Raw genomic sequence first — 72,089 nt, 5'->3', positions numbered from 1 at the left:
TATGATTTATCACCTCCTATGACTAATCACACTCTATTACCTATCACCTCACCATCTCACCGCCACTAACTCGACGGCCGCCGCAACGCGCGGTTACCGTTCTCGTATTATGAATATATTAGGTATAAATATTCAAATTAATGAATAAATTAAGAAAACATATATTTTGAATAAATAAGTTTTATTTTTAAAAAAATGGAATGGATGAGATATTTTATATATTAATAAGATAAAGTAATTTATATGTCATTTTTGAAGGGATGTGACAAAAGTGTTACACTTATTCAATAAACAATATTTTAAGTAGAATAGATAGTTACTAAATCCTCATCTCATGCAAAGGTTGGAGGGTCTTTTCTACCATTTAGGTAGAAACTAGAAGCAGTCTCTCTACTTAGGTAGAGGTAAGGTCTGCCTACATCTTAACCTCCCCCATACACCGTCGAGGTATTGGGGCTCAAAACCCGCGAAAGGCGGCACTGAGCAATTACTTCTAGATAGTTACTAATGTGTGTGTCACAAGATGGTAAATCCAACATACAGTCATACACTACTAGTAACCAAAAGGCTGTGCTCAGGAAAGAGAACAATATGGATTGATTACTTTTGAATGGATCGTATGCATGTATTTCGTTTGTTAATTAAACTAGAGGGAAGGTCCGTATGATGCTCGACTTGAATTGTTTCTTTGTCAAACGCTATATGTAGGATCGTAGACAAAAAAAAAAACCTTTTTTATCATCTATTCAACGTACAATGTGTTAGGACTAATTTAGCGGAAAAGGGATATATAGAACAGTGGGAAGGTTACCTTCTCCTTGTTGGCACGCCCCAATTGTCCTGATAGTCGGTAGTTCTGCATATATAGCCCGCTGAAACCCAAAACCCACATTTCATACGTGTGAATATAAATACTGACATAAGTTGTTCTAGTGGTTGTTTTTTCTTTACTATTAACAGATGTAAACCCAAACAATCAAATCTATGTGAAGAGGAAAAGGGACATAATACTAAATTTGATAGCTTAGTTTGTTGGTTTCACTGGTCCAAACAAACACACTCAACATTAATATGTGAAAATATAAATACGTAGAGAAAAGGGAAATAATATGGAAAAACTTGGTATCTTTCATTAAACAAATGTACTAAAGTACTATTAACTTCCTTAAAGAACCAGACAAACAAACCAATGTACCTCAACATGCACCTCAACTCCATGTTCAGCTCCTACTTTTCTGGTCAACGACTCAACAATGACTCCTTCCAAACTCATGTATCAATACCCAATTATCCATGGATCAAACCTTTAATTGACCCATGAGCAAACTCGAACCATCAAGAATAACCCAACAATTCACCCCCATAATCTTGATGTCGTTTCTTGCTAAACCCTGCTTGAAATTTCTTGATTCGAAGTCTCTTGCTTGCTTCGAATCTCCTTGATACTTTTCTTGCTCTTACAGTTTAGATATCAAACCTTCATGCTTGTTATCTTGCAATTGTCTTCCAGTTCTTCCTAGATTCCTCACATCAAACTTTTATGCTTATTATCTTGCAACTATCTTCCAGTTCCTCCTAAATTTCTCACATCATGAACCATGGAGGTTAAATATTTAGAAGTTGCGAGCCATACATGACTGTCACTTACATCATAGGTCCGGTCTTGCCCTCGGTCTTTCTTGCTTTCTGAGCAGTCTTCCTTACTATAGCGTCTTCTTTCTCTCTTTCCGGTCAGCAACTTTCTTTCTGTCTTCACGCTGCCTTTCTTTCTTTCTTTCTTTCTTTCGGGATGTCGGGTTTTTTTTCTTCTTTCTAATCGACTCGCATTCTTTCTTTCTGGTGGCTTGCTACTTTCTTCCTTTCTTGCAATACCACCAGTCTCTTTCTTTAAGCTGATTTGGACCAGCCAACTTTATCTTCTCGAGCCTGAAATCTGTGATTTCTTTACTCTTTGGTCTTTCTTTACAACTTGCTTACAACAGCATATCACCTGCAACTTTCTTCACTTCTTAAAAAGCAATTTAGACCATCCTGTTTTCTTGTCGCTGATCACAAAATCACCAGCCTTCTAGTTCTTTCTACTGATCACATACTTCGATCAACCGTACTTCTTCCCATTTCACCCCTGCAGCCATGGGCTGCTCTCTCTTCTCTCCACCAACTCTCAAACTGCCTTCTTTTTAAGCCTTGCTCTAACACCAAATGTTGCTTTCACAAGGCCAAACTCACACACTCAACACACTAATATGTATGATAATATAAATATGCAGAGAAAATGAAAATAATATGCGAAAACTTGATATATTTCATTAAACAAATGAGGCTATATATAGCCTAACATAAACAAACGCGGGGACTAATAAAAATGTTAAAATACTATTAACTTCTCTAAGGAACCACACAAACAAACACCCCACTCCTTTTACCAACATATACTTCACCTCAACTCCATGTTCAACCTCCCACTTTTCTGGTCAACCAATACTCTTTCCAAACTCATGTATCTGTACCCAATTATCCACGAATCAAACCCATACTTGACCCGTGAACAAACTCGACCCGTCAAGATTAACCCAATGTGTATTAAAATACATTTTAAATGATAAGTCCAGTAACTGTAAGTTCATTCTTCAAAGCAAAAAATGTTGGAAAGGCCCGTTGTCGTAACTCACTATAACTAAGCTAACAATGCGTCGAAACACAAAATCTTCTTCATGATGGTGTCGAATATAATTTTCGTTAAGAATGTATATCCAGTGGCCTGGTAAAAGTAATGATACTAAAAATGAAATGTGAAGATGTGACAATGGCCAACATCGACCCATTCACTAAGTAGTTGGCAAAAGTGGTAATTTAACGTATTAAACTGAAGAAAGTAACATATGAGGTTCTAAATCTGAGATAATTAACTGATCTTTAGTATCCTTTTGTCAAATTTGCAAACGCAAAAGATACCTTTGTCAGCAAGCATTAGGGAGAAAAGGGTAGAAAATTTTGGCTCACAATTCCTATTTAGATTAAGATATGCAATATTAGGTTTGCTGCTAGACATATGAGAAAGCCACATTAACCGGTATCATTGTTTAGTGTAAGATCACAAACGTATTAGGATAAAGTAAGCGAACATGTATACAAAATAACAACTAAAGGGGGGGGGGGGGGGGGGGGGATAAGAAAGAACACTGAATACTAAACATAAACGTAGAAACCGTTTTCAATAAAATAATATGTAGCGAACCTTTGATTCATCCCTTTTGAAGTAAGCAATGTTTTGGGGCTCTAGCCTTTAATTCATGAACCTTACGGCTAAACCTTTAAGCATGTAAAAATGCAGTTTGTAAGAAAAACCATTTCTTTCATTTGAAACCCATTGAGTGTTGTGGTGAAGCAAACTTACTTTCAATGTCGACCTTATATGATGGTTAGAAAGATGTTGATTTTTGAAGTCATGAGTAATGTTCAAAGTTATGTAACTAAAAAATGGATATTTATTGACAAATGTGTTTGAACCGCTAAATTCTTTGTAAGTTAATTCATCGCAGCAAAACTAAAAACTCATGTCTTGTCCATTGTGATTTATTTGATTTAGTAGTCAAATAAGCATAATAAGGACTTCTCAGTATATAGATACAACTGCCTAAGTCTATGAAGCCATTAATTGTTAAAAATCTTGATGCAATATAAGCGAGCAAAAAGTAAAATCCGCATGTAAGTTGAGGTGCATACCATGAAACAACAACCAAATCATACATCGTAATCCCTACATCCGCCAATGCAAGACTGGCACATGACTTCTCCACATGAAGGTACCTACAACAATCATTTGCAGATACTTAATATCAAGTTACACAGTGGTAATATGAAGCATTTGTTAAACTAATAAGTCAAACCTGAGAGAGACTACATACATTAATGGTCCAGAATCCGGATTATGCGGTAACATGTTCTTTTAACAACACCAGACCCATTTCACATAGTCTTATAAACATACAAACACAAAAAGAACAACATTTCTTGAGTCATTCTATTCCGTTTGATCCATATTATATCTAAAACTTTTAAGACAACACAGGAAATTGCGGGAAGCTATACAAATTATACATTACTGTCATATATTGGGATCAATCAACTTCCTAATTTCACAAAGAAACAAACCCTAATTATTATAATAGACATATACTATATATGTACATATATATATATATATGAAATACCAGTTTCAATACATTCTCGTTAGCAAAATCCAACAAAAGGAAGCTAAATAATATTACCATTAACCAAAGTCTAAGAGCTTTAGTTGTAAACACTTTAAACTTTGAAATATTACCATCACGTCGGAAACACACCAATCTCTGCCCACCACCATTAGCACCAACAGTTTCCACTTTCCACATAGCACCCATAACAAGCATTTATGCATAAGATAAATTACAATATAACCTAATTACTCGATTAGATGATGGCTTGTATGACTTTCAAAGTGAGTATCCATATCTGATATGGAACTAACTTTTAGCCACCTAAATAATCATATAATTATAATCAAAGTTTGTTCATCAAAACATTAAAATCCGATTATTGCATAATCAAAAGCATGATCTGCTCTCGGTGCTGCAAGTCATATACCAAAAGATAAGAAGAACATGAAACTTAGAAAACTCTACTCTTTGATGCCCTTGACGCACTGTGCACTAAAGAGTGTGTCAGCTATGTCAAAGTTCAGGTGCTACACATATTTGAAAAAACAATTAAACCAACAAACACAACAAATGATAGTGGATTAAAATGATACAAACTAAGCTACATGTTTTCATTGTGTGTCCATCATCCCCTAATCAAAACCTTAGGTAATGGCTCTACCTTTTGATTTATTTCTCTAGCATCAATACCGAGCAACATGTGAATCATTAAGAATTTTAACAAGACCAGACTCTTCCGATTTAGGTATTTGCAAATACCACTTTCCAGTTGTAGCCAAAAATGCAACTAAAATTGGGGCATTAACAGTCTCTAGAGAGGAATAACTTTTGATGGGGAATATAGCCAAAAGTCTATGTATGAATTTCACATTAGTAACCCGTATAGAATCTTATAAGCAAGAAAGAGCTTGTTAGTAAAACCTGGGCATCCACCACCAGAAGATAAAGAAACATTATTCTTTCTCGATGAAACAATCACACTCAATTTATCATAAGGTCTAATAATCACACATCAAGCCAAAAGTTGAAGTAATGATATCGTATTTTCAGAATTGTCACCAATAAGTGTTGTTGACGTTGCTCTGCCAATCCTCATATCTACTCGAAGTCAACTTTTTCTCGGAAAAATTAGCAGGCAAGAAAGTTCTTCAAAACCGTAACCACAAAAATACGACTTAAACACTCTATTTCTTTTTGGCATTTCATCGAACATCTTGTATGTATATAACAATTACATATAAATGTGAACAAAATATAGAACAATCAAAGATCACAACTATATAATCAATAATAATAATAAAATATATCTATTAGTGACATCTTAAATAAAAATAGTACCCATAACCATTATAAAGATTATGAAACATCAAACATCTACAAACCGTTTAACCCATAATAAAATCAAGAGATATTTAATGATTAAGAAAAATAAAGAGGTATTTAATGACATTATTAATGATTAGCGTTAAAATAGAAAGTTAGACTAATTAATTGATTTTAATAGGGGTACATTTAGTAAATTGGGGTACATATAGACACTCACAAAAATAAAGGGAAGCTCAAAATTTTATAAAGGGAAGCTCAAAATTTTATAACTTCAGTTGAACACTGAATTGAATGAGAGCCATTAACTGGTACAAGGAAAGATTTACTAAAACATGTGAAAACATTCATTAAGAAGAGAGCTAAAAGGGATTATTTTTTTCTTGATTGAACGGCAACTCGGCAAGGTTAAAAGATTGATGAATATTGTTTGGGTTGGGTATGTGGGCTTTTGTTCTTGTTAAAAGATGGATGGATGTTTTTTGGGTTGGGTAATGCATATAATAATCTGGCCGACCCAAATTAAATATCTATAGACTAATTATATGGATTATGTAGATATATGAATGCAAAATAGATAATCATATTCATAAATTACCTCATAAATAACATCATAAGTAAAGTGACAAAAAACCTTTAGGCCTTCATTTTATATGTATATATATATATATAGATAGATAGATAGATGTCTAGCACATTATAAATAGAACTATATGCAGGCCAAACACCTAGGACGCGTTTGATTCATAGATTATGATGGATCTGATGGAATTGGAATTGAATTTCATTCTGTGTACGTTTGGTTGTCAAAAGATGATAGAATTTCATTCCATTGGAATGTTCCAATGAAACATTTCATCAAATGATGGAATCTCCATTCCTTGAGGTTATGGATGAAATTTGATTCCTTCATTCTCTTGAATTTTAAGTAAACAAAAACATTCCATTAAATTCCATTCCTTCGGAATCTAATTCCGTTGACAGATTTATTCCTTATAAAAACATTATGTAAACCAAACGTGCCCCTACTTGTTATTAATTTTATTTTTTTGAACAAAAAATGTATGTGTGTATATATAAATCGCAGATTGATTCTAATACAATTATTCAAAGCTTGAATGATCATTGAAAACTATAGAACTATTACAAATATAATTTCTAAATTGATATGACAAGAAAATAGAAATGAAAAGAATAATAAAAGAGAAACTTGAAAGTAAACACGCAAATTAATTTATTCGGTCTATTTCAGAGTTTTTTTTCCAAATTAGTGTAGTGAGAAAAATTATTTACCAAATTAATATAGTTTCAAAAATATTTACCAAATTAGTATGGTTTTAAAAAAAATTTTAAACTTATTTCCACCCAAATTATCTTCCATCTAAATTACAATAAAATACCTATCTCATATATATCTATCTATTTGATTTCACCTAAATTATCCTCATCCCGTTAAATTTGAATTTTATATCCTTAACCAAAACCTTCAACTAAACAAATTTATTCCGATATGGGCATAACCTTAAGCTTTTAACAAATCTGTAACATTTGGTCAAAAAGTTGGAAGTAAATTCAAGCTTTATAATTATATTATCCGCTTTTAACATTTAACAAGATTGTGGTCTGTTAATTATATCATCAGTCAACGAAGCTATTTGATATTATCGGTTTCTTTTTATAATAATTTTTGTTATTTTGATGTCAATATTTATAAGAGATAACAAGTAATAATTTTTATAAAAAGATGAACTTTTGTGATATCAATAGATTCAGTCATTCAACTTGAACCCATCTAAGTTTCACCTATATTATTTTCATTCCTGTTATGTTGAATTTTCCATACTTAAAAAAGATTTGCTTCCACTTCTGAAAATCTGATCACTATTAGGTTTATAAAAGCTTGCATCAACATGTAATATTTAATCTTGAGATGATGGTATAATAAAATAAGTCATAATCGATTAATCCTTATATGTAATAGTACAAAAGAATTTCTATCTACTTACTGTAAATCTTTTTAATAAAAATCATGTTAAAATATGTTTTAACCCATAATGGTAAATATTTTTGAAACTATACTAATTTGGTAAATAATTTTTCCGATTACACTAATTTGGAAAAAAAAAACTTTCCATTTCATATATAACATTTTAAATTAGCAAGACCCGCTTTACCTAAAATTTTGAATTCGATCTTCATGAATGACAAAACTCGGGTTTTTTTCCTTCGAATACTTGTAACGGTCCGTCACTCATGGTTAACATCTTGTTGTCTAGCATAAGTACAAGTATTCATTATTATACGGTGAAATTTCTCTGATATTTTCTTGATCGAATATTCAAAAGAAAAAAAGAAAAAACTTAGCAAGGCCGTGTTTACTCATGTCGTTTTCAATCGAAAAAATAATAATAGCTAGGTACCTAATATGGAATTTTTGTCAACTCCAAAAACCGGCTCTTTCATTTCCTTGTTAATTAATTATGCTAAGACAAAGAAACATAAAAAAAATATTTAAACAAAAAATTCTCATGTCTAGTGCCTAACATAAACCTTTAATATCCCAAATATTAAACCGGCATAAAAGGTTAATTCAAGGTTCAATCCGACACATAATAAAAACTCTTCCTTGTCTTTATGAAGAAGAATGTATTGTATTTGGCTTGAAGATATAGTAAGTAGTTACATTTTGAAACATCGATCAAAATGACGTGTTAGATGCTACTATTTATTTTAAACAACTTTGAGTAATTGTATCACCCGCCTGGCCGCCTTACTCTTGGGAGAGCCAGCAGGCATGATCCGGAAGTCGAATATTTGACCGTGAACGACCGTTATTTATAGTGCTTCTCGTATTTATATACTATCTCAATAAACCTTAGAAGTACTTATGTCAGGAGAAGTACTTATGTCAGGAATTAAACCGTTTATTTATAAAGCAAAAGCCTCTACTATAATTGCCCACAAAATATACAGAAACTTTAATTTACAAATGGGCAGACCGGCCCATTATAAAAACTGGTAACCCATTAGGTTCTTCATCTAAGTTGGTGGGCCTTCTATGACCACCTAACAAGTTGAAGGATAAGATATTTGGACTGGGTCAAAAGTTTGTGCTATGTCATGTAAACCAATTGGCTAAATTTGTGGGTTTTTGTTGGGCCTCGTGCAGTTTATACTTTTGTACCGGCCCAAAGCTGGCTATACAGTTGTAGGCGTGTAGTAAAGTAGCCATCTAGAAAAAATAAATCCAACTAAATATTGATACGTATTTTAATGAGAGTCATTAAACCCGATTTTCGGACATGGCATAATTTTGAACGGGGCATAAAATTTCAGATTTTTGAATATATATTATACATAATATAGTATGTTATATATGTATAAATAAATATGTATTTGATTCTATTTAACTAGTTAATACGATGATTTTGTTATGTAAATACGTTATTATTATAACATTAGTTATTATTTATAAAAAACTTTGTTTATATATCTGAATTCGTTAAAAATTAGGGACATTTTTTCCCGAACTCGGCCTAGGCATTGCAATTTTTAGGGCCGCCACTGATCCCTAGCTATATTAAGGCGATGCAAGATGATGGTTTCGTAATTCAAACCTCATCGAATGCATTAGATCAATAAATTAGAAGAGATGGATGTGCACAAGGAAAATGTGGGGGCTCATTTGAAGATTGGGAAACAGGTTCAAGAAACTAAGAAGATAAAAAAGGGACCTCTAAAATTGATACCAAAGACATAGAAACTAGAAAGAATCGAGTTAATTTGCTCACGATTCATGGAGAGTAATTAGGATGATGACGTGGAGGAGCTAGTCTAATATCGGTGAGATGGAAACTTTTATGGGTGATTTTAGTATCGGATCAAAAACAAGCCTCCAAAAAGATGATTTGGCTTGTACTCTAAATAGTAGACAAGTTTAGATAACTTACTACTTGCGTACTTTTTTTTGCTTGTTCTTATAGTTTGTTGCTATATCGAGCAAATACAGCATCTCCAAAGGAGATCAATTAAAAGTTCTTTTTACTCGGTCTATGACAATTTAGGTATCGTTTTATTTATTTATTTAATAACATAATAATTAATAATTGAGTAAATTATAATTTTCGACCTTAAAATTGACACGTTTTTCACTTTTGATCCTAAGGTGAAAGAAAATCAATTACCTTAAACTTGGCAAATTTTTTCAATCGTGGTCCTTTGGCCAAACGACGTTAGTTTTTGGCCGTTAACGTACGCACGTGAGGGCACTAATGTCATTTCACGTTACACCCGAAAGACGAAAAGTGAAAAACGTGCCAACTTTAGGGATGGAAAATGTAATTCATTCTTTCATTCATCTTCTCCAACAAGATTCCGGCTTCTGGTCATCTTCTCCGATGGACTCAACTTTCATTTTCTGATGATACCTAAAATTAAACTCGACTTACAAATGATGTGTATATACCAAAATATTGTAACATATACCGATAAAACAACTAGCCAAATAAATATACATGAATTATATATCAACATTATACCATAAGTTTCAATAAATCACACAATACAAACTTATTATTTACACTAACTGGAAAAAAAAAATTACGACGATTTTGGGTTTTTATATGTTAGTTTCTTCTATTTCGGCGTTGGGGTTGAAGCGGCTAGTTCTGGTGAGGTGGGCTGCAGCGGTGGGTTTGGTGAGGTAGGGTTGCTGCAGTGGCGGTTGGAGAAGCTACAGATATTCCCGACAACCACACAAGCCGCTCTCCATTTTTTTCTTCTCTTCCATCATATCTAACTAACAACCGTCTGATTTAGGATTTCTATTTTGCATTTGTGTGTATATCAAATGAAATAAGTGTTTGTATAAGTGAATATAGGGTTGTTCGGTTGTTCCCCATCTAAGCTTAGATGGGGAACCCTCACAACCCAATTTTTTAATCATAAAATACATGGGGGACTCATTATTAATACATTTTTAAACAAATTTAAAAAAATTGGGTTGTGAGAGGTTCCCCATTTAAGCTTAGATGAGGAATAACTCCATATTCACTTTCCTCATATATATCTATATATATACCACCCAACTTGGGTGTGATCCCTCACACATCAAATTTTTTAATATATTTTGATACCTTTTTGACTTTTGTGTAAAGTTTGATTAAAAAATGTTGATGTGAGGGGGGATCACACCCAAGTTGGGTGGTGTTGTCTCACATATTCACTTTCTATATATATATATATATAGGAAAAGTGAATATGGGCTTGTTCCCCATTTACGCTTAGATGGGAAACCCATCACATTCAAATATTTTAATATTTGTTTGTAATTTAAATAAAACCATTTGATAAAAAAACAAAATGTGAAGTGTTTCCCATCTAAGCTTAGATGGGGGACAACCCCATATTCACTTCCCTTATATATATATATATATATATGGTTTTATACACTACACACCCAAATACACATTCTGCCATACATACACCCATCACATATGGTTCACACACATATACATTTTGTTTTCGTGTTTTCGGTGGATTGACACAAGTCTACGAACAGAATACCGAGGGGACCAAAGTTAGGAAAAAGAGGAAGGAGATGACCTGTTTGAACTATAATTTGGTTGATTGGTTGTGTTTTGAATGTCATGAATTTGAGTAAATGATTTTGTTTGTGGTTTAGATTTGGATTGAAAGTCGAGTTTTTATTAGGTATCATCGAAAAATAAATGTCTAGTCGAAAAATTAAATCGGAAAAGAAAGAATGAAAGAATAAATTTATTTGTATGATTTTCATTTATCGTTCCTCAAATAGCTTAATCTTTTCACTTTTCGTTTATAAAGGAGAAAAGACATTAATGTCCTCACGTGTTTAGCACGTGCGTACATTAACGGCCAAAACTAACACCATCTGGCCAAAGGACCACGATTGAAAAAATTTGCCAAGTTTAAGGTCAAAATTGATATTTTTTCCCTTCAGGGATCAAAAGTTAAAAACTAATATTTTAATACATTGAGTCGAATTTTATTTTTTTTGTAACACCCCAAATATTTTAAGGTAAAAGAAATTAACCCTTTTTCTTAGTTTTGACATTAAATTAATTTCCTAGTATTTTATTTTTGATTATGGGGCTAATTTAGTTGGAACTTTGGCGGATAACGGGTAATAATACCCACAATTTTCAGTTGGGTCGTGGCAAGCCAGGAAGGTGCCAGCCAACTTCTTTTATTTGAATCACACTTCCACCTTGTTCTTCAACATTTCCTCCATGCAATTCTTCTAGTTCATTTCAAAATTAAGACAACTCTCTCTCAAGTTCAAGAATAAGAACCTCCATAGTAATCATCTTCATCCAGTAATCTTCAATTAAAAATTCAAGAGCTAGGGTTTGTAGGTTGGTGGTGGCGGCCGAAATTTGAAGGAAAAAGGGGAAGAAATTCTGGCTTGAAAACCCTAATCTATTATCTTCTATTGTTAAGGTATTTATTTCCCATAAATTTAGTTTCCTCTTTCTTTTGAAATTAAGGTTCATGGATGAACCAAATTGGGGGGTTTTTGCTAAAAAATGAATTATGGTTAATTTCTCCAATTCCTTAGTTAACCTAGTTGTCATTGAGTTATATGATGTGTTTGATTATGAAATTGATAAGTTCATGTGATAAATTGAGTTTGTAAGAAAAAATGAATATTACTAGTTATTGATATGTGAATGAAAATGGTAGGTTGAACTACCTAATGTCATAGTTAAAGATGAAAGTAACTCAATGACAAATGGGTTGGGTTTTTGGGTTTAGAAAAGGCTAGTGATTGAGAATGGCTAGGTTAAACTAGTCAAGTTGTGAATGTAAGCTTATGCATTTTACGATATGATTTTAGGTTGAAGCTTGCTTATGCTTGTTGTTTAGCGTTATTCTCTTTGTTGCGGAGGAGGTGAGTATATTTGCATACCCTTATGTTTACGTTGGGTCAATTACCATGAGATGTGAATGTTCCAAGCATGGTAATTGATTTGGCATGAAGCCCATGTGGGGCATTGTTTATGAGGCCTAAGAACCTCCGGGGCCTAAGAATCCCGATAGTTGATGTGATATGAGGCCTAAGAATCCCGATAGATATGATTGTTATGATTGTTTATCTTATATGGATCCATATATGTATTGTTTGTGTGCAAGGTGAATATGTAAATGTGACATGACGATGCCATAGGTTACATGTGAAAGTCCTTGTACTACGCCCTCCTTCGTATTCGTAAATGTATGCAAGTATATTCACTAAGCCTTTGCTTATATTTTAGTTGTTTACATTTTTATAGGTAGTTCCGGAAGAAGGAACTAAGTATATGTTGATAAGCTTGAAGTTGTAGATATCTTTTGAAGAACTTGAAGGTAAATAGGTCATTTTCGGATGAATGACGATCTTTTGGTATAGAAGCTTAGACGTCCCACACCTCTTGGCTCTTGGTACATTCTGGTCTGTTGGCTATGCTTTTGTTGAAATGTGTGTAAACGATCAAGTGTAAAGTCTCAGCACATTGTGTAGTTGCATTTTGGGCGAAAATAGCGTCAAAATGGGTAAATGACCCATTGATGGTGTTCATGGGTTGTTAAACTAGTTAATGATGTAAATTTTGTTCAAATTAAGTCTATAATGTTCTTGGTCATCTTTGAAAAGTGTTTTATGAAGTTCATGTTGATTTGGGAAGGTTGCAAGTTTGTTCATGTGTTGAAATGGTTAGGGTTGCTGATCAGGTGGCTCACTGCGGCGCAGTGGTGGTGGTTTTGCCCACTGCGGCGCAGTGGAATTCCACGTGAAGAATTTTGCTTCATCCCACTGCGGCATAGTGGGGGTGTGTCAAATCCACTGCGGCGCAGTCGGGCAACTTCTCTTCCAGGGCAGAGGCTTTCCACTGCGGCGCAGTGGGGTTTAAAAAAAAAAAAATTTATGCGTTTTCGGTTTATCGAGTCTAGTCCTTTCAAGTTGGTATTAGAGCCGAGGTTTAAGGGATTTAGGTATTCCCTCGCGTAGAGAGTGCCTAGACTTAAACCTTAGTTGAGACTCGACCTTAGGTATCCGAAATTTTATATGGGATCGAAGGATGTGTTTGATGATGCTAGTTTATCGACTTGTTAGTATTTGAGGCACAATAAGAAGCCGGCCTTATTGTGGTTGGAATAGTAACAGATTTATAAACTAGCGGCATCAAACCTTGAACGGTTTTGTATAAAGTTATAGGGTTGGCTTTAGTTTAAGTGTGTAGAGATAGACTATGAAATTAAATTCGTTTATTTAAATCTTATTATAGTATGGCCGATCAACACAACGATGAAGATGAGCACCATAGACAAAACAATGAAGAAGAGCCCACATTTGATGCGGATAGCATGGTATCTCGGATCAAATCGGAAGGGCATTAGAAAAGTATACCCCTATCTTGTTGAAAAGGTTGAATCAAACCTTAGAAGGAGCGGTGAATAATCACCGCTCAACTGATTAAAGAAGAAGTTGCAATTAATGTGCAACGGGAATTCGAGAAGCGTGATGCCAAAGATAAAGGCAAGAGAACGGAAGAGGAAAAGGAGGTTGAGGTGACGGGGGAAAGGGTGTACAAGAAAAAGTTCACCTTCCGAGATTTTGAAGTGTGCCACCCACCCGAGTATCATGGTGATCGGGATCCTATTGTTTGTACTCGGTGGATATCAGAAATTGAAGGGGCGTTCCGTACTAGTCAATGCCCCGAACATTTGAAGGTGATATTTGCAGTAGGTATGCTTCGAAGCGGTGGGAAAAGGTGGTGGGATGGCTTGTTGGCAATTAAGAAGGGGGCCTTGGATAATGTGGAGTGGCCCGAGTTTAAAGAAATGTTTTTCAAAGAGTTCAGATCGGAAGCTGAAGTGACCAAGTTGAGAAGTGAATTTCTCAACGATTGTCAAGGCAATATGAGTTTGAATGATTTCCGAGCTCAATTCTTGGACAAGGCTCAACTTTGTCCAGAATTCCTTGAAAATGACCAATTGCTCAAAGAGCAATTTTATTTGAAGTTGAGGAAGAACATCCGGGAGAAAATTAGTTTGCGCCAAATGGAGTCCTTCTCCATGTTGGCGGATGTGGCCCGGGATCATGAGATTGAGATGACGAGAGTAGATGAAGGTGTTTTGAAAAGAAGGTATGAAGATATAATTCTCCAAGCAAACGGCCTAGACAGGAGGGTAGTTCCGGGAACCACCCCAATAAAAGAAACGTTCCATTTTGTCGTCAATGCAAGAAGAATCATCCGGGGGTTTGTAGAGCGGCGGATAAGGGTTGTTACACTTGTGGGAAGCTGGGGCACACTAGTTGGGAATGTCGGTCTAAACTTCAAAGACCCATTATATGCTTTAAGTGCTTTGAAGAGGGCCACATGAGAAGCTCATGCCCAAAATTGACGGAGGAGGAGAGGCTAGAAGAAAGAAGAAGGGAGGCGGAGAGGAAGAATGCCCAAACGCATGGGAATCAAAGAGGAAGGTCCTTTCAACTCTCCGTGGAACAAGAAAGAAACACCGATGATGTTGTCACAGGTACATTCCTTGTATATAATGTGCCTATGCGTATTTTCTTTGATTCGGGAGCGAATAGATCATTTGTTGCTATTAGAATGATTCATGTTATTCCCGTGTCTAAGTCATGTTTAGAAAATGCTTTGCAAGTTGAGGTTGCTAATGGTAGGATGGAATTAGTAAAGGAGGTGTATAGAGGGTGTGAGATAAAAATTTCTTTGGAACTATTCCAAGCAAATTTAATTCCTTTTCCGATGGGAGAGTTTAATATAATCTTGGGTATGGATTGGTTGAGCTCATGTAATGCTAAAATCACCTGTGATGAAAAAGCCGTATATTTAAAAACTTCCAAAGGTGAAGACTTGGTGGTTTATGGTGATAGGAAGGAGCGTTCTATACCCGTTTGTACTTTTGCTCATGCCAAGCGTTATATGTCTCATGGTTGTCATGCTTATCTTGCTCACATTGTGGAGGTTGAGAAGAAACCTCTATCTATCCAAGACATTCCTATTGTTAATGATTTCGCCGATGTTTTTCCCGAATACTTGTCGGGCATTCCTCCTGAACGGCAAGTTGAGTTTTCTATTGATCTTATTCAGGGGGGCTAACCCAATTGCTAAGGCTCCTTATCATGTGGCTCCAACGGAAATGCAAGAAATGATGAAACAACTTCAAGAGTTGTTAGACAAGGGCTTCATACGACCGAGTAACTCTCCTTGGGGTGCACCGGTATTATTTGTAAAGAAGAAAGATGGAAGTATGCGGATGTGTATCGACTATCGTGAGCTTAACAAGGTAACTGTAAAGAACAAGTATCCTTTGCCTAGAATCGACGACTTATTCGATCAACTTCAAGGGGCTTCATATTTTTCAAAAATCGATCTTCGTTCGGGTTACCATCAACTCAAGGTACGTGAAGAAGATATTCCCAAAACCGCTTTTCGTAGTCGTTATGGTCATTTTGAGTTTGTTGTCATGCCTTTTGGTCTTACTAAAGCTCCCGCGGCTTTCATGGACCTCATGAATCGTGTTTGTCGTCCCATGCTTGACAAGTCCGTGATTGTTTTTATCGATGACATTCTTATTTATTCCAAAAGTTCTTCCGATCACGAAGTTCATCTAAGGGAGGTGTTGGAAGCCCTTCGTAAAGAGAAGCTATATGCCAAGTTCTCCAAGTGTGAATTTTGGTTACGGGAGGTGCAATTCCTTGGTCATGTGGTCAATAGTGAAGGAATTATGGTAGACCCAGCTAAGATTAATGCCATGATGAAGTGGGAGCAACCCAAGAGTCCGTCGGAGATTAGGAGTTTTCTTGGTCTAGCGGGCTATTATCGGCGTTTCATTCAAGATTTCTCTAAAATAGCTTCTCCCTTGACCAAATTAACTCGCAAGAATATCAAGTTCGAATGGAAAAATGAACAAGAGATGGCTTTTCAACAACTTCGTGAAAGGCTAAGTCAAGCACCGGTTCTTGTTTTGCCTGATGGTCTTGAAGATATGGTGGTGTATTGTGATACATCATCTAATGGCCTCGGTTGTGTTCTTATGCAACGAGGTAAAGTTATTGCTTATGCTTCTAGGCAATTAAAAGAGCATGAAAAACGATATCCCACTCATGACTTGGAATTAGCGGTGGTGGTCTTTGCCTTGAAAATTTGGCGCCACTACCTATATGGAGTCAAGTTCACCATCTATTCCGATCATAAAAGCCTCAAGTATTTCTTTGAGCAAAGAGATCTCAACAATCACCAACGAAGATGGCTAGATCTCTTGAAAGATTATGATTGCGAGATTTTGTATCATCCCGGGAAGGCTAATGTGGTAGCGGATGCTTTGAGTCGGAAGAGTTCTCATCATGCTCTAGTCGTTTCTCCTCTTTGGGTTTTGATCACTAACGATTTCTTAGATCAAATTAGAGAAGCTCAAGAGAAGGCTTTGCAACGGGATCCTAAAAGAGAAAGAATTCAAGGCCAATTGCAATATTTCACTAAGGATTCTCGTGGCCTTACTTTACGTTTTGGGAGGATTTGGATCCCATTCTCTTGTGAGTTGAAGCAAGTTCTCCTCGATGAGGCTCACAAATCCAAGTATTCCATTCACCCCGGTGCCACAAAAATGTACCATGATTTAAAAGTGGAGTATTGGTGGCCCGGAATGAAACGTGATGTAGTGAAGTACGTTGAGAAATGTTTGACTTGTGCTCAAGTGAAGGCGGAGCATCAAAAGCCTTATGGTATGATGCAACCGTTGGAAACTCCCAAATGGAAGTGGGAAGAGATCACCATGGATTTCATTACAAAATTGCCCAAGACCCCTAGAAATCAATTTGACACAATATGGGTGATAGTTGATAAACTAACCAAGAGTGCCTTGTTTCTCTCTATCCGTAAGGCATCGTCATCCGAAGTGTTGGCAAAGATCTACGTGAAAGAAGTTGTAGCTAGACATGGAGTTCCTATCTCCATTGTTTCGGATAGAGACACTCGTTTCACTTCTCACTTTTGGCGGAAATTTCATGAAGATATGGGTACCAAGCTCAAGCTTAGCACCGCCTATCACCCTCAAACGGATGGCCAAAGTGAGAGAACCATTCAAACGCTTGAAGACATGCTTCGAGCATGTATAATTGACTTTGGAGGCACTTGGGATCTTCACTTGCCTTTGGTAGAATTCTTATACAACAATAGCTACCATTCTAGTATTCAAATGCCACCGTATGAAATGTTGTATGGAAGGAAGTGTCAATCTCCAATTTGTTGGGGAGAAGTAGGTCAAAGAGAAATCGGTGGCACGGAAGTAGTGCTGAAAACCATTGAGAAAATAGATGTAATCAAGGAAAGATTGAAAGCGGCTCAAGACCGACAAAAGTCGTATGCGGATAAACGAAGGAGGCCAATTGAATTCAATGTTGATGATCGTGTCTTGTTGAAAGTCTCCCCATGAAAAGGTGTGTTACGATTTCGCAAGCGTGGAAAGTTAAGCCCTCGTTTTATTGGCCCATTCAAGATTGTGGCTAAGGTTGGCAAGGTTGCATACCGTTTGGAGTTACCGGAAGAGTTATCGGGAATTCACCCTACTTTTCATGTGTCGCATCTTAGAAAATGCCTTGCCGACGAGTCTTCCTATGTACTATTGAATGAGATTGAAGTTGATAATAAGTTGAATTATATTGAAGAGCCGATTGCCATAGTCGAGGAAGAGCTTAGCAGAGTACAAAATAAGACGGTGAGAACTTACAAGATTCTGTGGAAGCATGGTAGGATGTCCGATTGTACATGGGAATCCGAACATGATGTACTAGTTTATTATCCGTCTTTGCATATGGCTTGGATCACGAGGCCGTGATCCGTTCCAAGTGGGGGAGAGTTGTAACACCCCAAATATTTTAAGGTAAAAGAAATTAACCCCTTTTCTTAGTTTTGACATTAAATTAATTTCCTAGTATTTTATTTTTGATTATGGGGCTAATTTAGTTGGAACTTTGGCGGATAACGGGTAATAATACCCACAATTTTCAGTTGGGTCGTGGCAAGCCAGGAAGGTGCCAGCCAACTTCTTTTTTTTGACTCACACTTCCACCTTGTTCTTCAATATTTCCTCCATGCAATTCTTCTAGTTCATTTCAAAATTAAGACAACTCTCTCTCAAGTTCAAGAACAAGAACCTCCTTAGTAATCATCTTCATCCAGTAATCTTCAATTAAGAATTCAAGAGCTAGGGTTTGTAGGTTGGTGGCGGCGGCCGAAATTTGAAAGAAAAAGGGGAAGAAATTGTGGCTTGAAAACCCTAATCTATTATCTTCTATTATTGAGGTATTCATTTCCCCTAAATTTAGTTTCCTCTTTCTTTTGAAATTAGGGTTCATGGATGAACCAAATTGGGGGTTTTTGCTAAAAAATGAATTATGGTTAATTTCTCCAATTCCTTAGTTAACCTAGTTGTCATTGAGTTATATGATGTGTTTGATTATGAAATTGATAAGTTCATGTGATAAATTGAGTTTGTAAGAAAAAATGAATATTACTAGTTATTGATATGTGAATGAAAATGGTAGGTTGAACTACCTAATGTCATAGTTAAAGATGAAAGTAACTCAATGACAAATGGGTTGGGTTTTTGGGTTTAGAAAAGGCTAGTGATTGAGAATGGCTAGGTTAAACTAGTCAAGTTGTGAATGTAAGCTTATGCATTTTACGATATGATTTTAGGTTGAAGCTTGCTTGTGCTTGTTGTTTAGCGTTATTCTCTTTGTTGCGGAGGAGGTGAGTATATTTGCATACCCTTATGTTTACGTTGGGTCATTTACCATGAGATGTGAATGTTCCAAGCATGGTAATTGATTTGGCATGAAACCCATGTGGGGCATTGTTTATGAGGCCTAAGAACCTCAAGGGCCTGAGAATCCCGATAGTTGATGTGATATGATGCCTAAGAACCTCCGGGGCCTAAGAATCCTGATAGATATGATTGTTATGATTGTTTAGCTCAATGGATCCATATATGTATTGTTTGTGTGCAAGGTGAATATGTAAATGTGACATGACGATGCCATAGGTTACATGTGAAAGTCCTTATACTACGCCCTCCTTCGTATTCGTAAATGTATGCAAGTATATTCACTAAGTCTTTGCTTATATTTTAGTTGTTTACATTTTTATAGGTAGTTCCGGAAGAAGGAACTAAGTGTATGTTGATAAGCTTGAAGTTGTAGATATCTTTTGAAGAACTTGAAGGTAAATAGGTCATTTTCGAATGAATGACGATCTTTTGGTATAGAAGCTTAGACGTCCCACACCTCTTGGCTCTTGGTACATTCTGGTCTGTTGGCTATGCTTTTGTTGAAATGTGTGTAAACGATCAAGTGTAAAGTCTCAGCACATTGTGTAGATGCATTTTGGGCGAAAATAGCGTCAAAATGGGTAAATGACCCATTGATGGTGTTCATGGGTTGTGAAACTAGTTAATGATGTAAATTTGTTCAAATTAAGTCTATAATGTTCTTGGTCATCTTTGAAAAGTGTTTTATGAAGTTCATGTTGATTTGGGAAGGTTGCAAGTTTGTTCATGTGTTGAAATGGTTTAGGGTTGCTGATCAGGTGGCTCACTGCGGCGCAGTGGGGGTGGTTTTGCCCACTGCAGCGCAGTGGGGGTGTGTCAAACCCACTGCGGCGCAGTGGGGCAACTTCTCTTCCAGGGCCGAGGTTTTCCACTGCGGCGCAGTGGGGAGTGCTCAACCCACTGCGGCACAGTCGGGTGTAAAAAAAAAATAAAATTATGCGTTTTCGGTTTATCGAGTCTAGTCCTTTCATTTTTAAATTAAATAAAGGGTAAATTACAAAGATGGTACCTGGCGAATACACCAGATTTCACAACTCATACTTATTTGCAAAAAATTACCCGAGACATAACCATGGTTTGCAAATTTGCACAATTGACATATCTACGTCTAACGGAGCATGATGGATCGTTAAATATTGACATGTGCTGCTCACATGCGAGGGTATACTCGTCTTCTCACACCCTTTCTTTGAACTTATGAACCCTAACTATTTTCTCCTAAATTGAAACCTGTAACATCCTAATATTTTAGGCCAATGAAAATTAACATTTATTATAGTTTTAACATTTAAAATAGTTTCCTAGTATTTTATTTTTAGATACGGTGTTAAATTAGTTGGAACTTTAATGATTAGCGGATATAATAACCCTATTTTTGAAATAAACGTGGCCAAAGGATGAGCCATCTCCTGATGATTCACCATATTACTTTCCACCTAGTTTCTTCCTCCCCCTTTTCTTCTCATTTTCTATCAACCTCTAATACAAGAATTCTAGTATTTTTATGATGATTAAGCTCTCAAATTACAAGTAAATTTAATAATAATAATACTAATAATATTCAAGGATTCTAGCTTGGAAGATTGGGATGTAGGTGGAGGTGTGGTGTATGTAATTTAAATTCAAGGAAGGAAGAAAAAGAGAAATTGTGAATTGAAACCCTAAATTATCTATTCCGGGTAACAATTTCTTTTAACCTAGTTTGATTTTAATTTCAAGAATTAAGGTTCATGCAACTATTTTATTTGGAAATTGGGGGTTTCATTTATATTGAGTAAATGGCTATAATATGAGTTAGGGTTCTTGTAATTTAATCAAATTTAGGGTTTTTAGTTGGGTTGCATGAAAGTTTTGATGATTGTTAGTGAAAACGAAATTTGACAGATTTGGTTACTGATCTTGTCGTGGGTAAAACACTGCCGTAAAAGATGTTTCGCTTGTTGAGTTCTAAAAAGAAAATGTAGGTAAATGTGTTAAGAAGAAGTGGCCACTGGAATGGGTTAAAAAGACGAAGTAGAACTCTAGATATGATTTTTTGAATTCAGGGGCTCAATGCTGATTTTTCAGCAAAACTGATTTTGTGTCTGTCATTAAAACGGGTAAAACACATTCTTGAAAGTTAATTCATATCTTGGTCACTGAATATAAAATGTACTAAAATGTGTTAAGACAAAGTGGCCACTGGAATGAGGTCAAAATATGGTGTTGAACTCAAGTTATGGTCATTTGAAGTCAGTAAGGTCAAATCTGTTTTCAGCAACTGTGTTGGTTTTTAAAACGACCAGAAGTCACATTTGAAAGACAATTCACATGTTGGTCACTAAAGATAAAATGTAGGTATATGTGTCATCTAACTTTGGCCACTGGAATCAAGTAAAAAGAGTAAGTAGAACTTGAGTTATGCTTGTTTGAATTCTGCTTGGTCAAATAAGAAAATGACGATTTTGGTATGAAAGTAAGTTTTGGTCAAATGAAAATGATATAAAAGATACGTGTTTGATGAACCAACCCAAGATTAATATAAGATTGTAAATGACGGGTTGGGTGTTGAAATGCTAGTGATTTTGGCTAGATGGCCTAATATGTGATTGATGATATTTTATGTACTTGTGAATCATTGCTAGGTTGAAGCATACGTATTGTGTACTTGCGGTCTTGTTGATTTATGATTTTTGGTTGTCGCGGAGGAGGGGAGTATTCTTGCATACCTTTATGTATATGTTGGATCAATTGACCACATCATGTTGAAACCTTTTGTCCATGGTGGTGTTGACCACCATGTTGAAGTTTATTTGTCCATGTGTGGTAATTGATGTGGCTTAAGCCCATGTGGGCATTGTGATTATGAGACCTAAGAACCTCCGTGGCCTAAGAATCTCGATAGTTGATATGATATGAGGCCTAAGAAACCTCCGGGGCCTAAGAATCCCGATAGATGTGATTGATATAATTGTTAGCTTATATGGATCCATATATGTGTTGTTAGTGTACAAGGTGAGCATGTAAATATGACATGACGGTGTCATAGGTTACATGTAATTGTCCTTGTACTTTGCCCTCCTTCGTATGTATAAACGTATGCAAGATTATTCACTAAGCTTTGCTTACTTTTTAGTTGTTTACTCTTTTTATAGGTTGTCCTGGAAGTGGAAGCAAGTTAAGTAATATACAGATTAAAGTTCGAAGTTGCTTTATGGATTATTGATTTCTTTAGCTAAAAGCGGTAAATGGTAAAGTGATAGGACCCGTAGAGACCCCTTTGAACTATTGGCTCATGATACATTGATTGTTTTGGTATGATTATTGTATTGTCAAGTTTTCAAGGAGTTTTGGTTATTTTATAATAGGTCATTTTTTTATAAAAGTATTGTATAGATCATGATCAATTGTATTTTAAGAATTCATTATTTGTAATAGGTTTTTGGATGTAGATTTTACGAAAAGGTCATGCCGAAATTTCTAATTTTTGGTGCATTGTCTTTTATAACTAATTTTACTTTTATTAAGTTTATTTCTCTGTCTAAAACTTGTTTGAACTCAGAAATGACGTAAATGAAGTTTGATTTTGAGTTAGATGTGTTGCAAGTTGATTTTAAGTGTCAAAATAGGGTTTGTGTAGAAGTTTGTGGAGTATTAGTCTGTTGTAGACTAATATGCAGAGTATTAGTCTGTTGTTAAAAGTTAAAAAAAATTGTCGTTTTCTTGAGTTGAGTCTTGGGGCGTTTCAAAACCCTGATTCTATAAATCTACATATACATTTAGAAACCAAAACCCAAAAGTCAACTCATATATCGATCCAATTTCATATACATATATTTCTACAACTGATGTTATAAAAAAAATTAAAAAGTCGTCAAAAGTATATCAAATTAGATCTCTAATGAAAGAGAACGAAATTTGAAGACTATTCATGCTTTTTGTTTCGTCTAACGATTTACGGTTTGTGAGATAAAACATTTTGAATGATTTGGGTGAATTTTATTATTTAATTGAACAGAGAGAAAAAGAAAAAATGTGTGGTCCAGAATAGTTCTTGAGTTTTTTTTTTTTTTTATGAGTTCTTAAAATAACTCACCCCTATAGATATATAGATATAAAAGCTTTATAAAAAGGGAAGAAAGAGGTGGGGCAACCATGGGGGTAGAATTGTCATTTACCTTCGCATGTGAGCGGCACATTTCAATATTTAATGATCCGTCATGCTCTGTTAGACGTAGGTATGTCAATTGTGCAAATTTGCAAAGCATGGGTATGTCTCGGGTAAGTTTTTACAAATAGGTATGAATTGTGAAATATGGTGTATTCACCAGGTACTATCCTTATAATTTACTCTTAAATTAAACAAAGAAAACCGTCAGTTATCTATTTATTCTAATATATATAATCATTATTTATATATTAAGTCAATTAATAAGCTGCTTTAAAAACTAAAAAACATAAACGAGCCCATAATTATTGGAGATGCTATGCATTAGGCTAAAATATGGGATTCACTCATATTCGTTATATGTAATATGTAATGTGGTAGCAAAACGATGGTGATGGCAGATTGGCTATCAAAGTTAAATTAATTGATGTAAAATAAGACGGTATAAATAATTTAAGAGGTGAGAAATGAATGTTGTATATAATTTCATTAAAAGGATTATAAATATATTAAATGAAAATATTCAAATTAATGAAGGGAAAAAAATATTTTGAGGTTATTGGTTCATTATTTGAGAAGAGGAAGATGTGCAATTTGTTTAATAAAATTGTAAAGATAAAAATAATAAATTTGTTTGAATAAAACTTTCTACAAAATAATATTAAAAAGTAACGTATAAACCTATCTTTTATTGTATCTTGATGTAGATAGTAATTTTCTTGAAAAATATCAAAAAAAAATTTGTTTTCAAAAAATGTGAGTTATTTGCGAAAGATCTTAAATATACACATAGGTGTTGGGTATTGTAAAACAAGTATTAAAGTAAAACAAATAGAACAAGATCCTAACCCTTAGATCATGTTAAATTGATGCACGAAGATTCATAAAGCAATTGATGCACAAGAGAAACCTATTGTTTTATTTATTTTACTTTAATACTTGTTTTATTTTATTTAAAATCTATACCCATAATATATATATTTATACTTTCTATATAAAAACTCAAACTTTAAACTTTATAATAAAATACAACTATTGATAATAGCAATCCATAAATCAAGTGTGCAACTCTACAATTTATGACACACTCAATTTTGACCAATCACCAACTCTTTTTCTTTATAAGAAAGTTGGTGAGAAATTTAAATTTAGCAACTTCCTTTCGATGTGTACATTTCATAGATGGTGTTAAACTTATGTACTACTTCTATTATATTGTAATTTTAAATTTTAAACAGGAGACAATCTATACAAAGATGGATGAGGATTCCTTGTAATTCCATTTGCCCAACCCCACCCAATCTTTCACCAACCCCAAAACCCTTTTATTTCAGCATAATATAAGTTTGGTGGGAAAATGATGGAAGATGAAGTCATAAGAATGAGATATAATTTATATAAAAACTTTAATTGTTATCTTTAGAAAAACGGTGAAGGATGATGTTGTGCTTTCGTAGATGACCTCTCTGTCTCACCAACCACCACGGCACCACCACACTATTTTAGTCTTCCCTTCTCTTTAGACAAATTTGCGGGCGTTTATGTCATTTTGGTTTTGGTTTTGTACATAAAAAGATGATTTGTGATTCATAATGAAAGAAATGTAACTTTGATGCGTATTTGATGCATTATTCATAATGAAAGAAATGTAACTTTGATGCGTATTTGATGCATTATTCATAATGAAAGAAATGTAACTTTGATGCGTATTTGATGCATTTTTGGTCACTTATGTAAGTTTGATAAATAGCTCAACTGGTCAGAGACTTCCCAAGTTTTATCATAGGTCTTGAGTTCGACCTTTAAAAATGGCAAGTCTTGGAGTTTTTTCCTCCGAATACTTGTAACATCTTATTGTCTAGGGTACGTGCAAGGATTCACCATTATACGGTGAGGTTTTTCTGATGTCGAATACCGACTGAATGTTCGGAAAAAAAATATACAAATCTTTACTGGGAATTAGTTACCCGTTACCACTCGCACGTTTTCAAAAGATTAACGCCCGACAAGTTGACAAAATATACTAAGTCATTAAAATTTTTCTTTCTATTTAGTAATATGTGGTTTAATTTGTTAAGAAAATTGTTCGTACATTGTCAACTTCATATAAGATAAAATATAGGCTTGCAAGGTTTGAAACGTTCAATCAGAAGCTTACTTTATAAACTTTAACGATATAAATACTTTGATAATGCAAAATTTTAGAATATTAACGAAGAATGGACAAAAGGTATCAACAACAATATCCAAACCATTAAGACTTGAACGAGTCTTGTTCTTCCATCAATTATCCATATTATAATAATAAACTAGCTAAACAGATAACTGTACAATACGAGGGTGATGATTGTAGCAACAGTGTTATGATGGATGTAATTGGTATCGACAGTGAGTAGTGTAAGTTATTAGTTATTTAAGATTTTCAAATATATATATATATATTGTAAATTAATTTTATTTAAAAATATATTGGGCATTAATGATTTTAAGTATTTTGAAGGTTAAAAAATTAAAAGGAAATGAGGGGTTTGCTATATATAATAGTATAATAAATATTAAAAAATAGAAATGAATTTAAATTAAATGCCATATACATTTAAAGAAATATTTTTTTTATATATTTATTGTAGGGTCACGTTATACATGTATCGGTTCTGAATAAACTAAAACAAATAAAACAATAGTTATTATTCACTGAAATAAACGTGCATCATGAAAATCATTATGCATCAATATATATATATATATATATATGGGTTAAGTGCACGGAAATGTAATCAACTAAGGCCGAAAAGTTATTGTGTACATGAACTTACAAAAGGTTTATTGTATATATGAACTCTGCTAATTTTCTATTATATACCGAAACCGGCTAAAGGCTTGACGTGGGCCGGTTAAGTGCATGAAAATGTAATAAACTATGCCCAAAAAGTTATTGTGTGCATGAACTTACAATAGATATTTATTGTATCAAGATTTTTACAATTTCCACTTTTTTCTTTTTTTTCATCTCCCACATATTAGATAAAATAAATAAAATCAAAGAGAAGTAGAAAAAGCAAAGGACAGTAACAATGGACGACCAACATTTCCCACAACATCTCTCGGCAGTGGGGTGTAAAAGGAATTACTTGTTTGTCTGTTTCATGATGAAATACAGAAAAAGAAATATGTGCGGTGGTTTGACATCGTTTTTCATCAGTGATTGTGTTTGTTATTCATTTATTTGACATCATCATCATCAAGATATAAAATCCGATTTTTTAAAAAAAATTCTTAGTTCTAAATTCTGATGAATGTCTGTAGTTAGAACTAGTTTTTTGACCCCGGAGGGACGTTGCCCGGGATCGACACTGCGTCATGCAAGCATTTATACATACAACAGTACCTAAACGTTTGGACACTTAAAATTTACTATAGTTTAGTTAGAAACCTTAAAATAAGAGATAAAAAGTTAAGAAAAAAAAGATTTGATGATTAAAGTTAGAAACTTAAAGTTAATTGATAAAATTAAAAACTATAAAACTAAACTATAATTAAGTTTGCATACAAAAAGTTAGACTAAAGTTAAAAAACTAATAAGTTAAGTGGTACAATTAAGTTAAAATCGTTAAAATAAAAGATAGAAAGTAGAAAAAAAAATTTATAAATGATGATTAATGTTAAAATCCAAAGTTAATTGATAAAAATTAAAAGCTTTAAAAGTAAATTATACTTGTATATAAAAAGTTAGACTAAAGTGATAAAACCTAAAAGTTAAGTGGTAAAAATAAGAAACTATAAAAAAAAAAAAAACTGCAGAAAATGACAAAATAAGAATAAGACAAAATTGATGACGTCATGCTAACGTCAGCAGGTAGCTAAGAATTCAAAAAAGTTACTGGCTAAGAGAATAACATGTCAATAGTGTATTCGATAACGTTTCTGATTTTGTTTATGCAGACAATAAACATTCTGTAAGTTTATGCACACAATAACTTTTCGGCCTTAGTTGATTACATTTCCGTGCACTTAACCCTATATATATATATATATTTGTGATTTGTGAATCTTCGTGCATCAGTTTTACCATGATCTATAGGTCAACATCTTGTCCTAATTATTTTACTTTATACTTGTTTTATAATAACCAATCCCTATATGCATAATCTTTTATATAAACTAATATGATACCTGTACGTTGAAATTGATACCATTAGTGGTTGCAAATAAAAGAAAGAGAGGTAGATATTGAGAGAAGATTGTGGGTGTGAATGACTGCAAATGAAAAGAGAGTTGTTTTGTGGAGAGAGGTATTTCAGATAATTTCACCTGTGTAACTTTCAACAGGGGGTGTATTTTCTTTATTATGTAATATAGACAAAAAAGAATTGGGATGACATAAAAATTTTTAAAAACAGTTTATGTGTCAATTTCATACATTTTTATTATCTCTTATATAATGTCTCTTAGTAATTATGACATCATTTTTAACAAGCTTCTAACTTATGGGTAATTTAGTCATTTAAAAATTCAAAATATTTGAAATGTGTTTGAAATATATTGTCATTAATATGGAATTATATTGAATACTCACTAGGTCCTTAATACGATAAAATAACACATTAAAATTTTGACGGTATTATATAAGATTTTAATTACTTTAAATTTTCTCTATATATCTCTCTTTTTCTTTGTAGAAGGGCGGAAACTACAGTGTCTTTTTTCTTAAAATTTTTAACATAACTTTGTGACTTTGTTATTCTTATTGTAAATGTTTTTCCTATATTACTCATTGTAAATATTTCCCTTTTTTTTTGGACTTTGTGACAATTTAGCCCGAGTTTTTTGTAATAATATGTATTCTTCGGTGCCTTTTCAGAGACTGATAGTAAGGCCTGTGCTTATAAGGCCGGTTCTTGTAGGGGAGTCCACCGAGCGTCCCTCCCCTTGAAGATGCAAGACGCCATTGACACCGATCGTCCAAATGGCTGCGTCCCTGAAACCAGTCCTCATGAGGACTCTTGAAGACGCGTGTGTGGGCCAGGAGGAGCGGAGGAGGTATTAAAAAAAAACTTTTTTTTTCTTTTAAAACCAACGGCTAGTTTAGAAAAAAAAAAATTTTTTTATATATTTAAACCTTATCATTTTACAACAATTAATCAACAAAAAAACACCATTTCAACTCATTTCTCCAAATCATTCAATTTCAAACTCATGTTTATCCTCCTCAAACCATTCAATTTCAAAATGGCAAGACAAGAGTGGACTACATCCGAAGATCTTTTGTTGTAACAACCGCCTTATAAATATTCTAATTAAGTTTCTTAAATCGTACTTTCGCCCCCTGAACGGCCAGACAGTTCAATTTGATTAAGTCCTTGACGTACTTTGGACGTAAAATATGTGCTTATTTGAAGGTCAATTTGATCTTAAATCTTGATTTATGTGACGGATTATGAATTAATTCGATAAAATACGAAGGTTTGGTTCATAAATGTTCATGTCCATAATTGTTCTAGTGCAAAATGTTCACAAATAATCCTTTGGAAATACTTAGTGCATTCATTGGAAAAGGTAGAAATAGAATATTGTAGTGTGAGAAAATTCACTATTCATTCATCACCTCCAAACACCACTCTCTCACTAGAAACACTTAGTCAGACATATAAACACACACTAAAAATCACCATTATGATTTTGGGTTATTTGAGTAAAATCATTTGTACTTTTGGGTTCCTGGTGACGATCAAAACACGTTTCTAGAATCAAATCGCAGGTAATAACAACATCTTTTGAGAAATTGATCAAAATAAAAGCGTACTTTTTATGTTCTTGTTCTTGATGATTTGGTCCGATTTTTGTTAAGAAATCATGTTAATAATCAATGGGTTTGTGTCTAAATGTGTTTAACATCATTTTGGTGAACAAATTTAGGTCATAACGTGATTAAATTGCAAAACCCATTTTTCAAATACGAACAAAACTTGTTCTTGAAACCACCAAGTGTACTTGTGACATTTTGATCTTGAAAACTGTTAAAGTGATAAGGAAATTGTGTCATTACATTCGTATATACTAGTACTACATTCTAACTCGTCCCGAATTTGATTTAGACCATCAAATATTAAATTCTTGGCTGTTTTGGGCTCGTGAGGTGTTCATGAGCTACTGCTGCTGCTCGTTGTTGTCCTGGTTGAAGTGTGGTTCGGTCTTGGTTCACATAGGGGTAACTGATCAATGATCGGTTTGCTCAAATGAATCTTGATTCGAATTAGTCGTGAATGTGGTATTTTCGTGAAAGCCAAAACGATCGGAATATTGAAAATGTAAAACGATCTAAACTTGAGGAAGAACATAAAACGACCTAAACCGAATTATGTCCAAAACGATCTAAAAGGCCTTTACTGATGAAACGATCTCTTTTGAAGACAAGAAACTATCCCTTTACCAGTTACTCCTGGTTTGGAACGATCTTAATTGTTTTCCAAAAACTAAAACGACCTAAAGTGGTATAGTACATGGCACGATCTATTTAGTTAATATACATGGAACGATCTAAATTGGCCACTTGGGGGAAATGATCTAAATCAAAAGAAGAGCCAGAACGACCTAAATATTGAACTGCTAGAACGATCTATTTGATCTCAGCTATGAAACGATCCCCTTGGATTGAACACTCGAACGACTTCCTTGATTGAAGACTTGAAATAATCAACTTGACTTAAGTAGGGAAACGAACTAATTTTACTTGAATATTAAAACGATCTCTTTATCTACATTGTGCTAAAACGATCTGTTTTAATCCCAAGCCTGAGACAATCTAAATAAAGGTGATGTCAGAACGATCTAATTGAACTGATAGAGCGATCTAAATTGAACATAGCAAGGGCGATCCAAACTCAATTACTAAAGAAACGAATCGATGATCGAATCAATGTAACAATTACATACTAAACTTCAAATATTTCTAGAACAGTTCTATCTTGAAATAAGTCTAGGATGTTTCTGACCTTGAAGCAACAGAAATGATCAAGTACACGCTATATGAAACGATCTCTTTAAGGATGGAGTTCAAGACGATCTAAGTTCTGTCTAACCTTAAGTCGACCTACATCAGAACTAGTTCATAAAGAGACTTGAGATGGCGTCCATTGTACAAATCCCTAACTGAGTACAACTATTGATTCTCTTTCTAGCTAAATTATTAGGGTACGAGTTCTGATTATAACATCATCATTGACCAAGAATATTAGTTTTATGTAAAAGTCCGATGACCAATCAGACAAAGCTTAAGATTAAAGTTCACCAATAAAGTCGTGTGCAACTAATAAATAATTATGTCGTGTGTTCAAAGACGTACAAATCGAGTTCAGTTGGGTACTAAAAGTCCATTTTGGTGTCAAAACGTTCTAAGCTCATCAAGGACCAAATCATCGGATCATCAGAACATTTTTGTGATTAATTGATCATCAAGTCTAATATATGTATGTATTATGTGATCAACAACGTGTACTCAGGCTTCTGTCAAGGTGTGCTTGGATTTTAATAGATATAATCTATCTATCTCTATGATTGTTCTCTGTGCTCGATACTGTGCGTGTACCAGAGCACGGTGAGTTCACTTATCCCCTTTTCGTACATTTTGTTCAAGTTCTTTATCGGGGACTGAAAAGCATCAAAACTATTTTGTACTTATATATATATATACGTTCATGAACTGTTCTACGTACTATTATATGATCGTATGAAAATACTTATGAAATGATTCTGAATTACCTTCTAAAGTGTATTTAGATCTTGAATGGGCAGGATCTGGAATACATTCATATTGCTATACATGTCGTTATTATGTATTTACTGATCTATGCATGAGTACTATTTTTACCGCTATCAGTTCATATCCCACAGTTCAGGGAATGAACCGTAGGTAATCATGGACAACGCTGTTAGGGTAGGCCCACTCTCATTCTCTACAGTTCTGGAGGATGCATATTATCTGTACTTGTTCTGATCTAGATTATATTTAGCTTACTTGATTATGTGAGCTTGCTGGCACATTATTGTTCATCTTTGGCCAAGCGGGTTAGCAGTGATTATATACTTATACACAGAGTGCTTTATTTGTTCTTAAACTGTTCTTACTATTACAAAGTTCTCTTGATAAACGTACCGACCATATGACTTGTTCTTAATATACATATTATTTTTATGTATAACTATTAAGTACTTTACGTGAATCTCACCAACTATTTTCGTAGTTGACCCTTTTGAACTTACATGTTTTCCAGGCTAGGCCAGTAGATCCTTTAGCATAGGAGTCTTCCTTCTCTAAGCTCATCCCTTTTGGCGATCGTTCGTACGTCCAAGATTAGTAGCTGTGAAGACTTCCTTTTGCCCAATTCAGTTCGAGACTTGGTGTTGTAAAGACAATTGTTCTGTCTTTCTTGATATTGACTATGCTGGGTATATCCCATGTTCTGTAATAACTTATGACACTTGTTATCTTTTAATGTTATTGGATGTGTTGAACTTGTACTGTGCGTGCTTGTGCTTATCTGTGCATCCCGTATATTCCGCTTTAGAAGGGTGTTACATTTGTTATGTAGGTGTTAGATACAAGCATTTGAAATGGTTAACACAGGAAGCGAAAAAACTGCTTGGACCAACATAACTCAAAGCTTCAATGTGCACACCACTGAAGGTCCACGGACCGTATCTCAACTACTCGGTCACTACCACAAAATTCACAATGAATGTAAGCAGTTTCAGGCCATTCAAACGAGGTTGAATGCACAGATTCATTCTGATGAGTTGCTCTATGTAAAGGCGCACCGGGAATACCGCAAGACTTATGGAAGGGGATTTAGATACGAGCATTGTTTCAGGGAGCTTATCACGGTTGCCCGCTTTTTTCATTAAGTGTGTTTTATTATTTTAATTAAGTCTGTTTTCGTATTTATGTGTGTTCTAGTTTTCTTAATTAGGTGTGTTCTCTGTATTGTAATGCCTATTTTGTAATTTAATAAAAAACAGACTTTTATTCATAATCTAAAAACATTACAAACTTATTAAAGATAAACATACAACATAATAGTTCATAGAACTTATTTTTCTTCTCATAGACTGCTCTGGCATTCATGATGAACTTGTTGAATGTGTAAACCGCATTAGCAAGTTGGTCAATAGCAAGTTGAATTTTTTCGTACTTCCCCTGCAAATAAGTGAAGTATTGACACTCAAGATCAGTACAATGCCCGGTTTGTATATAACAGATTTGTTCAAGACACCATTTCTTTTTTGCTACCAGTTTTAGACCAATTTCAACAAGTTCCTCTTTGGACTTTTGGTGGTCAAAGATATCAGCCATGATACTGTTATTCACTTGATCGACAGTTATTGGTGGTTTATGGTTACATGATCGACAGACATTTGATGAGGAAGCCATTTAAGATGTAAAAAAGTTTGAGTCTTTAAGAAGTATCTGATAAGGAGCCAATATTTATAGCTAAACTAAAAGACGCTCATCCAACGTTCAAAATTTAAAATATTTACAAAATTAGTCCCTCCAACATTCGAATTCAAAATATTTACAATTTTAGTCCCTTAAACGGCCAAAAATTCAAAATCATTTACGCTTTCAGTCCCTGAACGGCTAGTTGGATTGCCAGGCTATAAATACCAACCCATAGCACAATTCAGTTGCATCCTCATACCCATTTTCATTATTTTACAAAGTCACTCATTCTTTCTAACCAAATGGCGGCCTCATCATCAAACAAGAATGTTCATCGACCTCGTCTGACCGAGCAACAGATGAGAACACGAATCATCGCTGATATCAAAGAGGATACCCTCCTCCAAACTGAAGTCTCTAACCAAATGGGTTACCTACGAGAAAAGGCGACAATGCGAGCATCAACTTGAGGCAATACAAGCACCAGGCCGCAAGGTCTCGAAGCACGTAGAGACATATTCTATGTTTCTGCAGGATGAGATCAAGAAGATAAAGAGGGTGGTCGATGACGTTTTTAACGTTGGTCACATGTTGGGTGACTAGTGCACTTGGGCCGAATCGTATCACTACAACTGCGGGGAAGACAAAAGTACTTGGGAAGTCAAATGCCCGCAACACGACAAGTGGTGGGCAAACGAAAACGCTTACAGTGGCTTAGGGAAAATGTCAATCAAAGATGATGAAGATGAAGAGTAATTTTAATGATTATGTATTTCGTGTTTTTTTAATCAAGTACTATGTATTTTTAATTTTGTGTTATCTTTTATTTTTAAGTAATGTAATTTGTGTGTTATTAAAAAAATGTGTTTTTTTTTTATTATATTTAAATGGTGTTTTGTTAATTAAATAAATGATAAAAGAATTGATGATGTGGCGAATAAGTCTCTAAGAAGCTTGTCTTATCGGCAGGGAGAGTCCTGGGGAATTCTGAGGGGAGTCCATCTAATGTGGCAGTCAAGACTCCCAAGAACTCTATTTATTATAAGAACCGGCCTAAGCACCAACTTCGTGGAACATCTTCACTGCCACATCAGCATCACATAACCAAGGACTCTTCTCAGAACATAGTACTTGATTAAAAAAAACACGAAATACATAGTACTTAAAAATAAAAGACAACACAAAATTAAAAAAACATAGTACTTGATTAAAAAAAACACGAAATACATAATCATTAAAATTACTCTTCATCTTCATCATCTTTAATTGACATTTTCCGTAAGGCACGGTAAGCACTTTCGTTTGCCCACCAATTGTCGTGTTGTGGGCATTTGAGTTCCTAAGTACTTTTGTCTTCCCCGGAATTGTCGTGATACGATTCGGCCCAAGTGCATTGGTCACCCAACGTGTGATGAATGTCAAAAACGTCATCGACCACCCTCTTTATCTTCTTGATCTCATCCTATAGAAACAAAGAATATGTCTCTTCGTGCTTCGAGACCTTGCGACCTGGTGATTTTATTGCCTCAAGCTGATGCTCGCATTGTCGCCTTTTCTCCCGTAGGTAACCCAATTGCTTAGAGACTTGAGTTTAAAGGAGGGTATCCTCTTTGATATCAGCCATGATTCGTGTTTTCATCTTTTATTCAGTCAGACGAGGTCGATGAACATTCTTGTTTGATGATGAGGATGCCATTTGGTTAGAAAGAGTGAGTGAGTTTGTAAAATAATGAAAATGGGTATGAGGATGCAACTGAATTTTGCTATGGGTTGATATTTATAGACTGGCAATCCAACTAGCCGTTCAAGGACTGAAAGTATAAATGTTTTTGAAATTTTGGCCGCTTGAGGGACTAAACTTGTAAGTATTTTGAATTCGAACGTTGGAGGGACTAATTGTGTAAATATTTTAAATTTTGAACGTTGGATGAGAGTATTTTAGTTTAGCTATAAATATTGGCTTCTCATCAGATATTTCTTACCAAAACACAAACTTTTATACATCTGCAATGGCTTCTTCATCAAGAGTCCTTAACCATAAACCACCAATGACTGTCAATCAAGTGAATGACAGTATCATCGCTAATATCCTCGACCACCAAAAGTCCAAAGAGGAACTTGTTGAAATTGGTCTAAATCTGGTAGCGAAAAAGAAATGGTGTCTTGTACAAATCCGTTATAAACAAACCGGACATTGTACCGATCATGAGTGTCAATAATTCACTTATTTGCAGGGGAAGTACGATAAAATTCAACTTGCTATTGACCAACATGCTAATGCGGTGTACACATTCAACAAGTTCATCATGAATGCCAGAGCAGTCTATGAGATGAAGAAATAAGTTTGTTTTTTAATAATGTTTTCTATGAATTATTATGTTGTATGTTTCTTGTTAATAAGTTTGTAGTGTTTTTAAATTATGAATAAAAGTCTGTTTTTATTAAAATGCAAAGTAGACATTACAATACATAAAACAAACTTAAATATTACATAAAACACACTTAAATAAAAATACATAAAACATACTTAATTAAAATACATAAAACAGACTTAATAAAAACAAAAGTGGGGAACCGTGATAAGCTCCCTGAACCAATGCTCGTATCTGAAGCCCCTTCCATAATTCTCGCGGTACTCCCGATGCGCCATTGCATAAAGCAACTCATTAGAATGAATCTGGGCATTCAACCTCGTATAAATTGCTTGAAACTGCTTACATTCATTGCGAATCTTATTGAAGTGACCAAGTATTTGAGATACGCTCCGTGGACTTTCAATGGTGCGTTCGTTGAAGCTTTCATATATGTTGGTCCAAGTAGTTTTTTGGGGTGCTGGGTTAACCACTTCAGAAACTTGTATCCAACACTTGCATAACAAAAGATCTTCGGATTCAGTCCACACTTGTCTCGCCATCTTGAAATTGAATGGTTTGAGGAGGATAAAAATGAGTTGAAAGAAATTGTTTAGTGATTTGAATTGATTGTGTTAAAAATGAAAAATTGTTAGTGTTTAAATAGGAAATAAGTAAATTGAACGTTGGGGATAAAAATAAAAAAAAAAAAACAAAAAGCAAAAATTTCAAACGGCTAGAAATGGACCTACACCGTGCGTTTTCGAACTTCTTGGCAAAGAACAAATGGGAGGACACAGACTTGAGGACGATCACGACCAATAAGCCGTCCGCGTCTTGCCTCTTTCGGACGCTCGAGAGGACGGTGTATAAGCACCGGCCTAATACAATTCAGCCGTGACAACTGATGTTTTGTTTATATGACGTGTTTGGCAAGTGAATGGAATTTGCAGCTTATGTATGTAAAATGATGTAAAAGGATAAATACTTAACAACTTAGACATTATACCATTAGTTAGGGATTAATTTTGTAATTATTTTACCTAAGCTATAAACTTTTAGACTTTTCCATAAGCTACAAGCTACTTGAGAAAACTATTTCAAATAGCTTATCAATTTTGAGTTAAATTATAAAACAATAAGCAACTAAATTTTCAGGAAATGATATCTACATCGCAAATATTGATATATTTGTTGCATAGTATAAATTTTAGAGCATATTATATAAGCCAATAAAACATACTTGTAGTAATTAGACATGTGACCGCACGATGCAGTGGTTTGGCGGAGACGACGGCGATGAGCGATAGGGGCGGTGGTAGTGGTGGAGAAGGGTGGTAGTGGCGGCAGTAGCGGCGATGGTGGTGCCAATGGGGGCGTTGGTAGCGGGGTGATGATTAATATAAAAATAATTGATGTAAATGTGGTAGTATATTTATTATAATGTTTGAAGAATGTATGTTGTAAATAATTTAAATAAGGATATTATAGGTATATTAACTAAAGATATTAAAATTAATGAATAAAAGAGAGAAATAGTTTGAGTTTATCAAGTTTTTTGAAAAAATTTGAAGAACGTAAAAGATTTATAAAGTAGCTAGTATATTATAAATCAAAAGTTTGTGATATGATATGGATATTTGTAGGCAAATAGTGCTTATGAGCTTAAAGTTATATAAAGAGTAGATTTAGCCACGTGTCAAATATACGATGTGATATGATATGAATATTTGTAGGCAAATAGTGCTTATGAACTTAAAGTTATATAAAGATTAAATTTAGATCTATGTCAAATACATGAATTGTTTGTAATATTAATGATATAGTAGTTAGATATATGTAATCCAACCAATGGGGTTGATGACCCATTTGTAATGTCTTTGACCTTGGGAGAATCCGCTTGAGTTCAAGTCCAACTTCCCACATTTGTGGGGATGGATTAATAGAGGGTTTTTCGAGAGACCTGGTTTCCAGGCATACATGTAATTTATGAGTAAGAGTACGATAAAACGCCGTTCACAAAAAAAGATATATGTAATCCAAGAAAAGTTGTGAAAGAAAAAACCAGTGAATTAAGGAATGTAACTAAAATTATGAAATAACAAACTGGTAAATTCAAATATAAATGATGATATTATGGCATGTCTAATTTAATTAAAGTAGGAAAATTGAGAGTTTTAATTGGTCGGTTGAAGTTAGGTTAATTATTTTTTAGTATATATTAAGATTAATGATTAATATGTCTAAGTAATAGGCCTAAATATGTGCCTAAAAATCTAATGTTGACATATGACATGATTAAAGATATAGATTAAGAAAGAGAATTAGTGTTACTCATGTGTCGTTTATTGAATGTAATAGGCATGTTTTTAGAATTATATTTAGTCTTATATATCATTAAGATTATAAGCTGAAATTTCATTACTTACTACAAATTGTTTATCAAATTAACCTAGTTAAGTACTTCTTTTGAAGGTGAATTTCGCTGAAAACTTCGTGTCGTGATTCGACAGCGGAAGGTCTAACATACGTTGTCTTAACCGGGTCCGCGTTAGAGAGTTCCATCGGAGTAGAAATGTCTTTTTCAAATACCCGATGGGGGAAACCTCATACTAATCCGCCCAAAGACACAATGATTAATAAGGATAGATTCTGCCTACTCAAACTTGAGCTTGGAATACCCGAGCCAAACCCCAAACTTAAATGTTATGTCATCTTCAAAACTTAAACACAAAACCTATTGATGATAACCATCAAGTTATATCTCATTAAGTACTTAAAAAGGAATTATGCAATCAATAAATAAGTCATACCAAAGTGGCTTACAAGTGGCATACTAAAGAACTTCGTAACCAATAATATACGATTTAGAATTGTTATGTAATAAATCATTGCTTAGATTATGTTATCCACAAATTGATATATCCATTGACAAATTAATATTTGCCTTAGTCCATAAACATTATAAAGAAAACATCAAAACATACTATGTGCACGAACTTTTTTGTCCCCATTGCAACCTTGACGTGGCATCATAGATTGCCGTCAATATTCATGACCGATCGGACGGCGGTGGACACTTTCCAACCAACACACCGGCCTGCCAAAACTACAACTAAATGTTCTATATAAACACCTTCATATCCAACATTTCACCTCAGGAAATTTCTAGCTTTCATAGCTTCATAATTTCCTACCCACAACACTTTTTTCCTTACTCTCGATTCTTACCAAAAATACATTTTTTTTACGAAAATATTTATTAGATTGTCAAAAAATACAAAAAAAGTTAAATGGAGCATGTTAATGGAAATGGCAAAAATGAGAGTCTATGCATGAAAGATCCATTGAATTGGGGTTTGGCCGCGGCGGCATTAAGTGGGAGCCACCTTGATGAGGTGAAGAAAATGGTGGAGGAGTATAGGAATCCTGTGGTTAAACTTGGTGGCGAAACGCTGACTATTGCTCAGGTAGCAGCGATCGCCACCAAGAATGCGGCTGATGTCAAGGTGGAGTTATCCGAATCAGCTCGTGCTGGAGTTAAGGCTAGTAGTGATTGGGTGATGGATAGCATGATGAAAGGTGGAGATACATATGGTGTCACTACCGGTTTTGGTGCCACGTCTCACCGGAGAACCAAGAATGGTGGTGCTCTTCAACAAGAGCTCATTAGGTATATATATAATTATCATTTACAATAATATACCTTATCCAAATATCTATGTAATGTATAATCTAATGGGACACCTAACATGATCTTACATTGTTTGATATCTTTTAGGAAATGTAGTTTGAAAATAGGGATATCCGAAAAACAAATTGACAACTTTTGTACATTTATTAATTATTAACTAGCTAATGCGTTACATTAACTTTTAATAGCAAATTAACAACTTGTGTAGATTAATATGTAATATGAGATTATTTTGATTACGTATTCCGACTAAATGTATTACATTAATTTTTAATGACTTTTTACTTCAACAAAATAAGAAATTACTGTAATTATATGTGATCTTCAATAGTTGTGTAAGATGATAACTTGGTAATTAAACACGCAAGGTTTCAAGTCAAGTAGGTGCAACCTAGTAGTAGCGTCTGATATGTCCCTAAAACTCGTGGCTTGCATGAATGATAGCGAAGTTTTACTATATATGTCGTGGGTAGAGTGAATTAAAAGTTCATTTTTCTCGCTTTTGTTGCGTATGATGTAAATCTAGTAGCGGATCAAATCCAACCAGCCTTTCAAACTTGATGAAAGGATTATACTATATGACGGTTGAAATATTCCTTGGAGTCATTTTCATAGGTTAATTAAGTATGTAGGTGAACTCTTTTCATGCAATAATAAAGTAGTAACTAAATCATCATTTTATATACAAAAGTTTCATTTTAAGACTAAAATGGATGAATGACACAAAAAGTTAGGGTACGTTGATGAACAACTTAACTGAATACGTACTGGCTTGTGGCTTATATGATTGACATATATATATATATATTTTTATTATCTAGCTAAAAGGATAATAATAAGTTTATTAATTTGGTTGGTAAGTTTAGATAAAGACTCTTTATGTTTAAGTTGGTGGGCTAGGTCGACTACTAAAGCTATAGCTTTTTTTTTGTTGACTAAGTATTAATATTAGTTAATTTCATAAATTGTTTAAAGTAAAATGACACAAATATATATTTAATTTACTTTGTTGTTGCTTCATTTTGTAAGAAACACAAATTATAGTAAATAGCATTATTTGTAATAAGTTTAAAAGAAAAGTAGTCAATATATAACAAGGGTGTTTAAAATATCTCTATTTGAATCCGCTAATTATTCAATCACAACACGAAAATGCGAGTTGCAAAACCGAGTTTTTGAATTCTCATATCGATATCTAAATTTTCAAAATTTGGAATACACTTTATAAATCTTTTTCGCAAATAAGAATAGTAGGGGCAACTGTGTAATCGGTTTTTCTACTGGGTGCTTTTTATTGGCTTCATTTTGACACATTGGTTCCCTTGCACCGTATATTTTGACAGTTGGTATCCATCGTTCTAGTGGAGCCGATTGTGGCTTTTTTTGGTTTCTTTTTTCACAATAGCAAATTACTTATTATTATTATTATTATTATTATTATTATTATTATTATTATTATTATTATTATTATTATTTTTGTATTTTGACAAGTTTTAGCCCTTTTAGTTTCCTTGCCACTCACAATTTGAAAAATTTGATAAGTTTTGTTAATTTTTTTGAACGCCGCATGACATGTTTGAGTTGGTCTATCTTTTTTTGACAAAACTTATCAATTTGTCAAAATTTATCACTGCAATCCTTGTCAACTTAAAACATTACAAGTATTTATTTAATGAATCAATACCTTTATATTAATCATATGAAATCAACTAATACCTTATTGTATTTGTAACTTATATCCATATATACAAACTTATTGGAACCGGTCTTAAAATCTTTTTTTAACATACTTTAAAAAAGAAATATCATATTTTATTACAGTTTACAGATAAAAATAAAATTGTAGCTTTCAGATAAATATTAAAAAAATCGAGAATCTTGCCAGCCAATGATGACACCGTACTAAATGGAATTTTTTTATGTGGCTGATTTTGTCAAAATGGCATTAATTGACATTTTGTTGCACTAAAATGTTGGAATTTGTATTCATGTGACACAATATTTAACATATATAATACGGAGTATATATATAATTTATGACATGAACTAATACTATTCTTGTTAATAATGGCAAATCAGGTTCTTAAACGCCGGAATCTTTGGTAATGGAACGGAATCCGACCACACACTGCCGCAATCTGCCACAAGAGCATCCATGTTGGTCAGAATCAACACTCTTCTTCAAGGCTACTCCGGCATTCGGTTCGAAATCTTGGAAGCCATCACAAGTTTTCTCAACCATAACATCACCCCATGCTTACCTCTCCGTGGCACAATCACTGCCTCCGGTGACCTAGTGCCATTATCATACATTGCCGGAATCTTGACCGGTCGTCCTAACTCTAAAGCCGTTGGACCCACCGGAGAATTGCTAGATGCTGCCACCGCATTTCACAAAGCAGAGATTGATACCGGGTTTTTTGAGCTACAACCTAAAGAAGGACTTGCATTGGTTAATGGGACCGCCGTGGGGTCGGGCATGGCTTCGGTGGTTCTTTTTGAAGCTAATATACTTGCGGTTTTAGCTGAGGTGTTGTCAGCTATATTTGCGGAAGTTATGCAAGGAAAACCTGAGTTTACGGATCATCTGACCCATAAACTCAAGCATCACCCCGGCCAGATTGAGGCCGCGGCAATAATGGAGCATATATTGGATGGTAGCTCTTATGTAAAAGAAGCTAAAAAGGTTCATGAAATGGATCCACTTCAAAAGCCCAAACAAGATCGTTATGCTCTTCGCACATCACCACAATGGCTTGGCCCGCTTATTGAGGTGATTCGTACGTCTACAAAGTCGATTGAAAGAGAGATCAATTCGGTGAATGATAACCCATTGATTGATGTTTCAAGAAATATGGCACTTCATGGAGGAAATTTTCAAGGTACCCCAATAGGTGTATCAATGGATAACACTCGTTTAGCCATTGGATCAATTGGAAAGCTCATGTTTGCACAATTCTCCGAGCTTGTAAATGATTTTTACAATAATGGGCTGCCATCAAATCTCTCTGGAGGCCGTAATCCAAGTCTGGATTACGGCTTCAAAGGGGCTGAGATTGCTATGGCAGCCTATTGCTCGGAACTTCAGTTCCTGTCTAACCCTGTAACCAATCATGTGCAAAGTGCGGAGCAACATAACCAAGATGTTAACTCATTGGGGTTGATTTCATCACGAAAAACAGCTGAATCTGTTGAGATTCTAAAGCTCATGTCATCGACTTACTTGGTGGCACTATGCCAAGCAGTCGACTTGAGGCACTTGGAAGAGAACCTCAAGTCGACCGTCAAGAATGTAGTTAGCCAAGTGGCTAAGAAAGCCTTGACCATGGGTCCTAACAATGAGCTTCACCCGTCTCGGTTTTGTGAAAAAGACTTACTCAAAGTCGTAGACCGTGAGCATGTATTTTCATACATTGACGACCCATGTAGTGCTACTTACCCTCTTATGCAAAAGCTAAGGCAAGTCATAGTTGATCATGCACTTGCAAACAATGAAGCTGAAATGGACTCCAACACATCAATATTCCATAAAATCGGGGCTTTTGAGGAAGAACTCAAAGCCCTTTTGCCAAAAGAAGTCGAAAACACCAGAGTTGATCACGAAAGCGGAAAGCTAGCCATATTCAACAGGATTGAGGAATGTAGGTCATATCCATTGTATAAGTTCGTGAGGTCGGAGCTTGAAACGGGCTACTTGACAGGGGAGAAGACGGTGTCGCCTGGGGAGGAGTTTGATAAAGTATTCTCAGCGATTTGTGCTGGGAAATTGATCGATCCATTGCTCGATTGCCTCAAGATGTGGGATGGAACCCCGCTTCCCATTTCATAAGTGAAGGTGAATTCATGTGGATTAATTATGTGCGTTTGTATACATGAAATGACAAATTTTATATTTAAAGTTAATTTGATAGATACATTGTGGATTTTGTAACTTTTAAATCTGTTGTATCCTCAAATTGTTATATAAAGTTTTCTGTTATTGTTATTGAATACGTTGTTTCTCAAAAATAACTAAAAGTTTTATTTTTGGCCCAAAAAAGATTATAGCAAGGAGAGATTTCAATTCCATAATTAACAATAAAACAGAGATTCAGACACTCGCTAAGTATTTTTTTTTTTTTTAACACAATAAATATATATGTTTGGTTTCTTGAGAGTTTGATAGACTGGTACCGTACAACCAAGTTAACTAAAAGGTGGACAGACATTAAAGTTTAGCCAAATTCTTGTTTCTAAATCAACTAGAAAAGCTAATCAAACTGACAACAAAAGCAATGGAAAACCGGCATGGTGGGACTAAATATCAACGAAATACAAGATTTGAGATTATTTTGTTGAGGTTAAAGGAACAAAACTTACCTGCTATGTTCAAACATAAAGTTAAACCAGAAAGAAATTTAGACAAAGAAAACAAGGTTATGGCCTTTGAGCCTATCTATATATAAATTTTATAAATTATAGTAATGGTCATGGATCATCTAAATTTATTAATTTACAAAATTATTTACTAATAATTAAAAGTAGTGATAGCATTATGGTTTTACCCATGCTTAATTCCACTCACACACATTAATGTCCATTGCATAGAACATTTTACTTTTAACATTTAATCGGTATATGGCATTTTAGAAACCTCACCGTATAATGGTGAAGTCTTGCACGTACCCTAGACAACGAGATATTGACCATGGGCCATTACAAGTATTCAGAGAGAAAAACCCCAAAGTTTGTCATCTTTAAGGATCGAACTCAAAACCTTGGATAAAATTAAGAATGCCTCTTGATTAGTTGGGCTTATAACTATAATTTATCCATTTAACCTTATCGTGGCTCAAGTGAGGTAAATGTTCATCAATCAAATGTTGTCCTTAGTTGTCATGTCATTTCTTACAAATTTTAAAATTTTTATAAATTTTTTAATATAACTTAATCTAACCTCATACATACAAACGTATTTATATTTCGTTACGTTTTTTCACATTATCATAAATCATTACCCTTTTTTTTTCCTAACATGCTATAAACACATCCTTAAATAGAGACAAACATAAAAAAAAAAAAAAAAAAAAAAAAATTTGACAAATACAAACATACTTTGAGCAATAGACAAGTATAAATTTTTAATAATTTTTGGATTAGAGATATTAACAACACGTTTAAAGAAAAAAACTTGCCTCTTAAAGACTTAAACGTCAATTATTTCTAGTAATAAATGTAAATTCAAGCATAAGCGAAGGGGTGTAAATGAAACAGTGTAAATACCTCCCCAAATCGCTCACAGATTTCATTCAAAGAAAAACATAAATAAATTCTCTACAAAATCAATCCGTGAAAAACCCCAAATTCGATCTCCATGATAATTCCAAGATTTTTCTTCAACAATCTCAACCCATTTTCCCTAACCAAAACCCGCACCAACCCATTACTTCTCATCAACAGATTCAACAAACAAACCCTAATCAAATCACCCTTTTCATCAATCCCCAAAATGGGTGACCCAATTCGGAAACCCGCCGGCGTTTCAATTCCGGCGGTGGAATCCGCCGACCGGGCCGAACTATACAGGGCCCTTGAATCGTCTTTGGGCTCATCATTCAGTACTCAGCCCATTATCCCAACCCCAAGACCTCTGATCATTGTTATAAGTGGGCCAAGTGGTGTGGGCAAAGACTGTTTGATAAAATGCCTGAGAGAAAAAAGAGAAAATATTCACTTTGTTGTTACTGCAACTAGTAGGGCAATGAGAGCTGGTGAGGTTGATGGGAAAGATTATTTCTTTATGGGTAAAGATGATTTTTTAAAAATGGTTGAAAATGATGAGTTTTTGGAGTATGCGTTAGTTTACGGCGAGTATAAAGGGATACCGAAACGACAAATTAGGGATTATATGGCGAAAGGGTATGATATCGTGTTGAGAGTTGATATACAAGGTGCGGCTACGTTGAGGAAAATACTTGGTGATTCGGCGGTTTTTGTGTTTTTAGTTGCAGAGAGTGAGAGTGAGTTAGTAATGAGGTTAATTGATAGGAAAACGGAGAGTAAAGAGTCGTTGCTTGTGAGAGTTGCAACGGCTAAAGAGGAGTTGAGACAAATGAAGAATTTTGATTATGTTGTTGTGAATGCTCAAGGGAAGTTGGAGAGTTGTGTGCAGAGGGTCGAGTCGATTATTGATGCTGAAAAAGCTAAAGTTTTGCAGAGGAGGGCAGTTGTTTAGGTGGTTTGATCTTTTTACCTTTTCGTGTGGTTCGTTACTTGTTAGTTTAAGTAGTATGGTTATCTGGTTATTGAAGTAGTTAGACTTGGTATGTAGAATACTTTGTCATTAATTGTGATACAAAGTTTGTTGCTTCTGGCATGACTTTATGGCAGGATTTGTGCTTTTGTGAATGCTATAAAAAGTTCATATATGAATTTGACTTCATTTTTAAGCCTTAACTATTAGCTATTGTAAATGTTTTTCTATCTGATTCATCTTGAATGACACCTTAGTTTTGCATGATCTCGAGTGTCAGTTGACCTATATGCACTGGCAGCGAGACTAAAACGGTAGGGTAAGTGTTTACTTGACAAGGGGCCATGATTTGAACCTGAAAGACTAATTGATAGCTTCCATGGAAAACCAAGTAGCTTTGTTTTGCATTATCTCAATAAAAATTTTGACTTTCAACCTATTTTACCGGTTGGTAGTTTTTTTTTAACGACGAACTATCCTACATTCCTGCTCCCACTTCTAAACTAACTCGAATGACTAGTCTGGAATCTATAACTTCATGAAAATATGCTTTCCTCCCATTAATTGAACCCTGGTAGGAAACCCAAGATACAAGTAACTTACCAGTAGGCCACCAATCCCATTGGCAACCATTGGACTGGTTAGATGTTAAACACTAATTCGAATTGACCTCCTTACAAGTGACCAAGGGAGTGGTCGGAATTGCCACCTATACATCAGATATATGATCACAGGGGCGTCACCCTTGACTCCTAAATGAGAACAAAGGAATGCATCTGAGATATGGGCATGTATGTTATAATTGACAAAATTGATGTGGTATTACTATAAACCGTAACAATGCAGGTGGTTTGGACATGTAACTTGCTATATAAAATGCCTGTGACAAAAACGGGTTTATTGTTTAGTCTCTCCAATCTAATACATACATACAAAACCAACAACAACAAAGTGACTGCTTTCTATTCCCTGTCCAATTTTGGAAACAAAACTGAGAATGAATGGAGAACTAAAACAAAAAATTACGGCTGTCCTTCGCCCTCTATCATTTCACGAACCTCATTAACAACTAAATACGCTTTGTGACCTCCAATCACTTCTGCCTGTTTCTTGCTATCCTTCCAGAGCTGTAATACCATACCAGAACCTCATTAGAACAACTTGCATATGAGTAAATTCTATGTAAAATCAGTTATACACACCTGTATAGTTGGCATTTTCTGCATGGTTTACAGATCCCGAAAGAGAGTCAAATTAACATGAAATTGCAGAAGTCAGGGGTTAGATCAAATTGTCTGCAAATGGTGCAAGATAAAAGAAAGAACAAGGCAAATTTACGACAAGTTTTCTGCAGTTGCTTTCTGCCTAATACGAAAAAAATTATAGCTCGTGGATAACAATGAAGTACTTTTGTTACCATCAGAAACTTACAGTGACCCCAGCACGAACTACAAGCTTATGCGGGACGTTGTTGACATCGATACAATAAAACCGTACTCTGTTTTTAACACAGGAAGATGCTAATATAAGAAATATGGCTGAAATACCGGTCTCTTATATTTAATACATTAGTTGTATACTACATCTTTTCTATACATGGGTAAAAAGTCATAATGTTCAACCTTGGGTGATAAGAAGCTGCCAATTTTTCCAACTTCGGTTTCAAATATATACATTTTCTGCACCAGTTTGCCATCCTAAAAACACATTAAAAAAACGTAAATTCACCCAACAGTTATTGGTGATTTCAACAATACAAACCTTTTGATGTCCATAACCAAGGAATTATGTAGTAGTGTAGTACCAGAAATAGCAAAACATAAAACATATCATGTACTCTCTTCACCCCAAAATATATGCAATTACTAAAGGACCAAGTATTTTTAAGCCACTTCACAAAAATTCAAAATTCAAAAAGACACTAACCTCATTTTCACAGGCTTATGAGCTTCAGCTTATTATATAAGGTTATACATGGTGAAAAACTGAAAGTATATGAGTTTATCCACTTTTTGAATTTCCATAAACCCGATAAGAAGAAAAAAAGGAAAGATAATCCAAAGTTAACACACCCATAAATGCATTAAACTAATATCAAAGGGAGTAGTACATGAAAGCGGGACAAATCTTGTCTATTTCGCTATGTAAGTAGTATAAACACCCAATGACGTCTTCTTGGGGCCTGGGGGAGGTTGAGATGTAATCAGTCTTGCCTCCACCACAACAGTGTACAGAGACTGCTTCCTGATTCTATCTAAATGATAGAAAAAAACCTCCCGTCTTTTCGCTATGTGTACATCCAAATCTGAAAACCTCTATTGTGCCTATTTAATTGGCCTTTTTTAGAAAGTATTACACACAGCAGCATAATAAGAGTTGGCATTTGGCAGGTTTATATCTCAAATCTCATTAAAACCACATGATACATACAATATCAATATTTAAAAGTTAAGTTGGATATATAGAATAGATTTCATACTAAAGTTGGATACATGTACAAATATTTATGCCTTGTACATAAACAAGTTTAAATACATATGACAACAATTAGTAAAACATAGGCAAATCAAAAAAGGGAAAAAACAACCCAACATAAAAACATTTACCATAAAATGATAACTGATTCATCAAGAAGTTGAGCATCAGAAATGACTTGATCAAACTGAGCTTCATTTAAAATTGGTTTCAGCTCGACCGAAACAGAATCAGCAGCAGTAGGGGAAGACAAATAATTATCACCAATACGAGAAACGTGCTGTCTAATATTAGAAAACGATTTCATATGCAATCCATTTACATTTTTACTATTGTTATCGTTAGTGTTGAAAAAGAAAGAATAACAATAATACTCGTAAGAATTTGGTGTTGAAAAGACAAGATGATGATTAGTGGATGGATGAATAAGTGATTTTGGTGAAATGGATACAAATGAGGCTGCGATTGCCATGATTTGAATTGGGTTGTTTGTTAGTCGATCTGATTGATATTTGTTTGACGGGATATTTGAGGAAGACTAAATAAATGGAAATGGACATGTAAGCGGAAAATATACTTATATATGTAAGTTTTTGTTTATACAACTCTTGTATCTTTCGGGTTTTCAAGGGGTTGGTGGTTTTTAATCTTTTATAAATGCTTTTAAATAATTATGTTCCTATACAAATGATAAAACCAATAGACAGAGTTGTTCAAATGTCCATTTTTTTCATTAATAAAATTCTTTTTTTTTTCCATTATCAAAAACTCTCGCTGCATCTAAACAGACAATATACAGACCTTGAACTTACACTTAGAATATGAGGAGCAAGGTTTTCTCTAAAGCCCTTCATGGGAGCATCTCATGCCATGTGGCATATTAATCATTATGGGACTTTCCTCCTGGAGCAAGGCTTTAGAAATAGAAGCCCCTCCAACGGATCCACAATTTATTTAAGGGATTAGTTTTCTGGAATGTAACTATCTTTGCCCGAATGTCTATAGTAGGAAAAAACTAAAGTTATGTGTATTGTATGTAAGCAACTTGATAAAATGTTTATTGTATGTAAGAAAACATATGTGACAACCATATACAGGTGCCACTTGTCAGATTGTAATTGGTTGAAACGAAATTCTTACATACAATAAACATTATTTCAAAGTTGTTTACATACAATACACACAACTTTAATTATTTCCCACTATAGACATTCGTTCAAAGTTTCTTACATTCTAGGGAACTAATCCCTTTATTTAATTATGTATTACGGAGTATTAATTCAGGGGCCCCATAAAAATAAAGAAAAGTGAAAAGTGGCAGTGATTGAGTGGTGTGGCAGGTAAAATTTTAAAGGAAAGTGAGTGTGGCAGTACAATCAGTTCATTTCTCACGCCCTCTTTCTCTAGTCCCATTCTTCACGCCCCACCCTCTTTCTCTCTCCAGAACGCCGCTCGGGGCAATGTTCCGGACGTTTCCGGGGCGTTCCGGGGGGGGGGGGGGGGGGGGAATGTGAGATATGACGCCTTGCTCCGGATAATCTTACACACTACACCTATTACCATCATTAAGGGTCTTGGAATAACTGGCGGGAGGAAAATCCCTAAGATGAGGCTCGGACCTGAGGCCTCATCCGATGGAAATTTAGAATTCAGCAAGTTGAAAGTTTTGTACACTCGGGTTCAACTCTATATGTTATTCTTTAAAAAACTTCTATGCGGATATTATAGGAGTTTCCATTTGACACTTTTTATGCTAGCGAGTCTAAATGAGTTTAGCTAATTCGATTTCCAGCTTTCTTTACATGGCTTGAATTTAGGCTTGAACACGTTTAGGTTTTTTAACAAACCTGAAATAGCTAAAGAACAAGTCGACTCATTTACAACTTTGGTTTAACATAGTCTCTGCCAGAATGTTCTCTCATTTTTATGTTTTTTTCTAACAAATGCTTTAAAGTTGGTTAGTAGTATGCAAGTAGATAGATAACAAGAAGTAGAAACTACTTTTTGTTGAGACATGTAGAACATGTTATGATGCTATTGCTGACAAACTTTCTTGCAATCTTTAAACTACTCACAGCTTATAGAAAGACCACAAAAAACAAAATTTGATGTCTTCACGAGTCGTAAGCGATGCAAGTAGGAGATGTTGGCTTTGACAAGCATAGATGCAGTAGACTGTCCGTGTTCTCAACGCCAGGTGTTTAGATGATCAATATAGCAAAGACTTGTCATGCATATCTGCAAATATCACCTTACAAACTCTGATGTCCACGGAATAACATTTCTCCATTTTGCTACGGGGATGATGAACACATGGTTGTTTCATCCAAATTTTCCATTACGATTTTCTTCAACGCTCATGAACAATCAGATAAATAGATATGATCGTGTTCATAAGTACATACATCACCTCTTCATGCAATCATGCTCACAAATAAACTACAGCAACAACTCTTATGATCCTTCCTGTAAGCAGTCTCCTTTCCATACTTGTACAACTTATGACTTAAAATGGTTACAGTGTCATACAAATTTAAAGAAGTTTTTAGAAGCTGTGATCTGATTCATATTGATAATACCGATCTAAGCTAAGTAGTAAGAAACCCAAATCAATAAAAACAAATTAAACATTTTTCCTCCCCGACACATGTACAGATTCAACACCATTGAACTCGCTGCATTCCTATTTACCTCCATGATCACAAGTCATATAGAAAAAATGATATCAAAACTTGAAATATATTATGTGAAAACGACATTATAAGCTATCCCGCATCGTGGGAAAGCTTGTTCCATCCTTGACATGGCTCAATGCAGATGGCCATAGCCATTTCAACAGGTTTGGGCCTAAAATCTGTCAATGAACAAAAATAAATCAGTATGTGTAGTATATACATGATAAATGTACCTTTGCATAACATAGAGAAAATAGACAGTACCATGGTGAGATTTCTGTAGACACCAACATCATAAGGATGCTTATAAATTTGTCCAGACTTCTTCGCCAACCAAGCTGCCCTAGTCCCTTCATAATACTGAAAAGAAAAACAAAATTTCCGATTTTTTTTTCATCAAAGCAAAATCAAACAAATAATTTAAAAGAAATATTTGACCATTGTTCAAACACATATAAATCTTCAATAATCATGATGAGGAATAACTTTTTACCTCTATCGTTGTCATGTTGTGCGTCATCAAGTATATGTGCCAGCCCAAAAGGGTTCCAAGTGTCAAAGTTAAAAGAGAAATCATCGCTCCGGAAGTGATCTGATAAACATAAGCAGGTAAGTCTTCTCTGTAAGCATGTTTAACTGTTTAAGTACTAGGTTGTTTTTGAACAGACTTCTAACATTAAAGGACCTTTCATCATGTATATATGATGGTTAAATTCCTAAAACAGGGGAAACTTTCTGTCATTTTTGAGACCATATTCATATCTTCTTGTTTTCTTGGATAGATGGGAGTTGGAAAATGACAATGTTTGTAACAGTTGAAAGGAGTTGGACCCTGGTAACTTGACACTTGGGAGGTGTTTAAATGTGCTACATAACGGATCATATTAAGTCACACTTAACTAATGTATTTATAGTGCTTGACAGACTGATTATGTTTCTAAATTTCTAATTAAAAAGGACGACAAAAATTGTTGGATACGAAAAAGCTAGTAAGAAGTTGCTACAGATAAGTGCTATTAAGCACATGTAATATTACCCGACTATCCCTGCTATTACTTGTAAGATTATCTGATTCTTTTAAGTTGCGGTTTATTACTTTTTAGAAACACGTCCAAGCCATTATTAGACCTCTTGACATTTTAAAATGGTGTAAGAAGAACGTTTGAGCTCTAACTAATGCACTATCACCATAAGCGTTCTATGTTCACCATAGATTCTTAGCATATAGCATTGTAACACTAGCTGGAATCAGGTTGCGCACACTACTTTAATGCCTTACACAACAAAAGATAATCAAAATAAATAATTCGAATCTTACATAAAAGGATTTGAGGCCAGTCATCCCAGCAGACTCCCAATCCTTTTGAAATCCAGAACCAACGATTATAACCTACATGATTCAAAATTATTACAAAAATGGAAGTCTATAAGGATTAACAATCTAGAAGAGTGGTTTCCAACATACCGCAGAATGAAGACATGAAATAGTTGCATAGGCAACAAGAAGAAAAAAAGCTTTATAGTTCCTTTGACCAACACAATTGTTTATCCACGTACAGTGATGATCCTACAAAAATTTAGGCGTGAGACAAGATCATGATTATATAGATGTTACGAAACTCAAATATGAACATATGCTTCTTATGTTGTAAAGATCAGACAAAATTTCATCTTTTATTAGATATATAATTTACTATAAATGTTTAACATTCAGCCAAATATCAAAACACAAAGCAATCAAATACTTTGAAGATGTAAATTACACCACATTACAACATCTAGGAAAAGGACTTTCGAGACAAAATGGTTACAACTTTTTGAGAAAATTGACATTTAATTTGACTGGATAACAAATAACTGGGAAATCTTATGGAGGAAAAGCAACAATCAAATATTTTTTTAATAAAACTTTGGATTTTGATTGGGGCATCCAAGAAAGAACCTTTGGCATGAAATGGTCACAACTTTTTGTATGATTTTTTGGTGATAGTTATGTTACATATCAAAAGGAGAAGCTTTGACCTTAATGGTCAAGCCATACCTCTCGATCTATGAAGTTGGTTAATTTACTTTCATACCTACCATTTTCAAAACACACCTTCTACAGGTACGACAATGGTGTGCTCTTGGAGGCTTGTATGCAGAACATTTGTCACATGGCTTTTTAAGTGCATCCTGAAATATGCATCATATGATATCAGCACACCAATACTAACACATTACAGAGAAAATAAAAGATCAAGATATTCAAAATATATATGCATTGATTTGTATTACATTCTTATCCAGACAAAAAACAATAACTGGAAACTTTGGGGACACAGACACACAACACAATTAGTTTCCTAATCATTTCGACAAGTTACTTCTTCACCCAACTAATTACCTTAAATGATTTCTTCCCTATTTTAACAAAATAATCTATTTACTATGTATACAGGCAACAATAACTTACATTATTTTGTACCTCTTAATAAGTGTTGATTGTTAAGCGAGATAAGTTCTCATGATGGATCATATCCTTGATCTAGTATTAAGTTGATAATCATTATAGAGAAACCACTTCTCAAAATTACATAAACTTTAGAGTCATCGGCACCTTAAATGCCGGGCTGCCTTTTTCTTTTGTCATTAATATGTCACGTAGCCACATGTGGTTCCTATAAACTATGGAGAATAGAATTATAGAGATAGTAACAACATTATGCTATAAAAAACTTGATGCTTCATAAGAGATCTAGAGACATTTATGTCAATAATTAGCACCAAAGCATTTTATCATATTAAAAGAAAACCAAAAAAAATTCAATTAAAATATTCAACACATAATCACTAGAGACATTAGCCCAGCTCTGACACACATCACTATATTTGCAAGCATCACTCACCAACTTTGTAGCCTATCTTAAACAACGTTACTAAAAATCTTAAAAACATAAATTTTTCAAACACCGTTAAACATGATGTGTATGAGCCTAATTGTATCACAACTTTTTTGACTCGTTATGTTCGTGAGAGTATAGTATGCTACATTCTGAAATCACATCCTTTTCAATAATTTATGAACATAGAGCTGGGTTGACGCTGACCCCTGTGAATATTACAATCCAGTTCTTAGCTTCTAAATATCTCTGCGTAGCAGTAAACCCTAAGTTCAAATCAATAAAGAGACTCATTGTGTGGCCACGGACATAGACCATTTTTACACCCGACCACATATATTTTTTTGTATTTTGTGGTTATTTGTGTTTTTTACAATTCCATTGGTTTCATGATATCTGAACCTAATGGTAAGTTGGTATATAAACCATTCAGCAAAATGACAAAACCATAGTGCACGCTAACACCTATTGACCAAGAGTTCTCCTACACAATTACATAATTTTGTGTAAAAGGATTAAGATTTGATTTTCGCAACTTTGTGTAAAAGAATTAAGATTTGATTTTCGCAGGTGTTGATGACCGTTAGAAAAAACTATCTAGATTTTTTAGCTTTCTTCTGTTAAGTGCAAGACATAGTGCAATTAATGTGCTCTTGGAGTCAGTCCTATAGTGCATAACTATCTTTCCTTGATGAACTCATACTCCTTCCAGCCCAAATCAAATAAGCACTTTTTCTTATAGTTCCAACAGGTTTACTATGTCAAAGTTTGATCAATTTCTAATAAAACTAAAATGGTACAGATTGATAAGGATACCAGTCATAAGATAGAAATAGTTGCATACAATAATTTTAATGCAATATATTGATAACCTAGCTATTTCCACGTAAACGGCTAAAAGAGAGAGATCCCTGTTCAGGCTACCGGGAGTCCGGGAATGTCAAAACATTGGCTCTAATTTACCCGGCCTAGCCAGAATACCTTAGCCATTGACTTTTTTCCTGGCCTAAGATGTTTACCTATCGAGATTCGAACAAGTTTCTTCTAAAACCTATAAGGCACCTCACCACTAGGCCATCTTGAAGACGATTTAACTATTTTCATGTAATCATACCTACAATTTTACACCCTGATCACACCATCCTAACAATAAACAACATCTTTGACTTTTTCCCAAAATTACACACATAAAGTCAATCACAAGAATTTTCAAGACTGCAGACAGTTATCGTAAAAATGCGAAAAAGACTTAAACTTTAAACAAAAAGAAAGAAAAAGAATAACAAATCTTACAGCTTTTCTTGATTCTTGATCAGACCCATCATTATTTTCAATATCAGGGAGATACCCAGATGGAACACCACCAGGATCAGTAAGAACACACACTAAAAATGAGAAAAAAGTAAAAGATGCCAACAAAGTAAACACCACCATATTTGTAAAACCTGTTGAGCTATCTAATCCTGTCCAATCTTCAAGAAATATGAAAACTGTCCCATAATAAACCAATTCCATTAGTAACAAAACTGCTAGTATTGGTATTGATATAAATCTTTTCCATTGCATTTTTAATTTTTATCTTTTGATTTTGATTTTGGGGAGAGTGTGGAGATGGATTTCGCCCTTTATATTTGGCGAAGGGAAAGAACAAGAAGTTTTCTCAATTGGGTCAATTTTGTCTTCAACAACTTGTCTTAATTTTGGGATTCATTGAACTTTTTTTTTCCCCCTAATCTCATTAATTATATTAAAAATCTTTTTATATATTTTTATACTTGTTAATAAACCCGGGTTTAACCCGGACCGTCTGGTTCAACCCTATTTGCTTCTTTGGTTTGCTGGGAGGGGGTTTAGGGAAGTTTTTATACATACCACTGTTTAATAGGTTTAAATGCCCTTTTTACTATATATTGTCCATTTTGCGCTAAAGTGTAATGTGGTGTCTGTTATTCTTCTCTAATTGTAATGTAGTCAGACGATATTCGACCGACATGTATGGTTACTAAAATTTTTACACTCTCTATCTTTTGCTTCTTTTTGGCGAGAAATCATTTTGGAAGCAACCTCTGTACCTTCATGTAGGGGTAAGGTTGTCTACATTCTACCTCTCCCAAACTCGACTTTTGCCGGATTGGGTATCGTTGTTATTGTCAATATATTACGAGTTTATTTTTTAATATGGAGATAACAATATACTTATAAAGATGAAAATTAATATGTAAACTGATTAGGGTGATGAAAAAGTAAAAAGTAACTAACATAAATCAATGGTAGATATAAAATTAAAATTAAGAACTTAAGAAAAATAATTTGTAGAAAATAAAGAACTTAAAGAGTTTTTGAAAATGAAGATAAACAATTATGACATCATAAATTTTTAGAAAATAGCTTTAAAAAAATGTTAGCATCCACATAAGGAAAAAAATTCTAGAAACAATTCTCTTTTATCAATATAAGAGATATCAAAAGCCTACCTTCTAGGTAAACATAAAACTAATTTATACACGTTAACGACAATTTTGAATACTTTTATTAACAAAACACCATAAAAAAATTCATTAACATAACTGATTTTATTTAATTCAAAACTAGTTATGTAACCCGGACGTTACCTCGGGAGACATAACATTGCTTTCAGAAAGTTTATAAAGACACCTTAATAGAACTTAAAGATCGTTAGCTAATGGGGACCAATATTGCAAAAGTTTTAACGACGGGGACTATGTTGAGAAAAAACTTAACAGCCCTTAGCTGATGGGGACCATTATTACAAAACAGCCGTTAGCTGATGGGGACCATTATTACAAAACATTTAACGACAGGGGTGAATGTTGCAGAAAATGGAGACCGCACGGAAACCCATGAACGAGAATTATATATAGAGAGAGAATAAGTATCAATCGAGCAAAGTAAAAACTACAAAATTCATTTTTTTTCAATAATAATCTTATAAATTATTACTTTATATAAACTTGTCGAAACACAAAACAAAAATAATTGAATTATTAATGTATATAAAATAATGTATGTATGTATAATAAATTAAAATTTCAGCGGACAACTAAGTTATATGGATGTCGATCGCCACAAAATCTAACAGATATTCGTCTTATTCAATTCATCTTTGGTTCATCTTTGGAGGACAGGACACGGATACGAATGACATTTTTTGTGTCAAGTGAACATTATCATACATATTGAGAATGAAAGTATCATAAAGTTATGAATTATCTAGGATAACAACAAATTTTGAAGTTTTTTTCATTTTTAAATACATATTATCAGAGTTTTTATGTTATTCAAGTATATCACTGTAATTTCTTTTTTTTTTCTTACTAAGATGTTAATATCGTCCTTTTTATCACCCGAATCATCATACTCTCATTATGTGTGTTAAGTCTATAAATTATAAGTACCTAATACCGAACGGAGTGGAAGGAAAAGAAGGGCGACCTAGCCTCCACGTCACCCGGTTCACCCCCCATTCGCCACGCACACCGCGCCCCTTGGGCGAACCCCCTTCTCGGCGAACCCTATACATCGCCCTTCCCCCTTTTGACTTTCACACCTTTCAACACATAAGGAGGGTCTATAGACCACTTTCCCCCTTTGACTTTTCACACCTTTCAAATTTACTGAGGAGGGTCTATTGACCACCTTCCCCCTTTGACTTTTCACACCTTCCTCCTTTGATTTTTCACACCTTTAGAATTTACTTTGCTTTTCCAATGATTTCTTTCGGGTCTTCCTATTGACACCATTATTTATTTATTGACACCCATCAGAAGGGACAAATCACATTGAGCAGATTGGGCGAAATTCGCCCCATTTGCTAAAATTATTTGTTTAACTTTATTTGTCTGAAGATAGATTTTACTTATACTTTTATGTGTTTCTCTACCTTGTTTTCTTTTTCTTTTTTTTTGAAAATTAAACTTTTATTCACAACTCGCCAACTTCCCAATGTAGGAAGTGGCCAATTCTCGTACAACCAAATTTACAATTACTTATATACGTTAAATACACCCCAATCTTGCCAACTAATGGATCCAAACTTCGATCTAAACTTGAGCCAAAGGTAACTAGTGGCAATGATATCTTAAAAAACCTTTTCGGCATTGATGCTCTTTCCTTCGAATTTTTTGTAATTTCTTGCTTTCCACAAACACCAACATGAGACAAAAACCACTCCTTTAAAGATCTTCTTCACCTTGCCTTGTAGAACGACATGCTCTTCAACATCGAAGATATCTTTGACCGAAAAAAAGAATATCGGGCTTACCTTGCACCACATACTCACCCTGTACCAAATCGTCGATGCTAGCTCACACGAACACAAAATATGTTCAGTTGTTTCCTTAGCCCCTTCACATAATACACAATCCAAGCTGCCAAAGGTGCAGTTCCTAGCCTTAAGAGCTGTCAAGGATGGAATTCTATCCATGGCAACTCTCCACATGAATATATTGCACCTCTTAGTAACCCATTTCGACCATTTGAATACGAATCTATTACTGAAGTCGTACCCACTTCTAAGAAATTCCTTAACATTTTTTCACTGAGAACTCAGCCTGTTTACTGCCACCGCAAACCCATTTGTCACTTTGTTGATTAAGGCTGGTCCGTCTCAACAAACAGTTTAGTGCATCTCATTCAGCCACCCTCATTAGAGGATGGCAATCTATACCACCCACCAACAGCCAAGAACCTCTTCGTAATAGAGCAGAACTGGTCCATAACCAAGCATTTTTTCTCCTTCTCAAGTCTAAACAAGTTAGGGAACTGATCTTTAAGCGTGTTATCACAAGCCTAAATGTCAAGCCATAACCGAATAGATTTGCCAGTCCCTTGTACACCTTTGAACACTTGATTCAGTTTTACCCCAACAATATTCACCTTGTTAATAAGTGTCACAATATTCTTCCATGTACCTGAAACGGCCCGGTTAATAGGCAGGGGTTCCCAGCATCTCTTAGTATTGTGGATCGAGTCAACAACCCCTTTCCAAAGTACTCCATGTTCGTTTCTATACCGCCACAGCCACTTAGCTAAAAGCGCTATATTATAGTCCTTTAATCTACTCAGTCCAAGTCTCCCCGAAGCAACAAGAGACGTTACTCTATCCCAGGAAACCCAGTGAATCTTCTTCCCCTCGTTTGAGCCACCCCACAGAAACTTTCTTATAATGACTTCAAGTCCATTTAACACTTTGTCCGGGACTTTAAACAGTGAGAAGTAATAAGTTGGCAAACTTTCCAACACCGATTTAATAAGTGTAACCCTTCCAGCCATAAAAATACAATTTGACTTCCAAGATGCAAGTCGAGATTCTAAAATATTAAAAAGAAAATCCCAGTTATTCACTCTATTCATGTTACCTCCAATTCAAATCCCCAGGTGATCAAAAGGTAACGTTCCTTCTTTACATTTTATAAGATTTGCCACCCTACTGACCTCACTATCATTCGTACCAACCCCAAAGAGACAAGACTTTATTAAATTGATACTAAGTCCCGAACACACGTAATACACCCTTAATACTCGAGTAACCTTTTTAAGATTCCCCACATCCCACTCCCCCACGACCTTGTTTTCTTATCTAGTTTACAATTTACCCCAGTAAAATCAAAACTTGGCAAAATATTATCATCATATATTTTCTAAAAACGTACAATTCTTACGTCCCTTTTTGAGTTAACTTTTCTTCATAGAAACCTTTATGACTTACTTACTTAATCCTAATGATAGATAAAGTAATTATTACTCCATCCATTTTATTATGTCATGTTTTGAATTTAATTTTTCATTTTTCAACTATAACTTTAAATGTTTTTGTTTGTGTTATATAAAATTTTGATGAAAGTTATATGAAATAATATTTTTTTTGTGTTTTTAACACAACACGTTATATTTAAAGTCAAAGTTAAAAAAATAAAAATTTATAATATTCAAAATATAATACTTCTATTTTTATAGATGGCTTATTATTTATAGTCTACAACTTTTACAAATCTTATTTTTAATATTGATGAATAATTAGTTAGGATTCAAAAAAATTAATGCTTCACGGGTATACTAATCTCAAAATTGTTTTTCAAAACTCTTATATTGAAAATCTTTTTATATCATTTTATATCATAATTATCTACTTTCATCATCATTTATATCTATGTGTATGACATATAGTTTGATATTATTTTATTTAGACATAACTTTTTAACAAATAATCTTCAATAAGTTTTTGCTTAATGTATTTTTTTTCCGTCGTAAACAGTTTCTTTGTTTTTCAGAATGCATGATACTCCATATAATAATAAAAAATAATCTTCAATAAGTTTTTTTATAGATATGTATATGATGTTTGATATAATAAAAAGATTGTAAAAAAAGGAAAAGTCACTATCTTTAACATCTTTTATCTTTATTTATTAAATTAATGGACTAGAGAATAAATTCTTTGATCAACATTTTGTTGCAGTAGGTATTAACATGCTTTCAGATTATCACGTTTGAAAGGTTTAAAACGTAAAAAAATCAATTCTTATTAATTTTGGTCCAAACACCAAAATCAATTTTTTTTATTTCAAAACACAATAATCTAAAAATCATGTTAAAAAACAATCCCAAACACCCCCTAAGTATATATTTTTTCATATTTATTTAAAAAAGAACTTCAAATCTTATCACTGTTTTTATAATGTTAAATACATTATCTATCCTACAACTAAAATATTAGGTTGGGATACACTTGACACCACTTATAACCTTTGAAATTATATTTTCCACTTATAACACTTGGCACCTTGATGAACGTTCATTTTGTCATAAATTCCCCCATAAAAAGGCCACATTTTCATGTCTAAAATGAGTTAATATTCCGAAACTATTATTACTTAATGGATTCGATATATACGCTAGTTTTTATTAGTTTTAATAGGGAATCATGACAACCCCAACCGCTAGAATTACACATATTATTAGATTAGGTAGTGCAAGCGTCCCTACGAACGATCATGTACTTATCACTTACTATACTGGACTTGATCGGGTCCTCTGCCCGTAACTATGTGTTTAGTTCGAGATATTTACTTGTATAACATTTTTATAAATTTAAATACGAATAACATCCATCACACCCCTTATAAATCAGCTAAGAAATTTTTATTTATTTATTTATTTTTTCTATTTCCATCTTTATTTTTTTTTAAATAAAATTTTAATATTAACAAATTATCTAAATTAAATCTATTATATTTTATAATCATTAAAGCTACTTTTTCTATCGCTTAGTTGCTTTTTTGTTTTGTTTTATATCTGTAAAGTCACTATCAATATTTTTTTGGTATAAATCTACTAAAATAAGTTCGTTCTTTTAATAATATGAATTTTTTTCAAATTTTAGTAATTATCTAATATTTAAATATTCTAATCATTGTTTTCGTACAAAAACTATAAATTATGAAAAATAAAATCGGCTCAAAAACGATTATGGTTCTAATGCAAAGTTTATTCTTATATATATTTTAATTATGTTTTTAAATTATTTATTTTCATTTTATTCTATTTGTTTAAAAGTGACATTCTTTCATATATATTGTACAATCATACAAGGTTTTTTTCATGATGATAACTTATTTATCGACCGTATTTGTTAATGTAGTATAAACGAAACCGATTTTTTAGTTAATTATGTGATTTTGATTTAACATATGTTTTTAGCTAGAAGTTCAAATTATGCTTTATATTTGATTTTTTTTTAAATAACATATATTATTTGATTAAATGTAAATTTTTATACACGTATAATTTATACGGATTTTTCGTTTACTAAAGTTTTTCTTTATATTATTCATTGGTTATATTTTGTATGGTTTAATTTTTTTTTTTTTATGTCTTTCAATAACATGTGATATATATATTTTTTTATAATTGCATTTTGCTATTGAATATTTTCAAACATAATGTTATATAATTGTTTCAATTTTATCAATCTACCGATATATATATATATATATATATATATAACAAGGTCCTAAATTCATTCCTAAACAAATAGGAATCCTTGGATGAGTTTCAACTTTGATTTATAACTATTATATCAAATTTAATTATTTCATCAAATTTAATTATTTCATCTTTATTAAATGGCAACATTGATACTTATATTTTATATGATTAGACAAAAAATACCCCTTTAAATAATGAATTGTAATTATCTACCAATATATATATAACAAGGTCCTAAATTAATTCCTAAACAAATAAGAACCCTTAGATGAATTCCAACTATAATTTAGAACAATTAGATTAAATTTAATAATTTCATCTTTTATTAATGACAATATTAGTACTTATACTTTATATGGTTTGTCAAAATATATCCTTCTTAATTATTATAATATACTACAAATATAAACAATATATAATAAATAATCTACTAATATATATATAACAAGGTCCTAAATTCATTCCTAAACAAATAGAAACCCTTGGATGAATTTCAACTTTGATTTAGAATTATTAGATCAAATTTAATTATTTCAACTTTTTAAAATGATAATATTAATACTTTCACTTTATATGATTATAAAAAAACCCCTTTAAATCATAATCCGTAAATAAATATAATTCCATATGTGGAGGCGTACAGGAACTTTCCATCCATTTATTAACATGTATACCATAAATAATAACTATTAATAATAATAAATATATTTCATAACCTCACAAACATTTACAACATCTTCCACATTTACCAGTAGCCTCCAATGCCAATTTATGAAAAACAAAAACTATTAGAATAACTAGACATCATGTGCATTACAATTTACATGCACAACAAAAAAAAAAAAAAAATCATAACTAACAATTGAACATAGACTTGAATGCGGGCAATTAATTCTAACATGTCAATTATTACCATTAGACAGAAAACACATCGTTAAACAATACACCGTTAATCTTAAAACATAAACTTTGATGACGAAATATAAACTTGCGATGTTCTTGGCAGATAAATATAAGAAGCTGAAAACTTTGATTGTGAAAAATTAAAATAGACTAAATTTGTATCACATGAATTGTTTAAAGGTTTAATGATAAAAATAAAAAGTCTTAAAAGGATTTAGTGGTTAAAGTGTGAAAACTAAAATATTACCACCCTAGATAAAGGGAATTATATAAAACTCAAGAAGTTAAAGTAATGTTTACATAACATGCTAACTTAAACGCTAAAAAAAAAAACAAAACTCTACTAAGCAAGCAGGGAGGCAGCTGAGCCAGTTGCCTGCCAGCTAACTTCACTATTCACGCGAAAAAAGTTTTGTTAAACATAGGTAAAAGTAAAAAAGTTTTAAAAGGATTTAGTGGTTAAAGTGTGAAGGACTAAAATATTACTATCTAGAATAAAGGGAAAAATAAAAAAATTTAAGAAGTTAAAGTAACATCTACACAACACGTTAACTTAAACACTAATTGGAAAAAAAAAAGGAACAAACTAAACAGGCAGGTAGGCAGGTGAGCTAGCTGCCAGCTAACTTCACTGTTCACGCGAAAAACTTTAAATAGGTTGTAATATAAGACTATAAGACTAACATTAAAATAAAGATAACTCCATATTATATCAACAGGTTAAAGATTAGTGAATACAACAATAAGTTATTTCAGTTTCAAAAATTTATCATCAATCTACACATATGTATGTCCAGAAAATACGACAACGATAGTGGTAACAACGAAGGTGTAGTAACAGCGGCAATGGTCGTGAGGTGGTGCAGTGGTGAATGTAAAATTATTGATGTAAGAGGAGTTAATATGTTTATTTATCGGGTTGGAGGATCTATGTTGTAAGTTATTTCATTAAAGGTATTATAGATATATAGACCAAGAAGATATTTACATTAGTGGGGAAAAAAAGAGCAATATGATCATTTCAAAATCTTAATTATTTAAAGAGGCATGAATAGTTTGTTTTATATAGTAGCATAAAAGTACAGACTAAAAAGAAATAAAATATAATAGCTGCAATAAAACTAACAAATCTAACAATATTTTCTTGAGAACTATATTAATTGTAAAAGTTAGATGAGTTCTAAGTTTTAATCACAACCTCAGATCAAAATAATTATGTTATTTCTATATTTATTATTGAAGAAACACAACATTAGTCCATATATTTTGTATAATTTAACGAGTTCATGATATATCTATAATCGATGTACGAATATAGTATTTGAGTGATTCCAATTTTGATTGTTAATTATTAGTTTTATTTTAATAATAAGGTTTTCTTTTATTCAATATGTAATTATTAGGTATAACTTTTATATAATAAACCTTGTGTATTCAATTAACTAATTAAAGATTATTTTTTGAATAATTAATCAGTATTCGACATCAGGAGACCTCTCACTATATAATAGTGAAACTTTACACGTATACTGGATTATGAGATGAAAACCATAAGCCGATTATATAAGAGTTTTGTAGGTAGTCACGTACAACATTATTACACGCATAAAGTTGTATCAATACGTAATGAATATTAAGAAATCATTTTTATTTATTAAAAAACTTATGATCTGTTTGATGGTGACAGGAGTATCAAAACTGCTCGATTCGGAGAATGTAAATATGAAAATACAACTTCCACTACTCTTTGCAACCATCTTTTTTTTCGAATCGAGTGGTTTTCACAATCCTACAACCATCAAACACATGATACGTTCCTCTCTTGGAAGCCATATTTAACATATATCAAACTTGAAGCACTTTCAAAGACTCATTGAAATATTTCTTGTATTATTCCTCATGAGAATTTTTACATTACATAAAGTAAACTTTTTAAAAAATGTATTTCAAATAATAAATTTATTAGTGTAATTATGATGATGTAATTTATATGAAAAAGTACATTATGCAAAGTTAGCTTGTTTGAAAAGTACATAAAGGGTCTGTTTTACAGGGGTTATTCTTTCGAGTTTATAAAAGAAACTTTTTAAAAATAATAGTTCTGTTTAAATATGTATTTGAGATAAAAAAAATTAGCCCCAAAAACTTTCTAATGTCTTTGAAAGATTTTTAAAATAAAGGTTCAAGTGAAAAGAATTAAAATAAAAATCTCATCTCCCAGCTTTATTTTTAAGTTCTAGCTCTAATCTCTCAACCACAATTCTAGCTTGAAGAGTGCCAAAATATTTGTTGAGAAAAAAAAAATTACATAACACAAAATGAATATTTTTGAAAAGCTAACTGTATATCTTATGATTATATATTTATTGTCGGGATATTTGTAATTTTGAATGTATAGTTTCGGATCTATGGAATTATCCCTTTATTGTATAACCGTATGTATAAATATAAATATGCTAGATAGAATTTTTTTAAAAGTTTTTCCATCACTAATATAATGATTATCTAATTTTAAAAACATCAACCGTTGTAATTAAAAAATTGCAAATACCATAATTATTTGTTAATTATTACATTAAGTTGTCATCAAAATTGTCTAAAATTAAAAGAATTCATAAAACGATTTTGTATTTATAATCGCCATTTTACAACTTATTTTATCTAAAAAAGGTAATCTTCCATTAATTATATATTTTTCTCGCGAATTACGCGGGATAATAATCTTGTTAATAATATATGTACATTTAAAATTTTCCATCTCAATGTACCGTAAATAATTATAATATAATAATTAGCTCTTTTCTTCAATATAGATATAATCATATCATATTTATTTTACTAGATTAGATAATTAATTTATTTTGAATCTATTATGTTTTACAAATTTTCATTTTAAACCATGAATTTTTATCCTGTTTGTAAAATTGTTATATTAGTTTCATTTTTTTTCTTTTGATGTAATACTTTATTGTTATTTTTTATTATTAATACACATTTTTTTATGGAATGCAACTATGTTTACCTCCATATCTGATACTTTAAAGTTTAGATTCTAAACTAATATATTTATTTGTAGACGTTTACTAATAAAATTTAATTGTTGATAATATAATTTATAAAAACTTAAAATCAATGAATATATATATATATATATAGGAGAGAGATCAAATTAGAATGTATGTTAAGGGAGAAGGGAGAGAAGGTCTTATTGGCCAATCAGAGTGTGACACGTCGCCTCTAAAAAAATGCGCGGTGGCATTTTTGTAAATAATTTGACTTCAAACCTAAGTTGGCCCAATCCACCTCAAGCTGACTTAGCCTAAGTCGACTCAGCCCAAGCTGACCCACCTTAACCTGATTCAGCCCAAGCTGACCCACCCCAAGTTGACCCACCCGAACCCCAAGCTGACCCAATCAAACCCCAAGCTGACCCAAACCCGTAATCTATATTTGTGTAGATTTAATCTACATTTGTGTAGATTATGTGTAAATTGTGTCAAGCTAACCCAACCCCAACCTGACCAGACCCCAAGCTGACCCAAACCTGATCCAAAACCCAGAACCCATAATCTACATTTGTGTAGATTATGTGTAAATTGTGTCAAGCTAACCCAACCCCAAGCTGACCCAACCTGACCAGACCCCAAGCTGACCCAACCCAGACCCAAGCTGACCCAACCCAGAACCCAAGCTGACCCAAAACCCATAATCTACATTTGTGTAGATTATGTGTAAATTGTGTCAAGCTGACCCAACCTGAACAGACCCCAACCTGACCCAGACCCAAGATGACCAAACTGATTATGCTGACCAACCAAGCCGACTCAGCCCAAGCTGACCCACCTTAACCTGATTTAGCCCAAGCTGACCCACCCCAAGCTGACCCAGCCGAACCCCAAGTTGACACAATCGAACCCCAAGCTGACCCAAACCCGTAATCTACATCTGTGTAGATTTAATCTACATTTGTGTAGATTATGTGTAAATTGTGTCAAGCTAACCCAACCCCAACCTGACCCAACCTGACCAGACCCCAAGCTGACCCAAAACCCAGAACCCATAATCTACATTTGTGTAGATTATGTGTAAATTGTATCAAGCTAACCCAACCCCAACCTGAACAGACCTTAAGCTGACCGAAACCTGACCCAAGTTGACCCAACCCAGAACCCAAGCTGACCCAAAACCCATAATCTACATTTGTGTAGATTATGTGTAAATTGTGTCAAGCTGACCCAACCTGAACAAACCCCAACCTAACCCAACCTGACCCAGACCCAAGCTGACCAAACTGATTATGCTGACCAACCAAGCAGATCAGAACCCAAGCTGACCAAGCTGACCAACCAAGCTGATCAGAACCCAAGCTGACCCAGACCCAAGCTGAATTGGACCCAGTCTGATCACTTCAGAAAAGTTTGATTTATTTACCAAAATGTCATCGCACATTTTTTTCATTTTGACACATGTCGCGTTGTGATTGGTTCATAGGATCTTCTCTCTCTCTCTCTCTCTCTCCTTAAGACACCTTCTTCTAGGATCTCTACCATATATATTTATATATATATATATATATATTAAATATTAAATTTAAATATACTACCGTATTTCTAAAATTTTTTTAACTATAACATAATATACCCTTAATACTTTTTCACACAAATACATTTTAAATGTATTCACATATAAAAAATTGATAAAATTGTCATCTAATAAATATGTGTATACTGATTATATATTATTGTATATTATTTTTATTATAAATATTTATATTGAAACATATAGAAACAATATTTAATAACATAGACCATTGTAATGTGAACTTTTATTATGAATCATGTTACTTTATTAGATAATATAGACACTATTATGGTTCAAAGCCAATTATTTGATATTTTGTACGAATAAAGGCTGATAATATGTTTATCTCGCGTATTACGCGGATTTTAAAATTATTTACATTATTATCCCGTTTTGAATTTTTGTTACTAATTGTCATTACACATAAAAAAAAATAAAGCATGTAAAAAGTCATCTTTATAAAAAAAAACACCTATCAGAGTGTCATATTTTATTTAAAATTTTATGATATGTTTCATTTAAAATATATATAGGTCAATTTAGTCTGGATGTTCTTAATTTAGCATTGATGTATAAATGGATATGACATGTGGTTCAAAATCTGGATGTCATTAGGGTTAAATCATCAATGTGATCCATGGTTCTGAGTCTGCATTCCCGTGTAAAACAAATGTTAATAATATTTGGGCAAATATATGTTCCTCATTTTATGAGGCACACTCAATTGCTAACCCCCTTAAGATGTTATTAAAGTACACTTGGGAATGAAAATAAGACAAGATTCTGAAATGATCATTGGCTTGATGGCGGCAATCTCGTAGCTCAGTTTAAAAGGTTGTATGCTTTGACATGGTCTAAAGAATGGTTCATGTGTGATATTTTTGATGATATGTAATGAAAATCCGAATGACATCGAGATATTTGTGGTGGCATGGATGAGTATTAACTTTTGGCGTTGGATAATTTGTTGGATAATTTGTTGAATCAGACTTAATGAGCAACACAATAACAAATGTTTGTGACCTTATCTAAGGTCAAAAGAACAAATGTTAATAAATTGAGATTGAACATTTAAATTTGTAAATAATTACTTAAGAAAATTGTACCTTCAAACAGCAACGTTCCTGAATTTGGGAGGAAGCTCGGGCAAAGACGATGTCTTTGCACTTTTGGTTATTTTTAATATATATAAATATAGTTATATACTTACTCGTATTATGCGGGACAATAATCTAGTTTATTTAGTAAAAGAAGTTCTATAATTTATTATAAAATTTTATAACATATTAAAACGAAATATCCAAGACCTATGTTTTGAGTTTACCGTATGTATATCAAAATTGATGTCTCGTATAGAGCTTTTCAATAAAGCATTATTATTAGAAGTACATGCCGTTACTTAATAGTGTATTATTGTTAAACTATTTTATTAATTTTTTTTTATAAAAAAGTTAATTACATAAAAATAAAGATTGCATAACAACGACAATCTAATATATCATAATAAGGTTTTAGGTAAAATAAAACAAGTATTAAAGTAAAACAAATAAAACAATAGGTTTTTTTTCAGTGATAATCACCGTGCATCATTAAAATCATCGTACATCAATTGCTCTATGAATCTTCGTGAATCAATTTAACCATGATCTAAGGGTCAAGATCTTATCTTATTTGTTTTACTTTAATACTTGTTTTACAAAATCCAACCCCATCATAATAAAGATATATATAGAATGAGATATATATTAAATCTAAAGATTAGTGTTTGATAAATATTAAGAAATTTTAAATTAAGTATTTTTTTTATTCAACTATAAGTGATACGTATGGTGTAAGAAATGCGTCAAATATCATTTAGAAAAATTATTAATCTAGTTTTAATATATTGGTAGTTAATACTATGATAATTTACTTAAAATAGTTAATCAAAAAATATATATTTCTTATGCAGGTCCATCAATATATTAAATTTCAATTAATTATAAATTATTTATATAATTAAAAAAGATATATTATAAATTATGACACATATGTAATTATAATTTATAAAAGTTTAGAAAGTTAAAGGTTATTTATGAAAATTGTAGATAAAGGTTTAAATAAAGACTTCCTTCCCTATTTACCATGTCATAGTCTGTTAGTCCAAAATTTAACATGTGACAATGATTGACGATAGCAAAAGGGGTGATTTTTCAAAGGCAAAACGGGCAAGAGCTCAGGCAGTCAGGTGTCAATAGACACATTATATGGTGTCAATAGCATCACCTTTTCTTAAATATATTAATCTATGAGATGGGTACCCGCGCAATGCGACGACGGTGGCGGAAACGGATGGTGTTATTGGCGGTGGTGGTAACGATGTGATTATTAATCTAAAAGTAATAGATGTAAATGATAGTATAGTTATTTTATGGTTAAGAGATGTATATTTTATAAATAACTTTATTAAAAATAGTATAGAGATATTAAGTGAAAATATTTAAATTAATTAATAAAGGAGATAGATAGTTTGGAAAAATATGGGTGTAAAGTATTTTAAAAATATATTGGGTAGATTTAGTGTGTGAGTTAGAAATGTGTTAAAAATTAAGGGTAGTTATTTTTATTAATATAATATAGATATAGATTTAGGAATAAAAGGTTTGGTGGTAGTGTAAATTAAAAGGGTAAAATATGAATTTTAAAAGTAGATTATTTAATTTGGAAGGAGGTAGTTTGTTTATATAGGGAGTATATATAGATTATGAGGGTTTATTGACCACCTAGAATGTATGGTGGAATTGTCACTGTAGCTAGACCAAGCCCAAACTTAGTTTACGTTTGCCCCTCAAGCCAATTTATTTTTGTTGGATCAAACAGACTCAGCTTCAAACATAAATCAGTATCATAAAGCTATAAGACTTGCAAGCAGGGGCGGAACTTGACCAATTGTTTCGAGGGGGTCAATTTATACTGGCAAAAGATCAGGAGGGGTCAACTTGTAACATTATTATTTTTTTAAACCCACTTCTATAAAATTTACAGTTGGGTATTTAGGATTACTTCTGTAAAATGGATTATGTGTTTTTGTAAAGCATGTTTCAACCTGTTTTTCTATGAAATAGAATACCCATATAATCATTAATTTGCCAAACACTTTTTTCATTATTAGCATTATGCCAATACAGTAATTAAATAATCAGCTTTAAAATGCAATCATAAACACCGAATGTTAAGTTATAACTTTCAATACCTCTTCCAGCCTTAATGTATATTTGAAATTTCCATAACTTCATAAACCCTAATTAAGTTTCATATATGCTACTTTGTAAACCAGATAATAATGGAAGTATGAAAAAGTCAGACCTTGCGAAATGGGATAGTAGTCTAGCTTGGATCAGTTGACTCTCCTTATAGGTTGGTATAAAACCTTAAGCCAATTTTATGAATTTTTACAAGTGAAAATAACATAAAGACTTCGGTTATGTAGATGAATATATTGTCAACCAAATGTTCTATTGACAAGATTAGGATATAGAATTTGTAATTTCTAGTTTTATATGAACGATGTGTAAATATGTGTTGATGTTGTAATATATATGGTCATAAAGAGTAAAGATAAATAGACTTATTAACAGCCTGGAATTTTCTATTGAGAACCCACCGCCGCGTATGTCGAAAAAGAGGGAATGAGGGAGCCTTTTCTCCCCCTTTATCTGCCGCAAAACAAATCCCAAAAAAGTTTTTAGACGTGCACGGTACAATATATCGAGAGCAATATAATTCTCGGTAAACTATATAGTTGGCTTTAATTGCATATAATGCTTTGTTACATCAATATAATTAAGGCGTCTGGTATCCCGACTAGACTTTTGGTAATTCAACCACACTATCGCTGCAAATAGTGGTGTTTTGTCCATATCCAACTATTTGCAGCGATAACTGACAGGGGGGCGCTATTATTTTGCCAGATTTACCATTACACACAGGGGGCCCACACCATTTGCAGCGACTATCGCTGCAAATAGTAGTTGTGGTCGAGATACCAAAAAACAATGGTGGAGATAAAGGTTGTGATAATTAATTATTATGGTGCATTTAATGAAGTCTTTATTTCTTAAATTATCAAAAATTACATTTAATACTCATTAATTTAATTACCATTTTTATATGAGATAGATATTATATATCGAAGAAAAATTGACTTTATTAAATGTACCGAACTGAGGCACTAGTTAGAATTTTTGAACATGTAAAAGGCTTAGAACAGAGTTTTCAGCTTGAAAAGCCTTACCTCAAAGGCTCAAACTAATCTGTTATAGCGTTTTAAGATAATCTCTCTATCTGTTATAGCGTTTTGAGATAATCTCTCTTTATATTAAAGGAATCTACCCTTTTTTCCAATTTCATTGAAATTCAATCTACCAACTTTTCTTATTTGCTAATTCATCCTTCCCAATTTATTATTAGGTCCCTTTCTCTCAAACCTCCATCCCTCCAAATAAAAAAAAAAAAATCAACCTGCCAAATATTCATCACTCCCCCTTTTTTTTTTCCCCCTTTTATCTCATAGTACATAACTACAATGGACAATTAAAATTATAATTCTAACTTTTAAGATTGACAGCTTACTAAAACGATATTAAATATCATCATCACCATCACCATCACCATCAACTATTAATCATGGAGAGATGTCAACGATTAGAATTTGGGATAAAGGCTCTGAAATTATCATCACGGAAGTTAAGATTTAGAATAACTAATATGATGATTTTATAAATTTTCGTTTGATTTGGTTGCCGTAAAATATGGTATGATAAATTTTATTTTATGAATTGTGGTATTTGATCTTATTATCTATCTAATAAACAATATAAAAAACAAATTCATCTGATTTTATTTTTTCCCCTAAAATATGACATATTGTGTATATCAAAATATCAAATGCTACCTTTTGGATATTGGTGAGGGCAAATTGGGTGGACCTAATGATGGAGAAACACTGATATTTTACAAGGCATTCTACTTGAACAAGAAGGTGATGTTATTGCTTCTATTTTTTCATGTATTTTTCTTGATCCTTCTGACTATGAACAAGAGGCAGGTCAGTCACTTTCCCAAGTGAGTTTATTTTTAAAGAAATCGATTTTTAGTCATGAATAACTATATATAGCCGTTTCATGTGTCAAGAGAAAAAAGGATTAAATATGTTGATTCGTGATGAAAACAACAAGCCATCCAACAAGACTAGAAATTTGGTCTACAACTATATTTAGGTTTATTGGGTTACTTTCTGGTAGAATAAAAAACAAATGATTTGCTTTGTTTTT

General features: G+C 33.3%; 5 protein-coding genes across 5 annotated transcripts in view; 2 read left to right on the top strand and 3 right to left on the bottom strand.

Annotated features, from left to right (window-relative positions):
* Nucleotides 1–1,273, bottom strand: part of LOC122587933 — a 12,165-nt gene extending 10,892 nt beyond the window's left edge. Inside the window, exons 1-2 of the mRNA XM_043760087.1 lie at nt 1,196–1,273; nt 812–872 (exon numbers count right to left, since the gene is read on the bottom strand). Of these exons, the coding sequence (XP_043616022.1) occupies nt 812–872; nt 1,196–1,273 (139 nt within the window). The remainder of the gene's footprint in view (nt 1–811; nt 873–1,195) is intronic.
* Nucleotides 1,274–38,513: 37,240 nt separating this feature from the next.
* On the top strand, nt 38,514–43,012 carry LOC122586736 (phenylalanine ammonia-lyase-like). Its single transcript, XM_043758726.1, has 2 exons — nt 38,514–39,001; nt 41,102–43,012. The coding sequence occupies exons 1-2, from the start codon at nt 38,622–38,624 to the stop codon at nt 42,849–42,851; spliced, it is 2,130 nt and encodes a 709-aa protein (XP_043614661.1). The 5' UTR covers nt 38,514–38,621; the 3' UTR covers nt 42,852–43,012.
* A 1,287-nt stretch (nt 43,013–44,299) lies between these two features.
* On the top strand, nt 44,300–45,457 carry LOC122588898 (guanylate kinase 3, chloroplastic). Its single transcript, XM_043761118.1, has one exon. The coding sequence runs from the start codon at nt 44,376–44,378 to the stop codon at nt 45,234–45,236; it is 861 nt and encodes a 286-aa protein (XP_043617053.1). The 5' UTR covers nt 44,300–44,375; the 3' UTR covers nt 45,237–45,457.
* A 644-nt stretch (nt 45,458–46,101) lies between these two features.
* LOC122589084 (thioredoxin-like 3-2, chloroplastic) lies at nt 46,102–48,285 on the bottom strand. Its single transcript, XM_043761328.1, has 5 exons — nt 47,861–48,285; nt 46,877–46,951; nt 46,686–46,752; nt 46,457–46,474; nt 46,102–46,381 (listed from the first exon to the last, which is right to left on the bottom strand). Exons 1-5 carry the CDS (start codon nt 48,199–48,201, stop codon nt 46,277–46,279), a joined length of 606 nt encoding a protein of 201 aa, XP_043617263.1. The 5' UTR covers nt 48,202–48,285; the 3' UTR covers nt 46,102–46,276.
* A 1,907-nt stretch (nt 48,286–50,192) lies between these two features.
* Nucleotides 50,193–54,961, bottom strand: LOC122588731 (probable protein S-acyltransferase 15). Its single transcript, XM_043760904.1, has 7 exons — nt 54,580–54,961; nt 52,487–52,579; nt 51,870–51,971; nt 51,723–51,794; nt 50,898–50,996; nt 50,669–50,764; nt 50,193–50,583 (listed from the first exon to the last, which is right to left on the bottom strand). The coding sequence occupies exons 1-7, from the start codon at nt 54,850–54,852 to the stop codon at nt 50,488–50,490; spliced, it is 831 nt and encodes a 276-aa protein (XP_043616839.1). The 5' UTR covers nt 54,853–54,961; the 3' UTR covers nt 50,193–50,487.
* Nucleotides 54,962–72,089: the final 17,128 nt, after the last annotated feature.

Source organism: Erigeron canadensis, chromosome 2, assembly GCF_010389155.1.
Source record: "Erigeron canadensis isolate Cc75 chromosome 2, C_canadensis_v1, whole genome shotgun sequence".
Lineage (NCBI taxonomy): Eukaryota > Viridiplantae > Streptophyta > Magnoliopsida > Asterales > Asteraceae > Erigeron > Erigeron canadensis.
This window is presented reverse-complemented; position numbering and strand designations above follow the sequence as displayed.

Bases quoted from the DNA above. Each gene is read 5' to 3' on its own strand.
- LOC122586736 (XM_043758726.1), top strand. From the start codon at position 38,622: ATGGAGCATGTTAATGGAAATGGCAAAAATGAGAGTCTATGCATGAAA. The intron at 39,002-41,101 runs GTATATATATAA...ATGGCAAATCAG, and splicing joins CTTCAACAAGAGCTCATTAG to GTTCTTAAACGCCGGAATCT.
- LOC122588898 (XM_043761118.1), top strand. From the start codon at position 44,376: ATGATAATTCCAAGATTTTTCTTCAACAATCTCAACCCATTTTCCCTA.
- LOC122589084 (XM_043761328.1), bottom strand. From the start codon at position 48,201: ATGGCAATCGCAGCCTCATTTGTATCCATTTCACCAAAATCACTTATT. The intron at 46,952-47,860 runs GTAAATGTTTTT...ATGTGTTTTTAG, and splicing joins GAATCAGTTATCATTTTATG to GATGGCAAACTGGTGCAGAA. The intron at 46,753-46,876 runs GTTGAACATTAT...TGTTAAAAACAG, and splicing joins GCAGCTTCTTATCACCCAAG to AGTACGGTTTTATTGTATCG.
- LOC122588731 (XM_043760904.1), bottom strand. From the start codon at position 54,852: ATGCAATGGAAAAGATTTATATCAATACCAATACTAGCAGTTTTGTTA. The intron at 52,580-54,579 runs GTAAGATTTGTT...TGCATATTTCAG, and splicing joins ATCAAGAATCAAGAAAAGCT to GATGCACTTAAAAAGCCATG. The intron at 51,795-51,869 runs GTATGTTGGAAA...TGAATCATGTAG, and splicing joins TTTCATGTCTTCATTCTGCG to GTTATAATCGTTGGTTCTGG.